This window comes from Melitaea cinxia, chromosome 25, assembly GCF_905220565.1.
Source record: "Melitaea cinxia chromosome 25, ilMelCinx1.1, whole genome shotgun sequence".
NCBI lineage: Eukaryota > Metazoa > Arthropoda > Insecta > Lepidoptera > Nymphalidae > Melitaea > Melitaea cinxia.
The window spans coordinates 5978989-6042057 of record NC_059418.1 but is presented as its reverse complement, the minus strand read 5'-3'; the positions used below and the strand labels follow the sequence as shown (position 1 = coordinate 6042057).

At 36.0% G+C, this 63069-nt stretch overlaps 3 protein-coding genes across 3 annotated transcripts; 1 reads left to right on the top strand and 2 right to left on the bottom strand.

Moving 5' to 3' along the window:
- Window positions 1-9057: 9057 nt before the first annotated feature.
- LOC123666151 (protein MEMO1) lies at window positions 9058-20431 on the bottom strand. Its single transcript, XM_045600359.1, has 9 exons — window positions 20383-20431; window positions 15899-15980; window positions 15258-15326; window positions 13583-13695; window positions 12483-12594; window positions 11808-11873; window positions 11046-11199; window positions 10519-10623; window positions 9058-9237 (listed from the first exon to the last, which is right to left on the bottom strand). The coding sequence occupies exons 1-9, from the start codon at window positions 20429-20431 to the stop codon at window positions 9100-9102; spliced, it is 888 nt and encodes a 295-aa protein (XP_045456315.1). The 3' UTR covers window positions 9058-9099.
- Window positions 18268-19679, bottom strand: LOC123666150. Its single transcript, XM_045600358.1, has 2 exons — window positions 19269-19679; window positions 18268-18907 (listed from the first exon to the last, which is right to left on the bottom strand). Exons 1-2 carry the CDS (start codon window positions 19673-19675, stop codon window positions 18493-18495), a joined length of 822 nt encoding a protein of 273 aa, XP_045456314.1. The 5' UTR covers window positions 19676-19679; the 3' UTR covers window positions 18268-18492.
- Window positions 20432-24249: 3818 nt separating the features above from the next.
- LOC123666152 (ferrochelatase, mitochondrial) lies at window positions 24250-39453 on the top strand. Its single transcript, XM_045600360.1, has 9 exons — window positions 24250-24488; window positions 26631-26796; window positions 29039-29156; window positions 30147-30248; window positions 31016-31178; window positions 35376-35531; window positions 37144-37260; window positions 37723-37850; window positions 38215-39453. The coding sequence occupies exons 1-9, from the start codon at window positions 24321-24323 to the stop codon at window positions 38318-38320; spliced, it is 1224 nt and encodes a 407-aa protein (XP_045456316.1). The 5' UTR covers window positions 24250-24320; the 3' UTR covers window positions 38321-39453.
- The last annotated feature ends 23616 nt before the right edge of the window (window positions 39454-63069 follow it).

Here is a 63069-nt window from a genome sequence, read left to right as displayed (position 1 = left end):
TAGCGTATCGTTAAAAATAGCGTTTCGTTATAAATAACGTAGCGTTATAAATAGCTTTTCGTTATAAATAGCGTTTCGTTAAAAATAGCGTATCGTTATAAATAACGTATCGTTATAAATAGCGTTTCGTTATAAATAGCATTTCGTTATAAATAGCGTTTCGTTATAGCGTTTCGTTATAAATAGCGTTTCGTTAAAAATAGCGTATCGTTATAAATAACTTATTGTTATAAATAGCGTATCGTTAAAAATAGCGTTTCGTTATAAATAACGTAGCGTTATAAATAGCGTTTCGTTATAAATAGCGTTTCGTTAAAAATAGCGTATCGTTATAAATAACGTATCGTTATAAATAGCGTTTCGTTATAAATAGCGTTTCGTTATAGCGTTTCGTTAAAAATAGCGTTACGTTATAAATAGCGTATCGTTATAAATAGCGTATCGTTATAAATAGCGTATCGTTATAAATAACTTATTGTTATAAATAGCGTATCGTTAAAAATAGCGTTTCGTTATAAATAGCGTTTCGTTAAAAATAGCGTATCGTTATAAATAACGTATCGTTATAAATAGCGTTTCGTTATAAATAGCGTTTCGTTATAGCGTTTCGTTAAAAATAGCGTTACGTTATAAATAGCGTATCGTTATAAATAGCGTATCGTTATAAATAGCGTATCGTTATAAATAGCGTTTCGTTAAAAATAGCATTTCGTTATAAATAGCGTTTCGTTAAAAATAGCGTATCGTTATAAATAACTTATTGTTATAATAGCGTATCGTTAAAAATAGCGTTTCGTTATAAATAACGTTTCGTTATAAATAGCGTTTCGTTATAAATAGCGTTTCGTTATAACTAGCGTATCGTTATAAATTGCGTTTCGTTAAAAATAGCGTATCGTTATAAATAACTTATTGTTGTTATAAATAGCGTATCGTTAAAAATAGCGTTTCGTTATAATTAGCGTTTCGTTATAAATAGCGTTTCGTTATAAATAGCGTATCTTTATAAATAGCGTATTGGTATAAAAAGAAGACCGACCCAAGTACCTTTTGAGTTATATCTAATAATGCCTGCTTTAACTACTTGTTGACTATCCACGTTGAGGATATTCTGATTTTATTATTTGTCAACGTAAACTATTGTAGTCGGGTTCACGCCCCCTGGTGCTATCGTTGTTTTCACGCCCCCCGGCGCTATCGTTGTTTTCACGCCCCCCCCCGGCGCTGTCGTTATTAGAAGAGGTAGAAGAAATTGTGTGTATTCATCTGTTTGATCCAAACTAAATATCCAATCTATGTATCATACAGATCGCTTTCATCTTCTGGGATTTCTGCAAATTTGCTGGTTTGCGATGATACAATACTTACGAGTATTTACACATTTTACTAGAATTTACTACTTTTTAGGCCTTCCGTAACATCTGGTGGGGGCGCGTCCTCATAATTAGCCTAGGGCGGTCAGAACTCTTTATCAGTCGCTGAATATGTTGCAACCTCTAGAAGCTCTTTACAACGACATTCAACGCGATTTTATGTCAATTTGTCACATAACTTTTAATAATATAACAACAAGATCAGGTTACACCTCGAGTTTTTTTTTTAATTTATTTGTATTTTTAATTTCTGTAATTGACATTATTTTGACTTTCGTTAAGTGTGTATATCACCTTATGACTAAATAAATGTTTTCATTTCATTTAATTTGTAGTTTTAATTTTCTTAGAAAAATAAATATTCCTAAAATTAAAAGCGTTAGCCTAGATAATTTAAAAACTTTAAAAAATTGTATCCGATGAAATAATTGATAACTTGAACAATGTTGAAAAATCCTTAGTGAGTTTCCCTATTATTAGTATGTTATCTTTAATTGTATGTGTCTCCTTAGATTTAAGATATTTTGTAAAAAGGGCAAGTGTTCTAAAAAGCTCGAGGCTAATCCTATAACAGAGAATATTACAGATAACAATAATCCTTCCTTGGAGGGGATTTGTTACTGCCGAACGTCATCACCGCGATGCTCGGCGACGACGAGTCCTGGAAGGCAATGGTCTCCTTCTGCGAGACATTAACCTCCCAGAAGGAGAATGATGAGCGGATGAGAGAGGAGGCTGCTGACGAGGCCTCCGTCCGCAGACGACGAACGGGGGTGCGTAGGAGGCGCTACTTAATGCGTCTCCAGTAACGCCTCTGTGCCCGTGTCGGGCCGGGATGGGAACCCGGTCCTGCTAGACACTGCGTCGTCGGGATTGTTCAGACGTGAGCCGGACAATCCCCATGGAGGAGAAGTCTGGCCTTTTCGCCGAGGCCAGCCTGTCGCTGCCCTGTTGCCTGCAAACCCGGGACCCTTCAATTAAAGCGGCTGAAGGCTCCCGCAGGGGTTTTGGTAGGTATTGCACCCCCAAGTGCTGAAGCCGACATACGGTCTAGGAATGCCTACCCGGGCATCTTGAAAATCACCCGTAATAAATGGGTTCCCCTGCGATACCAAAAAAAAAATGATCCTTATATTGAACTTAGACCAGTTTCAACTATTTCGCGTTTACGTACTGAATAATTACTACCGGAAACTTACATTTTCCGTAAGTTTCCTTCTTAACCGGGGGGCTGTTACATATTTATAATGTATTAAATAATTCTGACCGGAAAGAGGAAGCGCGGACGACAGAAAACAAGATGGGTGGACGATATCACAATGACAGCTGGTTATCTGTGTACCAGAGTTGCGCAGGACTCTTGCTCAGTGGAAATCACTGGAGGAGCCAAGAGGCACACCGAGATAAGGCATATTTTATAAACACGTGTATTATGTAACTATTTGTTGGTTCTCGGAAATAAAAGGCTTTATTATTATTATTATAAAGAATCCTGACATTGGTACCTCATAGGCATCTTGAATTAGGCATTTTTGGCCTATGTCCAGCAATGGATACCCATTCTAATTTGTCAAAAACGTATGCTAATTATACTTTTACGCGCAATAATTACGTCACAAATTCAAAGGCCTGTTTATTTGGGGCGAGGCCATATTTTTTACTACTAAGTTGGCAACATGCGCGCGCGACTGTGGTAGGTGTGGACGCCAGAAACACCAGAATTGCCAGAGTATTGTCGACCCTACCCACAATCCTGTCCAGCAGCTCTCCACCTTACAAGAACACAAAACTTCTCGAGAGCAGTGTTATTTAGCTTATCTTCTGAAAGATTGACTTAATCTTCAAATTTTGAGCAAGATATTTCCCACTATGTACTACATCAATAATAATATGGGTAATAATTTTGTCGTACAAATAATTGATAAGTTGGACTTAGCACAAGTGTCATTCGTGCACCTTTCGTGATTGGTTCCATTTTCTTGCTCCAGGGACGAATAACCTTTGGTACTGATTAGAACCTCGTTCAAAAATCAAGAATTTAATCAACTTTGAAACTTTAGAAAATTGTTATCATAGTGCATAGGTTTAAATAAAACTAAGTAATAGCAACTTAAATTTTATTCGGACATACTCTTTAAATGCTAAAGTGAGACCGATTTGTAAATCGCTACAGCGATGAACAATTTTGTTAAAAAAATATTTCAAGAAAAACTAGCGTATACCCGCCGTTTCGTCTGTATTTCTTATTATATTAACATTGAATACTTACTTTTTTTTGATAATTCTATTTTTTAAGGTTATCCAGTAAAAAACCAAAGATCTAATCTTTGCAATACATAGTGTAGTTAAATATATTTTCTTTACAAAATCATTCATCGCTTTAATGACACAAATCCATTGAGATTTATTTATCCGACTACGTAACAACAAAAGTGTAATGTGTTTATTGTTTCTACAGATGTGACCGTTTGTCGTCTGATTATTACAACATTGTGAGCACAAAAATTAGAAGAATATAAAAAAACCCAAAAATAAATTTCATTTATCTATGATAACAAGTGGGAATGGCATAACGTGGTGGCAGGGATACCGTCCCTCGGAGGGCACAAGGACACACAGACAACATTAAAAGCTTGGTCGTCTGTAGAGTTGGTTTACGGACGATAGTTTAACGTGACGTCATAACTAAACATCTCCTCGGACGCACAGACCAATTGAGTGGAAGAGAGATAGATGCGGCGCAAGCGTATAATGAGCGTAACGGGACAACTGGTCATTCTTTTTCGTACATGTAGCCATCGTTCATCGATTTATTAAACGTTGTCACCTTAAAATATTTCAGAATGGTATCCATAGTCATATAAAAATATTCATATTTAATTTTTTTCTACAATATTTTTCAGATGTTGCTACTAAGTATTAATAAAACCATCATCCACTCAGTCGATTTATGTCACAATACCATCTCCTCTGCCCCTAGGTTGCCTGTAAGAGATCGCTTTTCAGCGATAAGGCCGCCCTTTGTAACCCCTCCCTGCCCCTCCTTTTTTTTGAAGTTCTAATATAAAGTTATATTATAAAGTTTCGTAGTCGGATATAATTTTTTATTTATTACAACCTTCGCGCTTATCAACTATAAATAAAACTAAATTAAGATTTTTAAACATTTCTCCATTTCTATATAAGTTTTAACATCTAAGTAAAGTGTTATAACGTATATTATGTACTTCAGAGGTGAAAAATGACGAAAAATCTACAAAAAAAAAAATTACAATATTTTTAAGAAAATTAAATTTAATTGATATGAGTTCTAATTTTTAAGTATCTCTATTTCCTTAAAATTTTAGTTTCAAAATTCACATATATATATATATATATACATATACAAATTTAAAATTACACCCATTTCATACCCAAACGTGATTGTATGCACTAGTTTATTCCAGTCATTTCTAGACGATTCCAGTAAAAACTAGTTACAAGTACTAAAATCGTATTCTCTCTCATTTACATAGTTAATATAAATGAAAATGTATTCAAGCTATAGGAATTAAATTAAACCATATACATTACACACGATTTACATGATATATATACAAAATATAAGTCAAATTCAGTTTTAAGCGCCTATCTTGTGTCTAAAGTCTAAACTAATGGTTCTATTTGACTAATTATATAAACGGTATGTATTGTATATGGCTTAATTTTATGCTTTTTGCTTGTATCCACTGTAACAAAGATTGGAAGTCATCTTGCGAAATAAAATAAGTAAAAAATATCGTCAATTTAACCTCTCAAGTACATTTAATATTAATTCAATTTTATTATAACGATATATTTAACGTATATTTATTATTTTCAATAAACTAATTAAGCTTTTTATTATTTTTATGGTAGTACAAAAGTGTATCATAAACAGGTCAGTCGGTTAGAGGGATTTTTTGACAAAAAAATAAGCAGAAAAAAATAATATTGCACTAAGTACTTATATTTATTTTACTAAAGAATTTAAAAATGTAATATTTGATCTTCTAGTAATTGTCATTTTATAGATAAAAATGATCGCTAAATGTGCTAATTGCAAAACTAGAGAAAGTTTGAAACAATTCGCCTATTTTTTTTTAAATATATATTTCTAACATGTAGAAAGTTCTTATAGAATGAAAAAAAAAAACGTGTGTCAGCTCCGACGCACGACTGGAGTTTACTCCTTCAGATCGTCTGTCTAAATAGGCACGAAAAAGGCTTACTGGTCTAAGTAAAACATTAATACCATATCAAATGGTATATAAACGAATCAAATAACCCAACAGGGTTTCGATAGATGGCGTTAACAAAAACGTAACGAGGTCATTCGTTCATTAGATTTTACTTCTCATATTATTTTCATACCATGCCTTATATGACAATCGATTCTTAAAGAGTTAACTCCAAAAAATACAGAAAAGTATATTGACTTTCTTTTTTTAATTTTCTTTGATACATACCTTGTACTAGCGTTTCTAGCAATAACGAACACGATAAAATTATCCAATACGTAGTGACGTAGACGTAGACGTTCGGAAACTATGCGCGTACATACATTTCCGTGATTCATATTTTTTTATATATATATTTTGTACCCACTGACAATTTCTAAAAAACTCTACAATAAAAACATTACAATAAAAAAATGTCAACTTTTATCGCATTTTAATAGATGCCATTCTGATAGGAGTTTAATTTACTAAACTTTTTTTTTATATTTTTAGTTTTTATTTTTTATATTATGATATAACAAAAAAAAAAATTGTGTTTTTTTAAGCTTAACTAAATGCTTTCTTACTCAGTAATTAAATACATTAGTATTATCCCAAATTTTAGTAATTCTGCACATTTTCTCGGTGACAATTTCTCACATAGACCGGTAAATATTAAGACATACCAATATTATTTTTTTTTTATATAACTACGTCGGCAATCAAGCATACGACTCACCTGATGGTAAGCATTGGCCGTAGCCTATAGACGCCTGCAAGACCAGAAGCATTGCAAACGCGTTGCCGACCCAACCCTCCTCCCCCTCTCGGAACTTTGTAAGGTCGAGGTACTTCCCCAGAAATCGGGCAGCTCCAGATTTTGAGCCAGATATCTCCTGCTGCGTCCTACCTCAATTATCTCTGGTCTTTTTGTCTCAACATCTTGGTAAATATGCGTTTAGTTAGTTTTACTATACTAAATATGTATTTGGTAACTGTCTGTTAAACCTATATTTTTTTTAATATGTAGACTAGGGCTTGATTGCGATCTCACCTAAGTGAAGATGCAGCCTAAGATAGTGCGCGCTTGCCTAGAAGATGCCTATTCACTCTTGATTTAAAGATACCCAAGTATAGTTAGTTGTAATAACAGAAGCCGGAAGACCATTCCAAATTTTTGCAATGCGTATTAGGAACGAGGAAGCATAACGCTTAGTGCGAGATCATGGGATTTACACCACGTAGCGGTGGAAATTCATGCGATGCCTTGCGATTCAGTGATAAGAAGGTATCATCTATAAGCTATAAATTTATACGATGGAGAATCTTGAAATTTACTGGTTTTTAATGTAAGTGATTTGTATAGATATTTCGAACAAATTCCAATGATATTGGTAAATCTTAATCATTTACCGGTGCAATTTGGAAAAAATTTCGGACGTATAAGCACGTGGATACAAAGTAAAGACATCAAATTAAACCACATATACTACACTAGCGACCCGCCCCGGTTTCGCACGGTTGCAAAACCTATCACCATTCCTCTACTACATTATGCATGTATTATACATATAAACCTTTCTCTGAAATCACTCTATTTACTAAAAAACACCGCATCAAAATCCGTTGCGTAGTTTTAAAGATCTAAGCATACAGACAACGGGAAGCGACTTTGTTTTATACTGTCTAATGATACTTAACCACAGTTGTAAGCTCATCTTGTGACTAAACTACCGCTTCTATTTATCTTCTATCTTCTTCTTCTTCTATTCTATCTTCTTCTATTCTTCTTGACTGATATTTTCTTTATATCTTGTAAATAGTATGTTGTGTATATATGTAGCTTAATTTAATACCTCTTGCTTGTATATGCCTTGTATACAATCAGCTTATCTTTTTAAATTATAGTCATTATATGTATTAACAAAAATAATTAAATTTATATGAAAACATATTATTTTCAGTACAAAAGAGGCTTCTAAGGTATATTTAGAAGAAAATATGCAAAAAATGCTTTGCTAGAAAAGATTTTTTTAGACAATTTCAAAGTAACTATATATTAATATTACATTTGAGAAGCTATATATTATTTAATCATTAATAAAAACTAATATATTTTGTGAGTCTTAAAAATAAAAGCGCAAAATATGACTTAATTGGAACAGTATGGGAAAACTCAAAACCATAAAAAAAGTCTTTGCCATGATTACTTTTGATTGGTCAACGGTAGTATCCATAGAAAATGAATAAAAAAAATGCATGCGTACAAAGTCAGAAGTGAACCTTCTTTGGCAAACTAATTTTTAAGTCTCGTTTATATTTATACAAATCTAAAGCTGTTCCAGCGCCATCTAGTTAGTTTGCAACGTAATACTATCGATATTAATGTAACAACCTTTGTAGTTTCTATAGTACACGCTAGGTGGCTCTGTTGTTCGAGAAAAACGTTGCCGTTCCGTAAAAATATTACCCTCATACGCCTAAAGAACTTCAAAAGATTTTAAGCATATACTTGACTTTTTATAATCCAAAAGCATAGACAATATTGGTAAATCTTTACGTCAATTTTTTAAGTCAAACTTGTACGCCATACAAATAGACGGGTGTTTGTGTCGTTTTAGGTTACGGGCTAATTATTAAATACCTACTATTACTACGACCTTCAATAGTCTATTGATGCGTGCTACGTGTTAGAAAATTGTTCGTTGGGCCAGAGAGTCACCCACAATTTCCAACACGAGACCACAAGAGAGAGAGTAAAAAAAATCCTACAGAATCTTAATCTTCTTTTTCAAAAACTCACAAAATCAAATTACACTAAAGCAAAGCTTATACCATAAGAAACTACAATGACTCACCCACAATAAATTGCACCCAGATCCCAAGACGGCGAGAGAATCCAACCCAAAAAAAAGGCCGCAAACACTCGCCCTGAGGCTTATATACAGCAAACCCAGCACGTCGCGACACAACTACCCCCCAAGGTGAACCGCGACGTAATACAATACGAGGGTATTCCAAAAATTAAATCAGTCGCCTAGAAAAAGTAAATAGCAACGCTAATGCATAACTGTACATACATCAGCAGGAACGAAACTACGTGCTATTAAAAATATATGCTACATGCCGTATTCTCAACCGCACCGATTAACCTCCTTCGTGTCTTTTTCATTCTACGTAACATTGGCGAAATCATCTGTGCTAGTTTGGCACTGTTGGAAGCCATTAAACTGAATGAATGAAATACAAATAGATGGTTTTTCATTAATCTGAATGAATGAATGAAATACAAATAGACGGTTTTTTCCTACTTAAACGAAGGCCTCTATTTAACTGTTTTCTATATATCATGTAAATGGTATGTGTTTGAATGATATCTATCCGTTTTTAACTTTTTTCTCCTAAATTCCCATACTGTCTCAATTTAAATCGTACACAACTAAGGGTATATATAACACTTAATAATGTATATACAATATACATAATATCTATTCGAATACAAGAGAAGCGCTCGCATAGGAAACGGACGAATCTTGCATGTTCATACATTGAGATGATTGAGCGTATTTCAAAAACTTTAATGACATTCTCGGAGCGTTTGATTGACTCTGTAGTTTGGCTACGGCCTGAAAATAAAAATTACAAAATTAATAAAACGAAACAAGTGTGCCAGCGCCGATACACTAAGTTAATTAATAATAATAATAATAACTCTTTATATCAGACCAAGGTCCATATTGGGTAAGTAAAACAAACAAGACATAATGAAAAAATGAATAAATCAAAAATCAAAAATGGTGTCAGTAAACAAAAACAAAGAGAAAACTAAGAAAAAAAAACAAAATGAACTTATAAACTAGGTAATTAAGGCTAAATTAAAATTAACAAAAAGAAAATTTAAGATCGACTATATTTAAATATCAAAAGCTAAACGGATGCTTGCTTATATTGACGCCGCGTTGGCGCAACTGTTACAGCCATGGATTGTACCTGTTGCGTTGGCGGTTGCGGGTTCGATCCCCGCACATGACAAACTTTTGTATTGGCCATACAGATGTTTGCCGTGGTCTGGGTGTTTGTGCAGTCTTTGTGGGTCTCCCCACCGTGCCTCGGAGAGCACGTTAAGCCGTCGGTCCCGGTTGTTATCATGTACACCTGATAGCAATCGTTACTCGTAGTAGGGAATATATCCGCCAACCCGCATTGGAGCAGCGTGGTGGATTAAGCTCTGATCCTTCTCCTACATGGGGAAAGAGGCCTATGCCCAGTAGTGGGATATTACAGGCTGAAGCGTAAATGGATGCTTGCTATACGTATCGGTGCAGTGAATGCTGGTAAACTGTTGCACCTGATTCTTGCTACAACTAACGCCACTTGTTCTGTATCTTAAAGAGTTAACTCCGATCAATCTACAAATTTGATAGCGGTGTTCATTCAGCTTATAGACGTCTAGAACACCATAAGCACCGCGTTGCCGACCCTACCCCCAATCCCCCCCAGGAACTCTGGTCACCTTACTCGCCACAGGAACGCAATGCTGCTTGATAAGTCTTGTTTAGCTGTGATCTCCTATAATTCATAGCATATTCGGCCTATTTTACCACCTACTGTTACAGTCTATTTGTGACTTATTAGACTTAGTATACTACGGTCACACACCCACCGGTTACCATTTAACCTATGTGACGTATAACGGTATCCGATAGATAGAAGTTTATGATATATTTCTCTATTTAATCATAATTCCATTTTACTTATAGGCTATTACTATTTGCAATTATAAAACAAAAAATAGTAGTTTATTTAATGATAAGAAATATGTATGTGTCACAGTCTATTCGTGACTTATCTGGGGCATAAACTTTATCAACAAGCCGTGCAACGGACGTTAAGTGTTTAAAGCTCACCTGTAATAGAACACCGATGGGATGTCTGCCGCAGATGGTGTTCCCATATTTGACCAAGTAATCCGTGAACGCACGTGGGTCTAATTTCTCTATTATGTCCATACCCTGAAGGATAAAATAATAATTATAAAATATATAGATTTGAACCGAACTAAAGCCGTAAAATAAAATAAAAACGGACTTCAATTACATCGACAAGTAATACAACGTAGGTACACGAAAAAATAGTCAAGTAAATGATCATCATTATCATCATCCCGCCATCGGTCGGCTTTGTAAGTTTCAAGGTGGTAGTGGAACTGTGTTATCCCTTAGTCGCCTCTTACGACACTCACGGGAAGAGAGGGGGTGGCTATATTCTTTACTGCCGTAGCCACACAGTAGGTCAAGTAAATGGGCGTTATCAAAGATTACTCAAAAAGTAGTCATCAGATCTTGATCAAATTTGAATGAAGCAAGAATCATCAAAATCGGTCCACCCAGTCAAAAGTTATTAATAACACGTTCTAAATACAATACTTAGTCACCTGTCTGTCCAGCCATTCGATGCTCTGGTGAATGTGTCCCCTGGATGGATCCCGCCAGGTATATCTGAACCTCGGACCCCAGTGACAGAAGTCAGACGAAATCACCACTAAGTTTTGTGGATCCGCTAAATACGGAGCCAGTATTGCACCATATCTGTGATAAAGATTATATTTATTAGAAAGTGGCTATTGGTGCTATTTACTGTACTTGCTTTCTGTTCTGGCTGTGGGCTCGATTCACACCACAAGTTTAGAGAAATTTATATATTAACCTACGGTAATCGCTTGCCATCACGTGAGCCGTACACTTGTTTTCCGACCTAGTTGTATAAAAAAAAAGACATCCAAAATACATTTTGTTGGGAAAGTACATTTGACAAGCTTTCAAAATCATCTCCTGAATTATATAAACTAAATACGTCATATAGGAAGACAAAATAATACAGTGGTGTGACTGACATCTGGTGCAGTCGAGGGCGTGAAATATAAACATGCCGAAGTTGTGGGCAGTTCTCGATTAGCAGTGTTATCGACAAGTTGAGCTGAATTGTGCTGTGCCGAGTTGTGTTGAGCCGAGTTGTGTTGATCCGAGTTGTGTTGAGCCGAGTTGTGTTAAGCCGAGTTGTTTTGAGCCGAGTTGTGTTGAGGCGAGTTGTGTTGAGGCGAGTTGTGTTGAGTCGAGTTGTGTTGCGGCGAGTTGTGTTGAGCCGAGTTGTGCTGAGCCTGTTTTTTATGAGTTATACAATTCATACTATAACTTACTTAGCTTCCTTTTCCGGTGTCAAAGACCCAACAAGAATTGGTATAATTGTAAATCCACTTTTATATCTGAAACCATAAATAAAAACTTAGACTCACTACTTACTATTGTTTCTGTGGGTTTGAGTCTCGTCTGAGTGTAATATAAATTTAAATATTTAAATATTACATGTACATTGGTAATATCAAAATATGTATTTAGAGGTCATACTAGTGCTTCTATTTAACTCATGTTTTGTATATATCTTTTAAATAGTATGAAGTATATGTGGGCATTGAGACTCCGTTCCGGTCACATTCCACTTAATAAGTTTGCTTATTTGATGAAAAAGGTACCATCTCCGCTGTGTACCGAATGCGGCATCATTGAAGATGCAGTTCACATTATGGTGGAATGTGTCCGAAATGAGGATATTAGAAATGATATTTTGCAAATAACTCAAAATTTTAAAGAACTTGGAGGTTGTAATTCAATTTTGGCGTATCCTCTCTCAAAACCGGCTAAACTGTTGTACAAAATTGTAAATATGGGTATGCGACGACGACCTCATTAATTTAATGTATGCAAATTTGTGATGTTCCTATGGAGTGGCGTAGTCCTTATGGACTAAAACTCGTTAAATAAAGAAAAAAAAAAAGTATATGTGGTTATATATAATGTTTATATAATATACCCACTCTTCCATTACTTTAGCGATGTATGGTAAATGCATCTCGATTGAATGTTCATCTTCGTCTGTCTGTACATCCATCCATTCGAACTGCCTCGTCGCTTCTAGTTCCGCGTATACTGTCGACAATACATAAATACAACTAGCGTACCACAACTGGGAAGGCCTCCAAGTAGGAGAGGAGAAGGGTCGGAGCTTAATCCACCACGCTGCTCCACTGGGTTGGCGGATATATTCCCTACTATAAGTAACGATCGCTATAACTTATTTATGATAACAACCGGGACCGACAGCTTAACGTGCTCTCCAATACACGGTAGGGAGAACCACAAGGGCAGACGTCCAAACCGGCAACAAATATTCAAACGAATACACATATCTACCTTGTGAATCGAATCCGTGATTATACATCATCAATGCGTATTTAGACTACTAAATTCATCACTACATCATCATCACTACAGCCTGTTACAGTCCACTGCTGGACATAAGCCTCCACAAGTTCGAGCCAATAATGGCGTGAACCCATGTTTGTTGCCCATAGTCACCACGCTGGGCAGGCAGGTTGGTGACCGCAGAGCTTGCTTTGTGTCACTGAAGACGCTACTAAATTAATAACATAACATTAATCAACACAACTAAAAAAAAATAACCGCTAATTCAGTTCAGCAATTCGAATTGCAACTTGACAGCAATAATCGCACACCTCCATCTGTCGATTAGCTATTGCTAAACTCGGAACCGACGAACAATAATAATCATAAAAAAGCAAATTGCAGTAGCTTAAGAATTGAAAATATCGTATTGTATAAAATAAAAAAAAACGCGAGTGCTTTAGACAACACGGCTGAAGTAATACTTCTTTAGCTCCTACAGTAATATTTGAAACGTAACTCTCTTTTCTAACATCACTAATTTATATCTTCCTCTCAATTTCCGTTCGCCTCGCCAGATCACACTTTTCGTAACGCTCTCGTCACGCATTCACCAGCTTACTCCCCAAATCAAGCGTGGGTAAAGAATTTTTACGTCAAAAAAATATTAGGAATGTTACAGCATGTAAGCTATTTAAGTGATGACTCTGGTTTATGATCCTATGGGACTTACTCTGCTTATCGATGGTGAGATCATAGAGTGGGGTCTGGTACTTGTCCATGAAAGATAAGGCGCAGCCTCCCAGCCTCACGTGATGAGATGGACCGAGGATAAAGATGCGTTTACTGTGAAATAGTTATTATTATACTTTATTTTGTTATTAAATTTGGTAAGTTAAGGTTTAAGAGTTATTCTATGGAAGAATGGTAAGGTAACAATGTTATTTCCCTTTGAAGAAATTTTTTTTTATAAAAATCTTATATGACATCTATATATATACACTTTGTTTATCCGCGATGGACTCCTAAGCTACTTAACCGATTTTAATAAAATTTGCACACCGTGTGCAGTTTGATGCAACTTGAAAGATAGATTTAGAAACTTAAACTTGGTACAAAAATAATTGTGTTTGCTCGCAAACGAAAAAAAAACCGACTTCAATTACATCGACAAGTAATACAACGTAGATCGACGAAAAAATACTCAAGCAACTACGCGTTATCAAAGATTACTCAAAAAGTAGTTATCAGATCTCGATAAAATTTATATGTGACCATATGATAAATATCAGCTTTCGATTAAATTAAAAATTATCAAAATCAGTACACCCAGTAAAAAGTTATTACGGATTTTCGAGAGTTTCCCTTGATTTCTCTGGGATCCCATCATCAGATCCTGGTTTCCTTATCACAGTACCAAACTAGGGATATCTCCTTTCCAACAAAAAAAGAATTATTTAAATCGGTACATGCAGTAGAAAGTTATGCGGTATAATACAACGTAGGTTGACGAAAAAAGCGTCAAGTAAAAACGCATTATTAGATATAACTCGAAAAGTAGTTGTTAGATCTCAAATAAATTTAAATGGGACCAATTACTACAGATGTATGAGATGTATATATGTTTTATATTTATGTTCTATGTATATATGTATGTAGATGTATGTATGTATATATGTATGTATGTATATATGTATGTATGTATGTATGTATGAATTTAGATGTATCTGTGTATGTTTATATATGTTTATGTATGTGTGGTGTATGCATTTTATATGTTTTATTATTATTATTATTACTCTATTCCTGCACTACTTTGCCCCGCGTTTCACATTATAACTCACTGCCATGGGTTGACTGGAAGAGATCTCTTTTAGAGATAAGTTCGCCCTTGCCAACTTCCTTTATTATTATGACTATTGTAAAATTTACTTAGTGCAATAAAGAATATATATTGGCACACACCACCTTTCGATTAAAACAAAATTTGTCGAAATCGGTCTACCCGGTCAAAAGTTCTGATGTAACATATAAAAAAAAAAAAAAAAAAAAAAAAAAAGTCGAATTGAGAACCTCCTCCTTTTTTGGATGTCGGTTAATAAAGAAATAAAAATTAAATAAATTCTATTCTTCCTTATTCTCTCATAATATAAGTTTATCTTTTGTTAATTATTATTTAGCTTTATATATTTTCAATATCACAAAAGAAAATTTTGTCTCAAAAAAAATCAGCAAATACATTCATTGTCATATAGTCGTACATTTTACAGACATTACGGCGTACAAATACTGCACAAATATATTTTTACCAGAAACAAAAAAAAAATTACTTGTCATCTGGCAACACCAAAAACTGTTCATAAATGTCATTTTTCCAATTTTAAAAGCTACAGATAACCAAAACTTACACAACAACAGGACTTATTTGTCTGTAAGCAAACGCTGCGCAGGCGCCACAGTACGAATAACCCGCATGACTGAAAATTCACACAAAATATATTAGTATCGCAAAATCCATATAAATAAAAATAAATCGCTAAATTTTTTGCTAAACTCAAAGCTCAACCTAGAGCAGCCGAATTTTCTAAAGTGTTCTAGCGATTTGTAGTATGTTATTACGGAAATTTCAGAAAACGTGACCATTAATTCAAATTCACACGTTAAATAGTTTACAAGACTGAAAAATGTCTATAGGTGAGTTAAACAAGCACACGGTCCCTTGATGGTAAGCGGTTACCGTAGCTTACAGACGCCTGCAACACCAGAATCTACTCTCCCTATTAACACAATACGACCCCAGGAGTTCTCTACCTTCCTCACCACAGAAACGCAACACTAATTGAGAGAAGTGGTATTTAGCTGTCATCTTCTGTAAGGTGGACTTCTGATTAAGGAAAATATCATCCTAAAGGATATGTTTATATATTACAAACCATCTTGGTTATGTGTGAGTGATATAAGCCCAATTCTCCTAATTTTGCAGATGTCCATATAGATTGAGTTTGGCACCATATTTTTGAAAAAAATATTTTTGTGTAGGTAAACTTACGGAGCAATGATAGCCCTAGCAGGGCCATGGGTGAGATCAGCTTTCGACAACCATAAGTCCAGCTGTCTAGACAGCTCTGAACCTGGAAATTAAATGTGACTTATTAACATTAATTCGTATTATAATAATATCCAAATAGAATATAAGTTGGTATTTGGTATTGGTTTGTCTTACTGTATATACGCGACCTATATCGATGCGAAAATTAAAGAAAAAACTTTTTTTTTATATAACTAGGTCAGCAAACAAGCATACGGCTCACCTTATGGTAAGCGATTACCGTAGCTTATTGAGGTCTGCAACAATAGAAGCATTACAAGCGCGTTGCCAACCCTATTCCCACTTCCCCCCAACAGCTCTGGTCACCTTACCCACCACAGGAACACAACACTGCTTGAAAACAGTATTATTTAGCTGTGATCTTCTGTAAGGTCAAAGTACTACCCCAGTCGGGCTGCACCATATTTTGAGCAGGAAATTTCATGATTTACCCTACCTCAGTTAATAGGTGGACAAGAGATCTCACCGTGGATGTTAGGACGTTAGGATCTCTTGTTCTGTACCTATCTACCTACATACCAAGTTGAAACTATTATTTTCAACTTGTGGGTAGGTTACCTAAATCTATACTAATATTATAAAGAGGTAAAGTTTCTAACTTTGTTTGTTTGTAGGCGGTAATCTTCGCAAATACTGATCCGATCGTGAAAATTATTTTACTAACAGAAAGCTAAACTATTCAGGAGTGACATTGGCCATATTTTATTGTGATGTGTGAAAAAATGTGAAAAAATTGTAGTGAAAAATCTTATTTATTACTAAAAAATTCTCGTGTCACAATGTTAGTGGCAATACTCCTCCGTAACGGCTGGACTGATTTTTATGAAATTTTGTGTGCATATCGGGTAGGTTTGAGAATCGGCCAACATCTTCTCTATCTATTTTTCATACAGCAGTTATAGGAGGGGGCGGGGATTAAGGGGGGTGTATAAAATACAACGTTTGCGACAAAAAACGTCTGGTTACGACGTGGAAAAAACGTGTTTAGCTAGTCCTGAATGACATAAGCTACTTTACACCTCAATACCCCCAAGAGATCGAAAATTAGGTGGGTGAAACTTCTATATAAATAAATATCTTTTACACATACACACGGTCGTCTGTTCCTAAGGTAAGTAACTTAATGCTTGTGGAATAGGTAACAGTCGATTGTTCTTCTCTTCAGCCTATCGCTGTCCACTGCTGGACATAGGCCTCTCAAAGTTTTCGTGCTAAACATCCCGGTTTTCTGCAATCCTCGACCAGACTCCATCAGCAATCTTAGCCGAGAATAGTGGGACTGGATACTGAGGTGTTTTTTTTTATATAATGAGATCGCTAAACAAGCATACGGCTGATGGTAAGCGATTACCATAGCTTATGGACTCTGCCTGTAATACCAGAAACATTGCAAACTCTCTCTGGTCACACTATAGGAACACAACATTGCCTGTAAGCTGTGTTGCTTAGCCGTGATCTGTAGGTCAAGTTACTACCCCAGTCAGGGTGCTCCATACTTTGAGCAGGATATTTCCTTTTCCTACATCAGTTATGAACCTCGTTAGACCTCAGCAATGTGCGAGGACAAACTTGACAAATTTTATTTATACTACTATTATAAAGAGGAACAATTTCTAACTTTGTTTGTATGTAGGGGGTAATCTTCGCAAATACTGATCCGATCACAAAAATTCTTTCACTAGCAGAAAGCTACACTATTCAGGAGTGATATAGGCTATATTTTATTGAGACGAAAACTTTACTATATATTTGCATGAAAAATAATAATTAACGCTCCACGAAGTGGGCACAAGACAGCTACTAATATATAAATAAAAAAGAATAGAAGTACTTGGTATTTAATGTAATATAATATTATAACAATTTATATAAATACACAATCAACATTTGTTACATTACAAATTGGTTAAATAATGAATAATCACTTTAAAATACAGAGCTATGGTAGCTTTTGAAAAATCCATCAAACTTATGACCATTTTTAAACACTCAATTGGACAATTTCAAATACTCATTTGGTTCAAAATTATTCTTTTGTAAATAGTATGGTTTATATATGTTTGTTAGTCTTTTGTTTCAGATACTAAATCGGTAAAAAAAATTTGCAAAAAACTGGCAACAACTCCGACGTTTTTTCTGATTCACTTCTTAGTCTATATTTTTGCTCTTACGACTTGCACTCCCACAAAGCATTACACAAAGCAAAGTTTTCTGCCCTAACTTAACGATTCTCATGACATAAGCTAAGCTCCACTCAGAAATTGGCAAATCCTTCAGGGAGCCAAAGTAAAAGAAAAAGTTAGAAAAAGTATGGTTATTTGATTACAAAAAAATTTGTTTAGACCATAAACGTGACAAACAAGCTCACAGTTCGCTTGATGGTAAACAGATACCATAGCCTAAAGACACCTGTGACTGGTGTTGTACCAGAAGCATTGCAAGAATAGTGTCGTATGACCCTCCACAGGAACATAGCACTACTGTAGCAGTGTTATTTAGGTGTGATCTTCTAGCTGCATTTATTACAATTTAAGTTAATCCTCGTCATTATCAATAACAGCTGCTAGTTTCTCCGACACATCTTTCAACAATCTTTCGCTGAACTTTGGAAACTTCTTTTCAAATTCAGATTTCAAGCTTTCGAGATCGAATCTATCTTTATCTAGATCGTCAATTGTTTTCTGAGATCTTTCATACTCTTTAAACTTATCTATATCTAAATTTGAGTGTTTTTTTATTTGGTCTAGGCCTTCTATGGCATCGTTCACAGCATCTAACAGTTGTTTGTGGCCAGATTCATCGTTGTAACCGAAATCAACATTTTTAAGTTCTAATTTGTCCAAAGATGCCTCTTCAGTGGCGGCAAGGTCGTCCAAAATTTTGTCCACTTTGGAATTTTCTGTTATGTTGTAGAACTTCGAACAGTCTTGGCTTTTCAAATCTAAGAGTCTGAAAAATATATTAAAATCAGTTTATTACAATATTATCATGGCAAATATTTAAATTTCAAAAAAAAAAAAAACAATTTACGTTATGTAGTAGTACGAAGTCTGATTAATGCCATAGATCTTCTGTGCAATTCTCACTCAGTACAAATTAATTTATTTGCACAAATAAATTTTTTAGTCTGTCACATAAAGTTATGTTCTGGTTGTCATCACAAGCATTTGATAGACATTGTAATTCAGCGGAGGGATTACTTGATACATTAAGCTACAACTCTTCTCCTATGTAGCAAAGAGATCAATGTTTAATATTTAGTATTTATTTGAGTTCAACAACCAACTTTTTAGTATTTTAAGGAACTCACCGTTTCTGTTCAACAACAAAATTAATATCTTTCAAACGCCGATTTGTTTTATCCAACTGATCCATGGTCTTCTGGAAGCGATCCGCCAACTGAGCCATCTGGATATCCATCTGCGTTTCTTCCCTTTCAATTTTTTCCTCAACAAGGCAATCTTCGAGCATTGCGCGTAGAAACTTTCCGTACGCGATTTGGCGGTATTCCGCGTCGAAATCCGGCATCGAACTTTCAGTTTTACATATAGTTATATCACCGTCACCTATCACTGTAGCGTTTTTGTTAATTTTCGTTTTGGGTATAACTTTTTCTTTACTTGGCGGTTTTCGAGACGAACTTAGGACGCTGACGGTAGAGGGACGCTTGGTACGTATATTTTTAGATGGCGGAGCGAATGTTTTGTTTTTATCCATTATTTATAAATAATATTTAGGTTTAAAAACGTAAAAATTGTAATAAAAACTCTCAATACTGGATTGTTTATAACACCGTTGACAGTTGTTTAAATTAGTGTCATGGCGACGAATAACGCTTCCGGTTTAAATTTTCGTTTATAAAAATTTAAGGAATTATAAAACGCTATATTTAGAAAAGATTATATTTTATACTAAAAACAATAACAATTACTTATTCTGAAAATACTAAAAGAATAATTTTGGCGATTTATTCTGTTCTAGTTTACTTTAATTTCCGAACGTTATGTGATCGCGAAAAGTCAATTTCAAACCCGAATTAATTTTATTTCATTCAAGAATTTCATTTCGAAAATAAAACTAAAATTATTAAAGAGCAATTTCATAAATGTACTTATAATTTTTTCATATACAAAGTAAATAAAAAACGATGTACTTTAAATCAATGCAATATTAATATTTCTTTGCCATTAACGTATCTGTGAATCTGTATAAAACCTCATAAAAAACAATAGATTTATAATAAAACACCGGACTTAATAGTTTACTAATAAGGCGAACAATTATTATTATAACCTTAAAGTCTTTAACCTTTTGACTTCAATCGTAAAAAGGTGAAACACCTCTTCACAACTTTTTGTCCTACTATTACACTTTTCTTTATTGTTTCATATGAAAATTAGTTTGTTAAACGCAATTTTACATACCGTTTTCGGTGTACCAGCTTCCGGCGTGAGATGCGTTGCGACAAGACATTTTTATTAAACGAAAACAAATATATATCTTTTACAAAGCAATACAAAATAAAAGTTACTTTCACTACAATATCACAAAAATAATACTTTGACGTTTGAATATACAATATCAATTTCTACAAAGAGTAAAAATGTGGAAAAGTTTCATAGATAATAAATAAAGTCAGTTATACACATAATTATATTAAAACACCATAACCTACAATAACTTTAATAATTTGGATTGTAAAGAATTATAATTAGAAAATAATCGCAATATTTAGTTGATGATGTTGTTAAAATTTTTAGTAATTGTATACTAATCCTTTGTTTAAAACTGTCATACGCAGATTTGGATATCTGACAATGACAAATATAATTTGGAAATAAGTCAGTCAACTCAACAGTCCACACTTTTGGATATTATAAATTATATATATTACAGTTATTTAATTATTGGAATATTAAAATTACACAAATAAAAAAGACAGTGTTTTGATATTTTCTTTTTTAAAGATTTATTTATAAAATTAGTGCAATATAATTATAGAAAAATTACAACGATGCTGTCCTCAATGTGTAAGTTTTCATAGTATTTTAACATTTTTATTTTGCCGTATTGTTTTTTTTGGAACATAAAAAGTGCCGGAATTCTTATTTCGATTCATAAATCGCCAGTTACATACTTATTATAATTACATACTTAGTCATCGTGACTTAACATAATTTATTATTAAATATATACAAAACAAATCAAATTTGTAAATTTTATATCTACACAATATATTTACGTGATAATAGGCGACATTTCATAAAAAAAATTGTATCACGTTTCATTGATTTTAATAAAATATGAACTATACTTATATAAAAAATTTTTTTGAAAAATTTTGAATGTAAATTTCCCTACAGATAATGTTTATCTTGTAACTTTAATATTTCTGACAATATTTAATGTTTTAATTTTAATTGATTTAAAAAAAAAGGTTTATAAAATATATTTACTTATTTCAACTACAATTCAACACACTACAATAAAAAATAAATTAAAAACTTATAAATCTTATTTTATTAATTTTTTGTATCAACTGCTTGATAAAAAATAAAATAAAAACACCACAACCAAACAAGATTGCCTGGTGAAAAGTAGATTTAAAAGGCTGAGATAATTTTTCTTTAAAAAGACCAGCCAACCCCTCTCTTCCCGTGGGTGTCGTAAAAGGCGACTATGGGGTAACACACTTCTACTACTACCTTGAAACTGTTAAAGCAGACCGATGGCGGGATAACCATCGAACTGCTGGCTTCCAAATACGGCCGAAGACGGGCAGCAAGGTTTTTGGTGCAACAAATCCAGCCATCATTCTCATGAAATATCATGCTGAATTAGTTTTATGATTATATAGTTTTATAATATTTATATAATGCCTGATTATCGAAAACAATGATAAACTTACATTTAAATGGCAACATACTGCATGATGCGTTTTTCATAACCTTTTATGATAACCTTTAACTTTTGGTGATATGTAAAAAGTGCTATTATTTTTATTTTTGGATTAAAATTATAATTTACTTCATTTCAAGAAGGTTTAATAATGTCAAAGCATAGACTATTTTTAATCATTTTTAATCAATTGATGTATATAATTTTTTTAAAGAAATTAAACTTAATTGTAATTAATAATACTAACGTTCGATTGAGTAATTTTTAAAGTAAATAATATGAATATGATAAACTTATTTTACAGTTTTTTTTAACTATGTGAATGTGCATGCCTATGCAATAACGTGATAAATAAAAAATAAAAAAATTGACTTCTAGTTGATTAATTTTTAAAATGAATATATTACACTCATGATTCTCTTACTTCATTTACTTCGTAATGAACATTACTGGTTTTTTATTTATATCCACACTTTCTCTCACACTAACCACGTGTTGTATATACTCTAACACGACCAATCCCTCCTCGAGCTTTTATTTAGTAATTAACTTGGCTTTATATCACTTTCTGCAAGCAGAAACTCGAAACGTAGTTCTATTATAGTATGTTGTGTTTTTTGATATTTTTAACAGAATCTCATTCTAATTTCGAGGGTAGCTTCATATTAAAAAAATGCATTAATGTCCAATGATGAATCAAAAGAGCTTTTAAAGCATATTTGTGCATATAAATTAGATTTTTGATTAGGTAGAAAGAAGGTGAGGTAAACTACTAAGGGCTAGGTAGGGTTAGTGTTGCCCAAATTCAGTCTTGGTCTTGCAGTCTTGGTCTTGTTCTTGCGTTTTTGCAAGACCAAGACCAAGAACAAGACCGCGTATTTTTAGCAAGACCAAGACCAAGACTGACCGTGCAAGACTTGAGCAAGAACAAGACATAGCCTGCAAGACTCTTGCGTCTTGCAGCTAGGACTTAGCGCTATTTCACTGAGTAGTTAAGTGTAACAGTTCGGTGTATAGGTAGGTACGCTTAGGAATTCTATGAGACGCAAAAAACTGTATCAAAGAATATGAAAAACTGGACCTATGCGCATTACGACTAATACCATAAACATAGCGAATAAAAAAATATCTATTAAAATCAAACTGAGTGCATGCATAGTTATGTTTTAACCATCGGCACTTTGATAATGCGGCATCAAAGGTTTTGTACTTACTTCTCAAAGAAATTTGCCGCTTTTCGGAAGTACATGGTTATGATACACGCGCCGGCGGCTTCTTTTGAAATCTAAAACAATCGTTGCCGCCACGCCGAAATCATAACATTTGACACTATTTGATTGCCGCCATAGGGCGTAGGTATACTCATGCAAAATAATTTCGAATTTTAAGAGTACCTACAGGTGTTCCAAAGAATAAATAAGTTTCAGAGTGCTTAGAATGAAAATGAATACATTATACTGATCACGCAAGTAGTATTATGATTAGGATAAAATGGTAAGGATAGGTAGTAGATGTCATATTAATTCATGGTCAAAAAAATTGATATAAAGTATCATAACCTAATGATAAAGCTGTTGATTTGTGTTGTATTTTATTTTTTATTCAAATAAATGATAAATCGTAAAACTCTTTTATTAAATTTCTTATAAGTTGAGGGTTCAATCTCTTTCTAGACAGATAAGTATTGTTCTTTAAAATACAGTCAAGTTATTGTAATTAATTTGTTTTTTTACATGTTTTAGCAAATGTAAGCTTATAAATCATAAATGTTTATTAAGAAACAGTTACTTCCATGGAAAACGACATATAGGTCAGTTGATTTTTCGAATTTCTTATCAAATCTTCAGTTATTTATTAATCTGCTTGATCTTTACTATGGCTATGTTAATTCAAGCTCACAATGTTCCAATTCTAATACGTTTTTCTAAGATTTAAAGTAAACTTTAATAAATAGTAATAGACTAATAGGTAATTGCAAGACTTGCAAGACTCTTGCTGCAAGACCAAGACCAAGACCAAGACTGGGAGCGCAAGACCAAGACCAAGACCAAGACTGGCTAAGTCTCGTCTTGTTCTTGCATTTGGGCAACACTAGGTAGGGTAGCGTACAGAAAAGCAAATATCCTTCTTAAATCTGAAGCAGCCCGACTGGGGAAGTACCTCGACCTTACAGAAGATCACAGCTGAATAATACTGCTCTCAAGCAGTGTTGTTCCTGTGGTGTTTAAGGCTCCTTGGGGGGGGGGGGATTGGGGGTAGGGTCGCTAAGGCGCCTGTGATGCTTCTGGTGTTGCAGACGTCTATAAGCTATAGTAATCGCTTACCATCAGGTGAGCTGTACGCTTGTTTACCGAACTAGTTGTATTAAAAGAGATATAGTTGCAGGCGTATAGTAATAAGTCTTGAGTTGAACGCAATTAAACATTGCAGTTGAGAAGAAACACGCTCATGTACTTGTAACTGTATGCATGTAAATATTTTATATTCATTGATAAATTTAATTTTAGATCGACACAATTCAAAAATTGCAACGACATGGTCAAATTTCATAAGATCAGCAAGTCAAAACGCTCAGAAACCCAAGACGGCTATCATCATGTTAAATATGGGTGGACCACAAACGACAGATCAGGTAGGATACGACTGTAGCAGATATCGCTTATATGCCGATAATTATAATTAAATAAAAACTATCTTAAAATATTTTAGTATTAAGGAGTTTAGATGACTCATAATAAAAAAAAATATAGTCAACTGTGGAATTGGGAATGTGCTCCTTTTTTAGGTGTGTAAAAAAAAGTAATGGCCTATAGTTTCAGAGCTCCTTAACTTTAGCTAACTCTTATAATTGGTAATATATGTGCTGTATGGCTACGGCACCAAAGAATATAGCCGCCCCCTCTCTTCCCGTGGGTGTCGTAAGAGGCGACTAAGGGATAACAAGGTTCCACTACCACCTTGGAACTTAAGAAGCCGACCGATGGCGGGATAACCATCTAACCGCTGGCTTTGAAACACACAGGCCGAAGACGGGCAGCAGCGTCTTAGGTGCGACAAAGCCAGCCCTGCGTTCACCAACCCGCCTGCCCAGCGTGGTGACTATAGGCAACACACATGCGTTCACGCATTTTCGGCGCGAACTTGTGAAGGCCTATGTCCAGCAGTTGTCACGGTTCCCCTGGTCTATTAGAGATGTAAATAAAACCAGGGTACCATGAACTAAAAAAAAATTATTAAATTAATTAACCCGGTGAGGTAGAAAATAAAAAAATGTACGTATATGGGCGGGGTCGAGCACTCAATTCACACAAGGTCCAAATGCAGTTCGGCTCAGGTACTCTCCTGGTTCGCCGTGCAGGTGATATTCCCGGGAGTCGCGTGGCAGGATTCCGCTTTCGACCGGGGGGCGGCAGGAACGGGTAGTTCAAGACCCGGCGGAGTGCACTCTCGTCGTTGGGGTTAGGTGGAAACGTAGAAATTGGTGACCCAAACGTCGTAATTGGTGACCCAAACGTCGAACTTGGTGACCCAATCGTCGAAATCGGTGACCCTATCGTTGAACCCTGGAACGCGCCATCAAAATATAAAAAATAAGCGTTCCAGCACTATTTGCAAACATCCACGGCACTGCGTTATAAAAGAAAGCACCTAATCTGTAGCAGTAGTGCCGTGCAATCATAAAGCCAGAAGCGGAGAGTAATATTTTTAAAAAAAGAAGGTTAACTGATAATAAATTTACAATTTTTAAAAAAAATATTAAATATGAGGGTAGATTTGAAAGATGGTGAAATGTAAGAAAATAATCTAAATGAGATTTATGCTACTAAATACAAATACTAGATTTTACATTAGGCATGATTACTTGCATTAACTACATAAATTGCCTGCTATATAAAAATACCACTTACCCAGTTTGGGGGCGATAAACACTGACACTATAATATTTGTTGAAACGAGACAACGCTAAGCAAGGATCACACAATTTTATAAAGTACGGTTACGATGCTTAAATATATATTAGCCACCGTATAGAGACCGTAATAAAAGGTGTGATGTGCGTTAACTATTTCTTGAGACAAAATTTCAAAAATGAATGACGCGGCGGCGACCAGTACTGCAGTTTTTATAAGCCGAGACAAAAGATTCATTTGAATTTTTGAAAAAGATAAAATGTTGCCCGCGCGAATATATAAATGCCGGTTGATGAATTTATTATTTTTTTTGTAGAAAAAAAAATAATTTATGATAAAATAGTGTATCATAAATTACTGTAGATTTTCAAGTGATTTAATTATAATAAATTAATGATTTTTTTTTTTAAAGAAAAATCATTTCACGTATTTAAAATATTAAATTTAAGCATATTTTAATTTAGCAGTACAAATAATGTACGTATAACGTTACACAGTGGACTGCAATAGGCTGGAATGATGATGATGATTATAATTGGTACAAGCTGATACACTAATTAAATTCATCATAGCTTCTTCTTCTTGCGGTGCCTTTCCGACTAGCGAAAGTTAGTAGTCAGCTTCGTATACTCCGGTTTATTCTTCTCGAGGCGAAAGAGTTCGGCGGCGCTCGCGATGCCTGTCCACTCGCGGATGTTGCGTATCCAGGACTTTTTTTCTGCGACCTACACCTCGTTTTCCAGCAACCTTTCCCATCACGATGAGCTGTAAAAGTTCGTATATATTATGCTTAGGCACGTGTCCCAGATATGCGACTTTTCACATCTTGACGGTCTGCAAAGCTGACGAAGTAATATTTTCAGGTGCCGGACTATCTTCTCCGCATTATGACGGATCGTGATATGATACAACTGCCTGTACAGAGCAAACTTGGACCGTGGATAGCGAAACGAAGATCAGAGGAAGTCAAGAAGAAATATATGGAAATTGGCGGTGGTTCACCTATTTACAAATGGACCGATTTACAAGGTATATTTTTTTTATTCATACCGAACACCGTAGCTTATAAACGCCTGCAATACCAGAAGCATCGCAAGCGCATAAAAAGAAAAAACGAAAAAAAAATTGTAAAAAAAAATAATTAAAAAAATCCTAGATAAACTTATACATCTAGAATAAATAATAGAATAGTTACAAAAAAAAAAAATGTATCATACGTTAGAATAAGAACCGGTCGGTGGACTCACGTCTCTGTTGGAGACATTAAGTTAGTCTAACTTAAGCAATGATGTTGCTGAATAACGCCTATCTTGACTGAAAAAAAAAATAGCATGTTTTGTAAATAATTATTAATTATATAAAAAAAAGCATCCCAAGCGCGTTGCCGACACTTTCCCCAATCCCCCGAGGAGCTTTGGTCAACTTACTCACTTGAGATATTTTGAGCTTTTCTATAGCTTACCGGGTGAATTTCGTATTGGTATATAACATTTTTTCTGAATATATCGTTTGTTGTTTTTTTTTCAATGACGAACACAATAAAAAATGAGTGTGCTTTAGACCACACGACTGAAGTAACACTTCTGCACAGTAGGCATGCACTGTGTCTTAGATATACGAAACGTAAATGGCTATGAGAGAAAGAGAGAAAGCAAATGTGTGCTCGCACTTGTCTCTCTTGCTCCGTTCGCCTCGCCCGATCACACTTCGTAACGCTCTCGTCATGCATTCACCAGCTTACTCCCAAAGTCAAGCGTGTGTAGTGTCCAATTTTGTGGATTTGTTTGAAAGTTATGCGTGCACATACATTTAGGTCTTTCGTTCTTATTTTCTATATATTTTGAGTGATCTTAGACTCTAATGAGTATTATACATATATTTCGTGAAGGCAGATTTGTAACTAGAACACATTGAAACATTCTCAAATACACACTTTAGCCTATAGCAGTCCACTGCTGGACTTGGGCCTCCACAAGTCTGGCTTTGTCGCACCGAAGACGCTGCTGCCCGTCTTTGGCCTGTGTATTTGAAAGTCAGCAGTTGGATGATTATCCCGCCATCGGTCGGCTTTTTAAGCTCCAAGGTGGTAGTGGAACTGTGTTATCCCTTAGTTAGTAAGGGATACTAGTCGTAGAAGAGAGAGGTTGGCTATTTTCCTAATGCCGTAACCACACAGCATTCTCAAATACACAAATATATAATTTAGTTCACAATTAAATAACGCCTTCGGTTTCGATAAAGGTGTTCATTGAAGCGAAAATCCCTTATATTGCACTTTGATACTAGAAATGTAACGAACATACCTACGTAATGATATTCTTAATGATTAACTTTATTTAACGTACACTTAAGTAATGAATTAGTATTTGTGGATAAAATAATTTTGTAATGTATTAAACATAATAAATTGAAAAAATGAATGATGTTGTTAATAAATAACGTGTGTGCTTTAGACCACACAACTGAAGGAAAATTTACGAAAGGTAACTCTCTCTTTCTATCTTCATTAACTTATATCTCCTTCTCAACTTCCGTTCGTCTTGCTCGATCACACTTTTCATAACGCTCTCGTCACGTGTTCACCAGCTTACTCCCCAAGTCAAGCGTGTGTGAAGAAGTTTTACTTCGATAATAATAAATGTTTTGCCAACGCGTTGACTCAGCGGTCACAGCAATAGCCGTTGCGGTCGGGGATTCAATCCCTGCCCATGACAAATACTCGTATTGTCTATATTGGCAGCAATTGAATCCAAAACGACCGGAGAAAAACGCAGGGTGCCAACTGCGCCGACGTAATAGTCATATGGTGTCTGTATACTTTATATTAGTGGTTTTTTTTTTTAATTGTAATATTCCCCCCTCCTGTCATATTGACGAAACCCTTCTGACCGCCTGTCGTCATTTTTATTACCATATATTTCTTAATATCTATATTAATACGTGAAGATAAAACTTTGTACCCCTCGGACGGACGAGTATGAAAATTCGCACGTTTATAGTTTATGTAGAGAAGCGCAGATTGCTAATATTTTATTTTTAAATTAAGCATAAAAATACATTAAATCACACACACTACCGTGTATTTGACACTCACACGAATATATACTCTTTTGTTTATTATTATAGAAGTAATCTCTGACAACAAAACCTTAATAATATTGAAAATTATAATTTAAATTAATTATCGCCGAATTTCGACCACTGGACGACTAGTTCTCTTAAATATGCTGTTACGGAATTGCATTTTTATTATATGTAAGCATAATTTCAGGAAAACTCCTAACGGAAGCTCTGGACAAAATGTCACCAGAAACAGCGCCCCACAAGCACTACATAGCGTTTCGATACGTGCCACCATTCACGGATGAAACACTAACTGCTGTTGAGAAGTAAGTCATATGAAAATTTTAATAACATTGTGAGTCATATACAGTTAAAGTTCGGTTCACCCAACCGTCTTTTGGGATTCGGATAATCGAAATAGGAATAATCGAATGTATGAAGTGTCGAATGTCGATATAAAAGTGTACATATTTAAATGAACAGTAAATATTTAGTTCTTAAGTTGTGAATTGTAAATATGTATAATCATCATCATCATCACAGCCTACACAGTCCACTGCTGGACAAAGGCCTCCACAAGTTTACGCCAAAAATAACGTGAACTCATGTGTTTTGCCCATAGTCACCACGCTGGGCAGGCGGGTTGGTGACCGCAGTGCTGCTGTTGTCGCACCTAAGACGCTGCTGCCCGTCTTCGGCCTGTGTATTTCAAAGCCAGCAGTTGGATGGTTATCCCGCCACCGGTCGGCTATATGTATAATATTTTGTATAAATAAAATTGTTTTTATCCAAAAAAAAAAATGAACAGTTTCTACTTATTATCAAAAACCAATATTGATTAAATATTTGTGTTTGCTCGTAAACGAAAAAAAAAAAACCGACTTCAATTACATCGTCAAGTAATACAACGGAGGCGACAATATATAGTCAAGTAAATACGCGTTATCAAAGATTACTCAAAAAGCAGTCATCAGATTTCGATAAAATTTAAATGTGACCTCAAGACAAGCATCAGGTTTCGATTAAAACAAGAATCATCAAAATCGGTAAAACTGGTGAAAAGTTATGCCGTATAGTAACAACGTGGGTCGACGAAAAAGTACTCAAATAAATACGCATTATTAGATATAACTCGAAAAAATTAAAATGACACAGGGACACTACATGACACGAACCACGTTTCGATTAAAAAAAAAGATTGAGAACCTCCTTTATTCGAAGTTGGTTAAAAAGTATGGCTCTTTTCTCAAACTACTAAAACACTGCAATCTTAATCATGAAGTAATATGAAAAGATTAATTAATATTTTTTTTCAGAGATGGCGTTGAAAGAGCTATAATATTTTCCCAGTACCCTCAATACAGTTGTGCGACAACGGGTTCTAGTTTAAATGCGATTGCAGATTTTTATAAGAACAGGTACATACAGTATAACACATAAGTATCTTCTAATATATAAAATTCTCGTGTCATAGTGTTACACATTGAACTCCTCCGAAACGGCCCAACCGATTTTAATAAAATTTTGTGGGCATATCGGGTAGGTCTGAGAATCGGCCAACATCTATTTTTCATACCCCTAAGTTATAAGGGGGGGGGGGGGGGTTAAGCGGGTTAATAACATATATGGCAAAGAAACGTTTGCGGGGTCAGCTAGCATATCATAAAAATTGTAAGAATTAAAATTAAATTACGATCACAGCTAAATAGCACTGTTTTCAAGCAGTGTTGTGTTCCTGTTGGTGAGTAAAGTGACCAAAGCTTCTGAGGGATATTGGGGGGTAAGATTGGCAAAGCGATTGCGATGCGTCTGGTGTTGCAGGCGTCTATAAGCTACGGTAATCGCTTACCATCAGGTGAGCCGTACGCTTGTTTGCCGACCAAGTTGTATAAAAAAAAAGATAGGTATGATAGAAGATAGTAGATAGTAGGTAGTATAAGATAATGCTGTTAATATAGAAAAATCGTTCTTTTGTCGTTTTTTTTTTTATGATTCTATATTTGACTTTTAATGAAAGTATCATAAGATTTATTAAAAAGTAGCAATTGAGTTATTCAGCTAAATTTTTCAATGTATTATTAGATTATGGGATGTCTGGCCCGAAATCGGGGAGGCCGATGTCCAGAAGTGGACCATAAGTTTTTATTTACAAAGAAAATTCATAATAAGGTATTTCAACTTTCAGATCATTACCAGACATAAAGTTTACACTGATTGAGCGATGGGCGACAAATCATCTTCTAGCCAAAGTTTTCGCGGAGAGGATACAAGAAAAACTGCAATTATTTGACGCAAAAATAAGAGACCAGGTGTTGATAATGTTCACAGCGCACAGCTTACCCTTAAAGGTAAATTATTTACTTAGGGAACATGCCTATACTACGTGACCCGTTCCGAGAGGTCTAAAAATACCATGCTTGGTCACAGGGGGGTTCTGAGGTTTTCGTCACGTAGTCAATAATGTCTAGAAAAATCTCAGGCTTTTTCGTATTAGTGAGCCCTTCGTAGACTTTCGATTTTTATAATATTATTTAAGCCACACTTCTGAATTACTACTTGAAAACTCGAAGGGCGTTTTAGGAGTATTTCCTACGGGTAGTACGGGTGGTCACCAGGGGAGGGGGGGAGAAAAAATTGTAAAAACTGGTCACACAGTATGTGTATGGTCCCTTACATGTAATGTTACATGTTTTACTATGTAATAATTTTAACGTGCTTACGAATGGTGGGTTTCACGCTGGGGCTTTTATACCAGTCAACTTTTTGTGGGTAAGCGACTTTGATTTACTTTGAGTGAACGACAAATTTAATACACATTATATCTCAAACTTACGTACATATCATGTCTTGCTCAAATTTAAATGGAAACACCTAAGAAACATTGAACATATTTGAATATAAAAACACATAAAAAATAGTCTAATTGTGTACCTTAAAGATAATTTAATATCTTTAAAATACATTTTTTTTTTGACAAAATGGTTCAGTCAAAGCTAAAAATACAGATAACATAATTACCCAAAAATATGTCTCCAAAAAAAATTTATACCGTCATACCATACATATTCAGTTCTTAAAAAATATTTTGAATACTATTTTTTTAAGTAACAAATAAAGAAGATGTAATTAATTTTATATATTTTTTTATTTCGTACTCGTTTTCGTATGTTCAGAGGGTGGGGCCACTAGATATCTATCCGATAACTGGTTGGAACCGCTACGGGTACGCGACCCCGGACTACTCTAGCTGCTAGTGTCACACACCCCTCCCCGTGATCCGTGGCACTGGTATCCGTAACCCCAGATCCTTCTCTCACATAAATCCTTCTCACCTATCCTTCTTCTTAACTTGAATTTCCCAAGGAGGGTTGATGTCAGGCAGGCGGCCGGTCGTAAAATATACATGCCAAATCATTATATTACAACATGAGTTTGGGAATTAGAGTATGCGATAATGTTAGGGCGTACCCCAGAGGCGACGCGCAGATGCAGCACCCGGCGTCTGTGGGAAATGGACAAGGGTTGCTGTGCCAGGGACGGGGGCAGCGTAAGAGGCGAGTCCAGGAGGTGAGCTTGAGGATTGCGAGTTGGAATGTGGGTACGATGACTGGGAGAGGACGAGAGCTAGCAGATGTTTTGGAAAGGAGACGGATAAATATAGCGTGCTTGCAGGAGACGAAGTGGAAGGGACAGAGAGCAAGAGAAATAGGGGCGGGTTATAAGTTTTATTATTGCGGCTGCGATGGGAAAAGAAATGGCGTAGGTATAGTGTTAGATAGAGAGCTCAAGAACAAGGTGATGGATGTGAAAAGAGTGAATGATAGAGTTATTGTAGTAAAACTGTTGATGGAAGACTCGGTTCTAAATGTCGTTAGTGTGTATGCGCCGCAAACGGGATGCGATGACAGTATGAAAGAAAGATTTTGGGAGGATTTTGATGCGGTAATAATGAAAGTACCAGAATGTGAGGAAATATACATTGGGGGGGACTTTAATGGACATGTGGGAAGGATGAATGACGGGTATGAGAGAGTGCATGGGGGCCGAGGTTACGGAGTCAGGAACCGAGACGGTGAAGCTCTACTTGAAGCAGCCTTGGCCTTTGACTTAGCAATAGCTAACACATTTTATCAAAAACGGGAACACCACCTTATCACATACCGTAGTGGTCTACACTCCACCCAAATTGACTACATTCTTCTAAGAAGAAACAGGCTAAAATCGGCCAAGGACTGCAAGGTAATACCGAGTGAGAGTCTCGTCTCCCAGCATACGCTACTGCTCCTGGACTTAACTCTGAAAGTTCAGAGATTAAATAAGAGCCCGAAGCCCCCAGTTAGAACGAAATGGTACAGATTGGATGATAGGGAGATGGCTGCAGAATTCCAGGAAAGAGTGGTTGGTAAAATGATAGAGATGGGAGATATGGTGGGGATGGGAGTAAACGAGTGCTGGAGTGAGATGGCAACGTGCGTGCGAAGTGTAGCTAGGGATGTCTTAGGGGAAACGAAAGGGAAAAGGAAGATAGAGAAGGATACATGGTGGTGGAATGAGGAAGTACAGACGATTTTGAAAGAAAAGAAGAATGCTTTCAAAGAATGGAAAAGAGTGGAAGATGGAAATGACAGAGAAAAGGAAATAAAAAGATCAGAATATCAAAATATTAAAAAGAAGGCTAAAAAAGCAGTCGCAATTGCAAGGGCCAAGGCTCAAGATAAGTTGTGTCATTTTTTAGAGAGCCCACAAGGTCAAAAAAATCTTTTTAGAATATCAAGAGAGAGAGAGATGAATGCAAGAGATGTAAACCATATGAAATGTATAAAAGATGAAGCGGGGAAGATTTTGACGGACGATGAGGAAATAAAAGAACGCTGGAAGAGATACTTTAATAACTTGATGAATGAAGAAAATGAATGGAGCGGAGTGTTAGAAAATGTACGAAGTAATGAAGGAATGGTGAAAGAGGTAAGTATAGAGGAAGTGAAGATGGCAGTGCAGAGTATGAAGAATGGAAAATCAGTTGGGCCAGATGGTATACCAGCGGAAGTATGGAAGTTTTTGAAGGCGGATGGATGGAAGTGGCTGACTTTATTTTTCAATAAGTTGCTGCAAGAAGAGGTCATACCCGAGGAATGGTGCTACAGTTCACTGGTGCCCATTTTTAAAAATAAGGGTGACATACAAGACTGCAGCAGCTATCGGGGAATAAAGCTCATGTCACATAGCATGAAGATATGGGAGAAAGTGATAGCGCGACGAATGAGAGAAGAATGTGAGGTCACACAGAACCAATTTGGATTTATGCCGGGCCGGGGAACTACGGACGCCATATTTGCGCTCCGCCAACTCTGCGAAAAATATCGACTCGCACAAAAAGACCTACATATGGTGTTCGTAGATCTGGAAAAGGCATACGATAGGGTCCCCCGTAAGGTTCTGTGGTGGGCTATGAAAAAGAAAGGAGTGCCAGAGAAGTATGTACGACTTGTTCAGGCGATGTATGATAGAGCTAGCACCCACGTCCGGTCCGAAGCCGGGGTAACTGGCAAGTTCAGTGTGGCTGTAGGTTTGCACCAGGGGTCGGCTTTAAGCCCGTATTTATTTCTTCTAGTAATGGATGTTTTAACATCAGACATACAGGAGTAAGCACCCTGGTGTATGCTGTTTGCTGACGACGTTGTTCTTGTCGGAGATAATGTTCTTGAGGTACAGAGCAGACTGGGAAAATGGCAGGAAAGACTGGAGGGCGCGGGACTGAGAATAAGTAGGTCTAAAACCGAGCACTTATTTTGCGATTTCAGCGGTTCGTCCGGTTTTTCCCATATTGCCTTGGATGGTGTACCCCTACCAGTCTGCTCCGACTTCCGCTACCTTGGGTCATTAATACAAAATGACGGCAACATAGACCGTGACGTGAAAAATAGAATAAATGCGGGATGGATGAAATGGCGACAGGTCTCTGGAACAGCTTGTGATCCACGAATGCCCCTTAAACTTAAGGGGAAAATCTATAAAACGATCATAAGACCTGTCGTAATGTATGGATCGGAATGTTGGGCAACAAAAGTGACGGATGAAAGAAGAGTGCACGCAGCCGAGATGAGAATCCTAAGATGGATGTGTGGAGTAACGAGGAAAGATCGGATTAGAAATGAGTATATAAGGGGAAGCTTGAAAGTAGCACCCGTGACAGAGAAAATGAGGAGCAATAGGTTAGCGTGGTATGGGCATGTAATGAGGAGGGATGAACGCTATGTTGGTAAAAAAATGTTAGGGATGAATGTCAAAGGACGAAGAGCGATCGGCAGACCGAAAAAGCGATGGATGGATTGTGTAAGTGAGGATATGAGAAAGAAAGGAGTAAGCACTGAAGTGACGAATAATAGAGAGGAATGGAAGAGGAAAACATGTTGTGCCGACCCTACATAAGTGGGATAAGGGCAGGAAGATGATGATTTTTTTATTTCGTACATATTTTTGCCCCCGATTCAAGCCTTTAACAAACTCAAAAAAAAAAACATAATTATATAAATATATTTTTACAGGCCGTATCCCGTGGCGACACCTACCCTCACGAAGTCGCAGCATCCGTATCAGCGACGATGAACCAGCTATCTGTTCCAAATCCACACAGATTAGTATGGCAAAGTAAAGTAGGACCGCTACCTTGGTTGCAACCATACACCGATGATGCTATAAAGGTATTTATTGTCTACTAGATGACCCTATGAACCGCTTATCACCTACATATATATGTAAAAAATATGGTCAGAACTTAATACTAAAGTTTCATCAATATTAAAAGCAATACTGAGGTAGGGAACAGCAGGAGATATATTGGTCATAATATGGATCAGCCCGACTGGGGTAGTATGTCGACCTTTCAGAAGATCAGAGGTCTATAAGCTACAATAATCGCTTACCGTCAGATGAGCCGTACGCTTGTTTGCCGACCGAGCTATATATAAAAAACAGTGTGGTGTCTGTCATGTGACACCAGATAGGAACGAAGTTCCTTATAAAATATTAATTTCAATTTCTATTTAAAGTATAAAGAAAATAATTATTTAATGACTAGCTGACCCGGCGAACTTCGTATCGCCTAACAATGACTTTTATGTATTATCACAAATCTTTTGTATGGGAGTATAGAAAAGTGTTGTTTTTAGACTTTTTCAGAAAATTTAAATTTTTTTTTTAGAATTTTTCTCCGTAAGAACCATCCTCGTACTTCAAGGAATATTTTAAAAAAAGAATTAGCGAAATCGGTCCAACCGTTCTCGAGTTTTGCGCTTAGCAACACATTCAGCGACTCATTTTTATATTATAGATATAATAATAATAGCAAACTACAATAATAACACTAATCACGTAGACTATACATTAGACACTATAGCCATACATAAACTATACATAAAAATCTTACGCTTTTGTTTAACCTTACGGATGTTTTTTGCCGTCCCTCCAACGCCCATACAACGCCCCATAGGGAACTTCGTTCCAAAAATAGTGCAATAGACATTGTTAGGGATACTTCAAAAACTACTCATTAGATCTTCAGCAAATTTAAATGGGACTACATGACCAGCACCAGATTTCGATTAAAAATCAAAAGCCGGTGCTCGGCAAAAAAAAATCCATTAAGTTCCGTAAAAGTTATGAACTAAACAGTTGAATTGAAAAAGGGAAGAGAAGTCAGTCCAAAAAAGTAAATTGGTGCAGTAGTTCTGGCCTATGCACATACATACATTTTGGTGATTTATTTTGACTGGTAGTCGCCCCGTTGTCGAAATTCGACCATAATTAATTTAATTTATAAGTTTGAACATTATTAAGGTTCTCTTGTCAAAGACTATACTTCTGTAATAATAAACAAAAGAGTATATATGTGTGTGTTTGTGTCAAATACAAAATAGTGTGTGTAATGTTTTTTTTAAATTAATTTAATATATTTTTTATGCAATAATTATAAAAAAATATTAGCATTCTGCACTCCTTCTCTATATAAACTACTAACTTTTACCCGCGGCTTCGCTCGCATTGAATTTTTTTTAATAAACAATTATTCTATGTTACTTCTAATACCTCCAAGAATATGTGTACAAAGTTTCATGATGATCGGTTGAGTAGTTTTCGCGTGAAAGCGTAACAAACAAACTTACATTCACATTTATAATATTAGTAGAAATAAGTGTGCAAAATTTCACACTCCTCCGTCCGAGCAATTTTCGTAAAAAGGGGTACAAAGTTTTTGCTTCACGTATTAATATATAGATGTATATAGATGAGTAATTAATTACAATTTTTTTTCAGGCGTACGCGAAAAAAGGCGTCAAGCACATGATCCTAGTTCCAATAGCGTTTGTCAACGAACACATAGAAACGTTGCACGAATTGGATATAGAATATTGTGATGAAGTCGCTAAGGAGGTAAGTTGATTTAGTTAATTTTGACAAACATTTGTATTGGCCAAACAGATGTTTGCCATGGTTTGGGCGTTTGTGCTTGTGTATTGTCTGTTTTTGGACCCCCGACATAAGAGTAAAGCCTAATGATGGCTGTTCAGTGTGAAGCGTTTATTAATAATTATTATTTTTTTATTTTTTTTTTTATAGTACCAAAGTGGCAAACAGGTAAGCGATTACCGTAGCTGCAACACCAGAAGCATCGTAAGCGTCTTGCCGACCCTACCCCCAATACCCTCAGGAGCTCTGGTCACCTTACTCACCACAGGAACACAACGCTAATTGAAAGCAGTCAGTATTATTTAGCTGTCATCTTCTGTAAGGTCGAGGTCTACCCCAGTCGGGCTGCTCCAGATTTTGAGCCTTCCTAGCTTAGGAACAGACGACCGTATGTATGTGTTAAACATATTAATTTATGTATTTCAGGCTGGTATAAAGCAAATAGAACGCGCAGCGGCTCCGAACGATCACCCCACCTTTATAGCAGCGATGGCCGATGTCGTCGCTAAGCATATCAACGAAGGACACAGTGTGTCAAGGCAGTTTTTATCGAGGTAAATATATATTTTTATACATATAGGTAACTAGTTGTGACACACGGTTTCGTCCTCGTTAATTTGAGGAAGACAACACGTACTAAATGTTATATAGCCTATCCTTCCTTAGTAAATAGGCTATCAAACACTAAAAGAATTTTTCCAATTCGAACCAGTACTTCCTGAGTTATTACATTAATGAAAAAGTACATTTTGTTAATTAGAAGCGATTATAGAGCAATCGATTGTTCGATAACAACGCGATTGTCACAAATTGCTTAATTTTATGCATAGATTTGTATACAGTTATGAATTGAATTTAAGTATCTTTTAATATTGATATTAATGTACATCGTATTTAATTATTTAACATTAATTTCAGATGTCCGCACTGTGTTAGTGAAAGGTGCAAATCATCAAAGGAGTTCTATAAGAAATTATGCAATTATAAAGAAAATGAGCCGGAATTAGCGACATCGACAGTATAGAAAAAAAATTATTAAAAAACGTCAATTTGCTTATATTAGGGCCTGTTACACGGGTTGTGGATGACACTATTATTTTGATGGATGACAGTATTCAACAGATAAAAGCGTATGGTTTTGTTATTCTTTTGTCATGCAATAAATGGTATAGTTTATGAATTGAGGTGTAACAGGTCATAATGGCCCATTCTACCTCCTGCTGTTAGTCTTTTCGTAAGTTATGTGCTGGATAAACTTCCGCAACCGGTGAAACCGGCCTTGAGAATTATTTATTATGACATGTAAATTATTATCGTATATTTTTGGCAGTTTTAGGAAATCTTCGATACTGCTCAATTATACATGGGCGTACTCAGAATATTGTTAAGGATAGGGGCAAAAACAAATGAACGTACAAAATATATAATTACATAATAGTGAATTGAACATTATTTTTATTAAACTACAATTTTTTGTCATTACTATCTAAGATTAACTTTGCGTGGGTTAATCAAATTTGATTTTCATCCGAAAATCACTCGACCACAAGCAGCCTATGTGCAATTGTACGATTTAAGCATATTGCATTGTTCCTTATATTCCGTATTATAAATCTAAAAATTCTAATGTTAGCTTTGAGATGGGGCAATTGCCCCACCTTGCCCCACTGGGTACCTACAACCGTATAATATAGGCTTAACAAAGTCATTTTGTTTTTAATTTTATAAATTTTATTGTTATTTTAATTGCAATGTACAATATTTTTTAATAATAAAACAAAGGTATGGTTAGCTACATAGTATATTTTTTTCCCAGAATTTCCAAGTATTTCAAATGACTTTTAAAAGGCATTAATTTTTATTTAAGAATTGTCAAGTTTCATTATAAAAATGGTTTCGTAACAGCAATGTTTGATTTATGATTGGTTGTTATATTCAGAGAACGATACGTACACACTTAATTTATAAAATATTTTTTTTTCTAGCTTATTAATACAAGATGTAACATTTGTCTGGTTAAAAAAAACCGACTTCAATTTACACTGACAAGAAATGAGAATATCGGCGTAGCCAAAGTCAATTATATACGCATTATTATTAATAACTCAAAAACTACTTGTCAGAACTCGCTCAAATTTAAAATCTTTCGAATAAAGAAAGAATCATCAAAATCGGTCCACTCACTCAAAAGTTATGATGTAATACAGATAAAAAATACAGTTGAATTGAGAAAATCCTTTTTTTTAATCGCTTAAATTGGTTGTTTTCTGAACTTTTTAAAGTTGTTAGCTATCTTTGTGTTATGCCATATTATTGTGTTTTATTCTGTACTTAGGAATATGTATGTAAAATAGTGATCCTAGTAATATATATTGTAAAATATGGTGTACGGTACAATAAATTGTTTTCAAAATGACTTGGTTTTTTTGATACCATCCTTTTTCAGTGTTTTTACTATTACATCAACATGTTTTTGCTTTAGCAGAGGCGGCTTGTGACATTTTTTGATAGGGATTCACAAAAAAATTAACGAAAAACTAGAGCTTCCCATTTTCCAACACAACAGCAGGCGCCAGCTCTAAACACCAGACAAGGAAAACAAAATCATTTATTGCTTTCTTCACATCCACACAACCGAGGGGTTTTGAAATATTGTTCAGGATTAAAAACATACGTAAAATGTTTAATTTTAGTACTACATTTTTGAGTAAGTGGTAAGTACAATTTCAGTTCGAGGCACATTTTGAAAGTCCTTATCACGCTTTTTAATATAATTGTGTTTGCTCGCAAACGAAAAAAAAACCGACTTCAATTACATCGACGAGGAATACTACGTATATCGACGAAAAAATAGTCAAGTAACTACGCGTTATCAAAGATTACTCAAAAAGTAGTTATCAGATCTCGATAAAATTTATATGTGACCACATGATAAACATCAGCTTTCGATTAAATTAAAAATTATCAAGATCGGTACACCCAGTACAAAGTTATTGCAGATTTTCGAGAGTTTCCCTCGATTTCTCTGAGATCCTATCATCAGATCCTGGTTTCCTTTACAAAATAGGAATATCCCCTTTCTAAGAAAAAAAGAATTATCCAAATCGGTATATCCAGTAGAAAGTTATGCGGTATAATACAACGTAGGTCGACGAAAAAAGCGTCAAGTAAAAACGCATTATTAGATATAACTCGAAAAGTAGTTGTTAGATCTCAAATAAATTTAAATGGGACCAATTGGCACACACCACCTTTCGATTAAAACAAAATTGTCGAAATCGGTCCACCCGGTCAAAAGTTCTGATGTAACATACATAAAAAAAAAGAAAAAAAAAAATACAGTCGAATTGAGAACCTCCTCCTTTTTTGGAAGTCGGTTAAAAACATATTTATCTCAGATCTCAATCAAATTAAAATAGGACTACATGAGAAGCACCAACTTTCGACTACCAAAAGAATCATCAAAATCAGTATATCCAATAAAAAGTGTGAGATTCACTTCGTTTTTGAGCACAAGTGTTTTACATTTAAGTCGCTAATTTTCCTATTACTTTATAAATACTAATTTATAAAGTTAAGAGATGTGACTACATACGTATTGACAAATGGGCGGGATGCCTTCCGGACCGATGGATCGACGATTTACGTAAGTTCCCTGCTGAAAATATCAAATAAAAAAATATGATTTGTATGGGAAGTTATTGTAAACTATTGTGTGTTTGAAACAGGGATTCCAAAATTTTCATACAATTTTTATCTGTTTTTATCTGGACTATCTGGATCTAGATAGATGTATCTGAAATACGACCTACAGATTTTTCAGTAGGGTTCACCGGTGAAGGCTGGATAAGGATTGCTGAAAAACGGGATATTTGAAGTGAACTTGGGGAGACCTATGTCCAGCAGTGGAGTGCGATAGGCTGAAGCGAAAATAAATAAAAAACTACTTCAAATATAATAATAGAGATAACTCAAAAACGACTTGTCAGATCTCGCTCAAATTTAATGGGACAACATGACAAGGGCCAGCTTTCGAATACAAAAAGTATCACCAAAATCGGTACACCCAGTAAAAAATTATGATGTGACACAAAAAAAAATACAATCGAATCGAGAACCCATTCCAGTATTTTTTATTTCATCAAAGCTGATGCTTGTCTCGCAGTCCCATTTAAAATTGATCGAAATCTGATTACTACTTTTTGAATAATCTTTGATAACCCATAATTACTTGAAATTTTTCGTCTACTTACTTGTCGATGTAATTGAAGTCGGTTTTTTTTGTTCGTCGGGTTTGTTTATCGGTTTCGTTTGCGAGCAAACAACTATTTTCAAATAAATACAAAGAAAAAAATTCGTTTAAGTAATTTACTCTATATTTGATTTAGTTTAAAAGGAATTAAATTACGATACTCAGTAGACGCATGTGAAAATTTTTGTTCAAAAAATTTGAATTTCGAGATAAATACATGAAAATTAACTCACGATTTCAGAAATAATTATAATAAAAGTCTAGTTCACACACAATTTTTCATATACAAATGTTACATGTTTAAACTTAATAAAAAGAGTATTATGTCAGCGCTTTCTAATGAATAGAATTTCGCACGCCTATCACGTAACATTGCTCAAAACAAATTCGCGCGCGAAATAATTAACTGCCATTTTGTAAAGCGTCACTGTTGTAATTGACAACTATGGCAAAGATTTAAATTATTCATCCTAGCGTGTTACATGTAATGTAACCTTCAACGATAAACATTCACGAGTAAATTAGTTTTACTGTAAATGTAAATGTTTCTATTATAGGTAATTTTGCTTTAGAGAATAGTGCTAAATAGATTTTGAGCGGAATATATTTATCCTGAAATTTTTTTAGTAAGAGATAAAGATTTGCAATCTTAACAAAAATGTGATAACGACCTTGAAGAAAAATGAACAAAAGATACTTTTTGAAATAGTCTGTTAAAATCCTATTTGTGTAAAGACCTTCCGTCCATAATGTAAAAGGTTTTTGAGATGAATCAGACACCCTGTGGATGATGTGATTGCGTATCTAGAGTATGTATGTTCTTCTTCTAAAAGGAAGGAAGAATAGAGAAGCATAAGTTAATATCCAAAGAAATACTATCTTACCCTTTTATTATAATCACTAGCGTATAGTCTCGCTAAATCACAGAAAAAAATCTTTGAATATATATAAATTTTACGTTTTCAAGAGTTATAATAATGAACCTTCAAAAGTTCAAATTTTTATTTTCATTGAAAAACAAATATGGTAACAAAGTGCGTGTCAGTTACGACCCACGACTGCAGTTTACTCCTTCAGAGGCTTCAGATCAACTGTCTTTATAGGCACAAAAAAGGCTTACTAGTCTAAAAAAAGATTAATGCCATATCAAATCTCAATTAAACGAATCATATAACGTTATCTATCGATGGCGTTAGTAGTCCATTTTTCCGATAGATGGCGTTATAAGAAACAAATCGAAGTCATTTGTTCAATAGATTTTACTTCTCATATTTTTTTTCATACCGGGGGTTTTATATGAAAATCGATTCTTAAAGAGTAATCACGATGCAAGTATAACTAAAGTGAATAAAAACATTTACATTAATACACAGATCAAAAACGCAAATACCGCGGAACAATTGCGACATGCGACATGTGATAGATGAACGAAAAATTTTGGGGAGATAGTATAAAAGTTTTACTTTAATAATTTCTATATGTTTCTTTAATTTCTTTTTAGGATTTCCTGAATATTTTGCTCTCTTCAACCATCCCTGTTATTAATCTAACAACAAAAAAATGGAAAACGTTAAACCTTTTTTAACCGACTTCCAAAAAAGGAGGAGGTTCTCAATTCGACTGTATTTTTTTTATGTATGTTACATTTTTTTTGACCGGGTGGACCGATTTCGACATTTTTTTTTAATCGAAAGGTGGTGTGTGCCAATTGGTCCCATTTAAATTTATTTGAGATCTAACAACTACTTTTCGAGTTATATCTAATAATGCATTTTTACTTGACGCTTTTTTCGTCGACCTACATTGTATTATACCGCATAACTTTCTACTGGATGTACCGATTTTAATTATTCTTTTTTGATGGAAAGGAGATATCCCTAGTTTGGTACCATGATAAGGAAACCAGGATCTGATGATAGGATTCCAGAGAAATCGAGGGAAACTCTCGAAAATTCGCAATAACTTTTTACTAGGTGTACCGATTTTGATAAATTTTAATTTTATCGAAAGCTGGTCACATTGAAATTTTATCGAGATCTAATAACTACTTTTTGAGTAATCTTTGATAACGCGTAGTTACTTGACTATTTTGTCGTCGATCTACGTTGTATTACTCGTCGATGTAATTAAAGTCGGTTTTTTTTTCGTTTGCGAGCAAATACAATTATTTTTGTAATTAAACCTTCCGTGGGCCTTAAGGAACGTAAAAAAAAATATATCCGAATTGGTCGAACCATTCTCGAGTATTTTATATATTATCGCTTAGCAACATTCATTTTTATTTTTATAGATCTTATCACAAGTTGTGTACAATAAAGCGTACATTTTGTTAACATTGGAAACAAAATCAAGGTTTTATATTCGGTAGTCGTTTTCTTTGTTTGTCAAAAGTTTTACGAAAACAAACGGGGTTTTCCATGTAAACAGAGAAGGGGAGCATTAAATCGGAATTTCCCATAAATACCCTAAAGGATATTGTGAATGATTGAGAAGGGGACGGTTTTCTTTTGTAGAACTATTAATTTTTTTCTTTTATAATTTTCAAGTAACTTCAAAAAAGGGTTTATGATTGGCTGTATGTTCTACTGCCTTAGATATATATACATATTTTATAATATAACTATTGAATTGAAAATTAAAAATAAAACCCTCAATGTATTTTGTGGCGAAAATGTCTCACATAATTTGGGATAGGAGCTGATATTAGTTATACTGCTAAATTTATTTTATCAAACATAAAACCACAAGGATCTCAGTTCTATTTAAATGCTTGGATTGCATGCACGCTTATAAGACCCCTCTTTTTGCGTAGGGGTTTCAAAAGCCTACTGTCAGCCTGATGGTAAGCGGCTACTGTTGATTATACTGACGTCAAATGGTAAGTGGATACCATAGCCCATGAACGCTTGCAACACCTGGACCATGCTGTTCACTGCACATCCCTTGCAGCTCTGACCTCATGACAGGAACACAAAACTACTCGAGTGCAGTATTAATTGGCTGTGCTCTTGTGTAAGGTTGAAGCTCTTCCTCAGTCGAGTTGCTGATATAATTATAAAAAACTAGCGACCCGCCCCGGCTTTGCACGGGTGCAATGCTGATACTAAATATAAAATATATAATAAAAGAATTGTAATATATAATAAATGACAACGCGTTAGCGCAGTGGCCACAGTACTGACTGTTGCGCTGGCGGTCGCGGGTTCGATACCCGCTCACGACAGATATTTGTATTGGCCATACAGACGTTTGTCGTGGTCTGGGCGTTTGTGCATGTGTATTGTGTGTGTTTCCGGACCCCCAACACAGGAGAAAAACCTACTGGGGGCCGTTGAGTGTGAAGCGTTTGTTTATTTAATTAATTTATGCGCAAAAATGAATTTCTTTACAACATCACATCAAAAACCTCTAAAACTATTTACTAAAGAAAACCGCATCAAAATCCATTGCGTAGTTTTAAAGATCTAAGCATACAGACAGCGGGAAGCGACTTTATTTCACACTATGTAGTGAAACGTTTTTAGAACAATAAAATATTATTTAGTTCTTTTTGAAGACATTATTTAAATATTTTTGACGTCCCTTTAATGCAAAAGTCACAGTTCTGGTTTGTCTGTTGCGCTGTCGTTTACGGGCTCGAAAGAAATGGGGGGGGGTTATCATATACACCTGATACCGATCGTTACTCATAGTAGGGATATACATCCGCCAACCCACATAGTAGTAGTAGGGGGGAAAATGCCTATGGTCAGCAGTGGAATATTACAGGCAGAGACGAGCAATTATTCCAATGATACTAAGATGTTTGTTTACTGGTGAAATAAAAGAAAATCTTCATATCATTGTAGCATTTTTTAAAAGATTATATATATGACAAATCGTGAACAGAATAAAAAAAAAAATACATTATATTCAAAAATCGAGTCTAGTGAAAAATAACGAATAATTGATAATCAAACAATGATTCCAGAAAGATTGATGTTTCAAATTTTCTAAGAAAAATTTCACGGAATCTGCCTCCCTAGTGAAAAATTCAAATCTCGCCGGGGCCCTTATTTGTGTCATCACAGCAATACTTTGAGTATACTAATATTACAAAGAGTAAGGAAGTTTGATTTTTTTTTGTTTGTTTGTAATGGATAAATTCATTCATTACGTTATCACTTATCACCGAGTGACATATTACTTCGGAGGAAATCAGGATCTGATGATGGGATCCCAGAGAAATCGAGGGAAACCCTCGAAAATCCGCGTAACTTTTAACTACTAACTTTACTAAGTGTACCGATTTTGATGATTTTTAATTTAATCAAAAGCCGATGATTATCATGTAAATTGTAAATTTCATCGAGATCTGATTACAACTTTTGGAGTAATCTTTAATAATGCGTATTTACTTGTTGACTATTTTTTCGTCTACCTACATTGTATTACTTGTCGATGTAATTGAACTCCTGGGGGGATTGGGGATTGGGTCGGCAACGCGCTTGCGATGCTTCTGGTGTTGCAGGCGTCTATAAGCTACGGTAATCACTTACCATCAGGTGAGCCGTACGCTTGTTTGCCGACCTAGTGACATAAAAAAAAAAAAAAATTGATTTCTCATTTTGAGCGAAATCTATATACTGGTTTTAGTTATCTAATAATAATCGTCTACGTATTGTTCTAATTTTATTACTGGTTGATGTGAAATAAAGTCGGTTTTTTATTTCTTTACGAACAAACACTATAATCGGAGATAAGTGGTAATAGGGTAGCCGCTGACGGAAAGCTAGATAGTTAAAAAAAAAAAAACAAAAAAAACCGTGTGGCGTCGAGGGACACCAGTTAGTAGAGAAGTATTTCTTTTAAGGAAGTTCCTTAATATAAAATTTTAATTTCAAGCTTGATTCGAAGTATAAAGAAAATAATCGGGAATACATTTTTTGTTATTTTTTTATCGATAAATATAGTAGTTTTTTATATTTAAAATTAAAAAAAAAATCTTTACGAAATTATCTTAACACCTTTATTTTCTTTACAATCCGCAGGGGTGCAATGCTAATACTAAATATAAAATATAAAATAAATATTTGCGATGAAAGCGCAAAAAAACATGTGGTTATTTGCGACATCACATTAGAAAACTAAAATTATCAGTGTTTCTCTACTATATTATGCATGTACTATACCTATAAATCTTCCTCTTGAATTACTCTATCTATTTTAAAAAAAACATATGAAAATCCGTTGCGTAGTTTTTAAGATCTAAGCATACATAGGGACAGGCAGACAGCGAAAATCGACTTAGTCCTATATTATGTAATGATATAATAATTATCGAATGATATAATAATAGAAGCAATCTGCTATAGTAGTAACAGTCATCACGTAAACTATACACTAGACACTGTAGAGCCATCATACATAGACTATACATAAAAATCTTACGTTTTTTTAACGTTGCGGAAGTTTTTTGCCCGCTAGGGTGCCGCTACGCAACGCCCCATAAGGTAATTCGTTCCAAAAAGTTTCATTATACCACGTCTATATCAATCATTCATTACAGCCTATACAGCCTACTACTGGACATAGGCCTCCACAAGTTTACGCCAAAAATAACGTGAACTCATGTGTTTTGCCCATAGTCACCACGCTGAGCAGGCGGGTTGGTGACCGCAGGGCTGGCTTTGTCGCACCGAAGACGCTGCTGCCCGTTTTCGGCCTGTGTATTTCAAAGCCAGCAGTTGGATGGTTATCCCGCCACCAGTCGGCTTTTTAAGTTCCAAGGTGGTAGCGGAACTGTGTTATCCCTTAGTCGCCTCTTACGACACCCACGGGAAGAGAAGGGGTGGCTATACCTATTCTTTAGTACCGTAGCCACACAGTACACCACGTCTATATCATTCTTAAAAAAATAACAGACCCCCCCCCCATTGTGATTTTTATAGATCACACCCCTACTCGTCCATTTAGAGCCTCGCGTGATACTAAAGTAGACTATGAGTCTGTTCCACCGGTGGTTGATAAATTTTATCCTGCAGAGTAAGTTACTAATAGGCTTTAACCGCAGAAGGTTTATTAGCCCATTGAGCTGTTTCTCCTCATTTATAAGCCTTTTAGATTTACGTTTTTCGAATAAAAATATTCTATGTCTACGTGATGACTGTTATTATTATTGCAGTTTGATATTATTATTATATCATTGTATAATTATTATATATTTTTATAAATCATTATAATAAAGGTGTTAAGATATTTTTGTAAGGTAGGTTTTTTATCGATAAAAAAAAATCAAAATAAAAATGTATAATCGAATAATTGTTTTCTTTATTCGAATAGAACTTAAATTTAATATTTCTAATATGGAACTTCGTACCTAGTCGTATCTGGTGTCCCACGACACCACGCAGTTTTTTTTTCAGATTTTATTGCGGTTTATTAGGTTTTTTAGATGCCCAACGTTTCGGATACTTTACCCTATCACGAAGGGAGGGTAATCCTAAAAAGTTGTTTCATTACAATGAGTGAAATTCGCGTAAACATTATAAAACAATATATCAAGTGTATTTACTTTTCGTTGAACGCGGGATGTTTAAATCAAACAAAATAATAACCCACAAGCACCCATTAGCCTTAAAGTCTGTCTGGACATTTCGATCACGATGCTCAGATTATACGAACTTGTTCAAAATATTTTTCTGAAAATTACATTAAACGCTATATCAAAAAAAAAAAATATACCTATCTGATTTTTGGCTCAACATTTAACCGTTAAAAACGGTTAAATGTGGAACGGTGGAAGTTAGGAGATTAAAAAGTTGCTAAAAAGATCACGTCATTATTACATTATTAATATACAACCCCAAACTAGCACGAGCAAGCAGGACAGAGTAAGTCACTCGTAAGCTTATAACATAATACTTACATATCGAAAGGGAAAGTGCTAGACGATCACGCAATAAACTAAGGTCTAAATCGAGCCTTCTCTGCGTGACACTTACTACGTCCATGTGTACATTGATGCACAAACTAATTTTATTAATCAAAATCAAAATTTATTGAAGTAAAACTTTTTTAAGCACGCTTGACTTGGAGAGTATGCTGGTGAATGCGTGACGAGAGTGTTACGAAAAGCGTAATCGGGCGAGTTCGAAGTTGAGAGTGAGATATATGGAACTAAAGAAGTTTTAGTCGTGTGGTCTAAAGTTCACTCGTTTTTATTCAAGTAGATATTATTATTATTATTTACGCTCCTTCGGCAGTCGGGTAAAAAAAATGTAATTAAGATTTTATTACGTATCTATTCTTTTTCTAAAATAGAAGTAAATGAAACAGTAAAACAATACAAAAAAGGTTAGCAGTCTTTTAGTTATGTGAAAAATGCGACGTAATAGCAAATATGTGACTCACAGACATCAGTCACATAAAAGTTAAGTAAAAAAAAAATCTTGCGAACTTAAAGTCAAGTATGCAGTGTAATCTATGCTTTATAATTATATCTACATAATCATCCTTGTGTTATCAAAAACTCTTTTCTTTCACACTAATCTGTAAACGCACGTCTTAGAAAGAGACAGAATAGGAAAGAAAATGGCTGCTACAGTAACAGCTGTTGACGTATCCAACTTCACTCAATGCATTCATTGATTGTGAAGACTGTGAAGTTCGGAGCGTTGAATTTATTTAATATTTAGTGTTATCGAGTCACGGATGGAGTGTAGACGCATTTCAACGACAATATTTATTTATTTTAAGATGTAAACAAATGACGTGTATGAAAAAACAGCAGACATGTCGAGGTATAATACTGTGATTGTGTTTTTAGTGTTTTCTGTGATTAAGTGCAGTTTAACAAACAGTTTCGTAAACGAACTGGTCACAAGTGCACATAACCATGTCCATTGTAACCACGAACACCCAAAAGTTGATGATGTGAGTAGATTTTTAATATTTTCCCTATTATTTTTTTTACGGCACCACGTGTAACGGTGACATATCAATATTTAATTGCATTAGGCTGTCTACTAAGAAGCTTATGACTAAGTACATAAATAACTAGAATTGTTTTCACTATTTTAAGGTTATATAAATTAAAAGATAAAAAAAAAAATAAGATAATTTCATATAAAAAAAAAATAAACATAAGTTGATTGTTTAAATATTAAATATGTTTATTATTTAAATAAAGGGAAGCTAACTTTTTTTTATTTGCCGTTTTAAGTATCAAAATTGCGTACCTTTTGTCGTCAAATTAAAAAATAAAAAATTTGCAACGCTTTCTTAGCACAAGTAATAGAAAATAGTTTTAAACATAAGAAAGCCGGATTTAATAAAATAACAATCGTTAATTATCATAAAATACGTTAATGGTATTTGTGATTAAGTTTTGTAATTACAAGAATTTAAATAAATCCATTCCTGCTTCGACATATAAAGTAAAAAAAAAAAAAACTTCCTTCATTACGTTTTAATGGCAACTAATTATATTTATTTATTTTAACGTTTTGTACACAAATAAAATAAAAGATCATACAAAAAAAAAATTGATCTAGAAAATCGTAAAAAAAATTCTATTGTGTTTGTTAAGTTTTACTGAATAATATGCGAACGAATTGACAGGTTAATTTTATATTATCTGTGTATCAGTATTGAATATAGATTAATACACCAAGCTCCATGTAATTACCATTGCATGACATTATAAATTAAATCAAACTAATACTTAGTCGCCCAGTGGTCGAATTTCGACCATAATTAAACCACAGATTTTAACAATAAACAAAAGAGTATTATATGCGTGTGTGTGTCAAATACATGGTAGTGTGTGTAATGTTTTTTTTTTATTGATTTAATGTATTTTTATGCATAGTTTAAAAACAATATTACTACGTATTTTTATGCATATTTAAAGAATATATATTATGTATTTTTATGCATAATTTTAAAAAAAATATTACAATATTATATTGCAGTGTGCAAAATATGATACTCCTCCGTCTGCACAGTTTTCGTAAAAAGGGGTACAAAGTATTTGATTCACGTATTAATATATAGATAAAAATTTTCCTTATTTAAGTACCTACCTACGCTTAAAGAAACTTGAATGTTTTTCGTACAAAGTATGTATATAACACTAAGTTTTTGCCGTGGCTGCGCTGTTTAAACTACTGTGTAGTGTGTAGTTTAAAAAAAAATCCGTTTAAATATAGCCTGTCACTAAATAGTTTTTTTTTTTTTTAATTTTATTTGATTTTCATCTGAGTCTCTGCAGAATCCATATTTCGAATCGATGGTAACTTTACTTTTACAAAAATAATAAAATTTGTAAAATGACGATTCGAAAGTGCTTTTGGGGCCTATTTGAATAAAGTTGTTTTTTATTTTGATTTTTAATTTTGACTACCAAAAAAGGAGTAGGTTCTCAATTCGACTGTATTTTTTTAAACATGTTATACCTCAGAACTTTTTACTGGGTGGGCCGATTTTGATGATCCTTTTTTTTAAATCGAAAGGTAATGCGACAAGTACTTTTCGAGTTATATCTATGAATGCGTAGGTATTTCCTTGACTATTTTTTCGTTGACCTACGTTGTATTTTCTTTTTGTTTAGTTTTTATTTGATGCAGTATTCTTTTTTACAAATAAATTTATTTACTTTTATTATACCGCATGAAGTTTCACTGGGTATACCGATTTTGATGATTCTTGTTTGAATCGAAAGCTGATGCTTGTTTTGTAGTTCCAATTAAAATTGATCGAGTTCCGATAACTTATTTTTAATTAATCTTTGATAACCCCGACTCTCGACTCCGACGAATCTTTGATAACGAAAAATTAGTCAATTAAATAACTTGGACTAATTTTTCGTCTACTTATGTACATATATACTAACTTAGAGGCATATCAATACGAAGCACAGACAGACAATATTGATTTAATTATTTATTATAAAAAGCTCTATAAAAATATTCCAAAATATCCTTTGTACACATATTCTTGGAGGTATTGGAAGTAACATAGGATACTTTTTGTTTGTGTACTTATTTACGCACGTAAGTAGTTATATACGTCATTGGCTAGCTGACTTCACGTTGCTAACTTCTTCTTCGTTGACTAGCTAACTTCAGGGTGTCGGTTTTTTTTTTCGCGGCGGTGTGCGCGCGCACCGTAAAAATTCACTCTCGTAATTTTTCCTTAATGTGCTAAAAGAAGCATAATTTCAAAAAATTTAACGCGAGCGAAGCCGCTTGTAAAAGCTAGTATATTATATTGAGGATTATGAAATGATTATTATGAACCGACGGACATTGTCCTGTCTCAACTGTCAAAAGCAAGAACTGTACGCGCGTAGTTTAAATAGTCAACTTTTCTTGTAATTTTCCAATTTTACACGCAATTTCCTTGACATCTCGCATCGTAAGAACCTCTTACAAAGTATTAGACTTTAAAAAAATATGAAGGAAATGAGTGAAGTCGTTCTTATATTATGGTGTGGTCAAGGGTAATAGAGATTCGTTTGTATGTTCTTAATATATATAAATTACGCGTCACGTTGTTTGTCCGCGACGGACTCCTAAACTACTTGACCGATTTTAATCAAATTTGCACACCGTGTGCAGTTTGATCCAGTTTGAAAGATAGGCTATATTTTATTTTGATACATGTAATTATTATATTTAAGAAAAAATAATAATAATTCGGTACAAAGTTCTCCAGGACAGCGCGCTTACATGATATTGTCATAGCTTTAAAAATTAAACTATATTTTCACTGTTCTATGACATTGCTGAATTTATTTCTGCGTTTGACAACTGAAAGTTATAAAAAAAAAACTATCTAATTGGAACGTGAGACAATATAACTGGTTGAAATCATGTAATTTTTATTTTTATATTCATATATAAATACTCGTTATCTAAATATAACATTGTGAAGATGGTCTGTCATGCAAAAATTACTTGTAATGAAACTCGATACATGCATAGTTGGAGATCTAAGATCAATCATCCCCTACTTTTTATCTCGATATTGCCACGGGAACGGAAATTAGGCGGGTGAAACCGCGCAACGCTGTTAGTGAATATATAAGACTAGCCGTGTTGCGGTTTCACGTGCGTTAATTCGAGAAATAAAAATCTTACTAAAATATTATATAGCCAGGGCCGGATTTAGAAATCTGGAGGCCTTGGGGCAAAAAAGGAGTGAAGATCCCTTGGCCCAAAATTATTTTCCAAATAAAATGAATTTTAAAGGCAATACGCGAAAAAAATATGAAAGGAAAAGTTGTTTACTACTGTTTACTAATCTGTATTTGGATTTTTTTCCGAAGTCTATATTGTGGCCCCTCTTTTGTGGTGGCCCCGGGACGGTATATAGCATATATAAGATATAAGGAAATAAATAGCTAACTCATAACTAAAGCAGAATAAATGTTATCGTATGGAGGAATTTCACATCTTAGTTGCTTATGGTAAATAAATTACTTAACTTATTTATATAATGATCAATCTACGCCTTTATATGTATAATAGGTATACAATGCGTTTGACACGTGTTTGTTTCAACTTGAAAACGAGGCTTTCGATTGGCTTGTATTTACTTTAGTTCGTGAGAGAAAATCCCTTTAATTAACTAACTTCATATTTGGCTTACGATTCGATTAAGTTACTCGTATCTGTAATAATGCGTATTTACTTGACTTTTTTTTAATAACTAGCGCTCGACTTGACTGCAATCTCACATGATGGTAAGTGAAGATGCAGCCTAAGATTATGCGCGCTTGCCTAGAAGATGCCTATTCACTATTGATGACTAGTTTTTTGTTTAGTTTCACAATTATTATTTTGTTATATCAAACAACACTTTCGTGTTGCGTAACGATATACTCCATATAATAACTGAGGTAGGGCACAGCAGGAAATTTCCAAATCGAAATATAGAGCAGCCCTGGACAGGCCCCAGACTGGGGTAGTACCTCGAACTTACAGAAGATCACAGCTAAATAATACTGTTTTGAAGCAGTGTTGTGTTCCTGTTGGTGAGTAAGGTGACCAGAGCTGTTGGGGGGAATTGGGGATAGGGTCGGCAACGCGCTTGCGATGCTTCTGGTGTTGCAGGCGTCTATAAGCTACGGTAATCGCTTACTATCAGTTGAGCCGTACGCTTGTTTGTCGACCTAGTATAAAATTGGAGTGTCTGTTTGTAATATTAAAATAACTGCTTTTTACAAAATGCTTATGGATGTGTACACGGTACATATACCAAAATAACATATTTTACAATTTTTGTCTGTCTGTCTGTCTGTCTGTTTGTTCTGGCTAATCTCTGAAACGGCTTTACCTATTTTGACGGGACTTTCACTGGTAGATAGCTGATGTAATAAGGAGTAACTTAGGCTACATTTATTTTAGGAAATTTATTTTATAACTCTGCGAAATGAACAATAACTTTTTGTTAAATACCACGCGGACGAAGTCGCGGGCACAGCTAGTAAAAATTAAAAATGTGTTTGTTTTGAATAATTTTATTTTAAAGTGATAACCAATTGTTTTGAGGATTCATAATTTTTGGCGCCATTGTAACGCCATTGTTTTATTTACGTTACTTAGTGTATAACATATATATCTGTACTAATAGTATATATATTTAATTTTGTTATTTTTGAAATTAAAGTTGACTGCTGCGACGCTTAAGCTTATATATTATTAACTATTTATTACATAACAATTTATTTATTATTTCATTTACTTTTATTATTACTGGATTAATTATACTATTTATTTATATTCGAATCATCTATTCATCATTTATATTTTATTCCATTAAATTTGTATATGAATGAATTACGAATGTCAGACTTCCTTAGACTCCTTCCCCATTGTTACATCTCGTCATGCTAAGCAAAATAACCCATTCCCAATTTTCGCAAACTTATTTTATGGATCATCACCAAGAAACATAATAAATATCCCGTTTTACGTCTAAAACACATTATTATTTAATGACTCCAACAAAAGGACGATCTTAATAATTCAAAGTTTTATTTTTTTCACGTATGTTACCTCATTATTTTTTACTGAGTGTACTTATTTCGCTTGTCGTGTGCTCCCACTTAAGTTTCATCGAGATCTGACGAGTACTTTTTGTGCTATCTCTTATAATGCGTATTTACTTGACTATTTATTCAACTACATTATATTAGGCATATATATGATTATATTAGGCCGATTAAATTAAAGTCGGTTGCTTTTTTTTCGTCGTTTGCAAGCAAACTGAATTATTACGAAATATTTTGAATGGGTAGGTATCATCATCATTACAGCCTATACAGTCCACTGCTGGACATAGGCCTCCACAAGTTTACGTCAAAAATAACGTGAACTTATGTGTTTTGCCCATAGTCACCACGCTGGGCAGGCGGGTTGGTGACCGCAGGGCTGACTTTCTCGCACCGAAGACGCTGCTGCCCGTCTTCGGCCTGTGTATTTTAAAGCCAGCAGTTGGATGGTTATCCCGCCATCGGCTTTTTAAGTTCCGAGGTGGTAGCGGAACTGTGTTATCCCTTAGTCGCCTCTTACGACACCTACGGGAAGAGAGGGGGTGGCTATATTCTTTAGTACCGTAGCCACACAGTACAATGGGTGGAATGGTAGAATGGGTAGGTAAGCAGTCTTTTAATTTAAATATCTAATTAAGTTTATTCTTCGCTTTTTATTGCTGATTTTTTTGAATTTTTTCGGGCAGTTGCGGGTTCGGTCACCGCACAGGACAAATATTTGTATTGGACATACAGATGTTTGCCGTGGTCTGGGTCTTTGTGCAGTCCTTGTGGGTCTCCCCAACGTGCCTCGGCGAGCACGTCAAGCCGTCGATCCCAGTTATTATCATGTGTTCCTGATAGGAATCGTTACTTATAGTAGGGAATATATCCGTTAACCCGCATTGGAGCAGCGTGATGTATTAAGCTCTGATCCTTCTCCTGCATGAGGAAAGAGGCCTATGCCCATGTGAGATATTATAAGCTGAAGCGTACAAGCGTAGCGCAGTTTTTTTCTTGTCAGATTCTCAAGTTCTTTATACGAAGTAGCACATATTGTAAATGGCAATAATCACAGCCGCGTTCCTATCTATTGACCAGTTAACTTGCCTGTTTGTTGTTACGTCATTATCGCTCACATGAGTTTGACAACTTGCATTATAACTTCACTTACCACGCGGCTTCGACTGTGATTGTAGATTTTTTTTTTATATAAGTAGTATACATCCACGGCATTCCACGGGCTTTTGAACCCATGTCCTTTTTTATTTTTAAAACATGCTATTTTTTTTTTTTAAATCAAAGTAGGCGTTACTCATCAACATCATTGTTTAAGTTAGACTAATTGTGATTGTAGATTAATAACAAGAGAAAAAATTTGTCACGCAAAGTCAGAAATTTAGTGATCCCCTAACAAATATAGCGTCACACAAGCTAAAGCTATGTTATCGGTCCATAAATGTTTTCATAATTACAAATAACACAGAGATAAATAATTATATTGGGCAGATATGTAAAATTCGTAGCCTTGTCATCGTCACACTAAGTCAATATCCCTCCTCCCCCTTATTTGCCAACGTATTTTTATCGATGACACGTAAAATTATGGCTTAAAATACAATTTTTCTTCAACGAATTTACAATTAACTTTATGAGAAATGTTCGTTAATTTCCTGCTCAAAATATGGAGCTGCTCGACTGGGGTAGTACCTCGACCTTGCAAAAGATCACAGCTAAATAATACTGTTTTCAAACAGTATTGTATTCCTCTTGGTGAGTAAGGTGATCAGAGCTCCTGGGGGGAATTGGGGATAGGTTCGGCAACGCGCTTGCTTCTGGTGTTGCAGGCGTCTATCAGCTACGGTAATCGCTTACCATCAGATAAAATCATAGTAAATACAGAGGTAGGACACAGCGAGAAATTTCATGGAAGTTTGTCATGTGGTCCTATCTAATAATGTTTATTTACTTGACAATTGTTTCGTCTACCTACGTTGTATTACTTGTCGATGTAATCGAAGTCAGCTTTTAATGTTATACTTTTTTTGACGCGTTAGGGAAAAGTGATGAGTGTTTTACGATGCGCGCGCACATCGACACAAAAAAACCGACACCTTGAAGTTAGCTAGTCAACGAAGAAGAAGTTAGCAACGTGAAGTTACGTGCGTGCATAAGTACACACACACTTTTCTTTTTCGTTTCCTAGCATACAAATCGAGAATAAAAAGTAAAAAGCTATGGTGTAACACATCGAATAAAATAACTCCACCTTTTTTGATGTCAGTCAATAAAATGTCGTTCGTTCTTATGCAACTGATTACCTAATACATATAATTTAATATTCACAGGCGTCTCTGAAGGTCAATTGTCAATTAAGCATATCAGAGTTGTTTTAGCTGAGGAATAATTTAAAATAATTAATCTATACTTCTTGACTAATATTGTTAATAGAAAAATATTTGATATTGTGTTTGTTTGTAATAATTTGGGCGAACTCAAAAAGTAGTGGAATGATTTTAAAAATTCTTTCACCAGTCGACTGGTTCTAATTATATTATATGTATATAAGAAAGTATGTGATTATTGCCAAATGTTTGTTACCTAGGCAAAAGGCCTATGACCAGCTGTGGAATGCGATAGGCTGAAGTGATGATGATGAGTGATATTTTAAATGGGAGAAAATTGAAAAAATTGTACACATATCACTAATATATTTTCAAGCGCTTTACAAACGCCGCACATGCATCGGCACCCATTAGGAGTTACGCCTGTGTAGGTCCGGAAATACACAATACTCCACGGCAATAATCTGTATGGTCAATACATGTGCATGCCATGTACGGGGATCGAATCTGCAATAAGCCAGTGTTGTTTGGCCAACGCTTCATCGAACATTTACAGAGCCAGTCGGGTAATAAACGCGGGCGAAGCCGCAGGCGGAAAGTTGGTTAATAATAATTATATAGACTGTGTTTTAATTATCAAGGTCTCATGTTTGTAATGGTTTCGGCTTCGTACCAGATTGTCGTGGTGGGTAATTTAAATTCCATGCACATAAACAGTCAAATGACTTGTATTAATCTTCTTTCATATTACGCTGTTGATTTGATTAAATCAGGCGTTTCTTTATTAAAATAGGCCTCGAAATCCCTTTGAATTGTCTATTTACTATAATTAATTTGTGAAATGACAATTCAAATGTGCTTTACAATAATTGTGTTTGCTCACAAACGAAAAAAAAAAACCGACTTCAATTACATCGACGAGTAATACAACGTAGATCGACGAAAAAATAGTAAAGTAACTACGCGTTATCAAAGATTACTCAAAAAGTAGTTATCAGATCTCAATAAAATTTATATGTGAATATGACCACATGACAAATATCAGCTATAGATTAAATTAAAAATTATTAAAATCGGTACACCCAGTAAAAAGTTATTGCGGATTTTCAAGAGTTTCCCTCGATTTCTCTGGGATTCCATCATCAGATCCTGGTTTCCTTATCATGGTACTAAACTAGGGATATCTTCTTTCCAACAAAATAAGAATTTTCAAAATCGGTACACCCAGTAAAAAGTTATTGCGAATTTTCAAGAGTTTCCCTCGATTTCTCTGAGATCCCATCATCAGATCCTCGTTTCCTTATCATAGTACTAAACTAGGGATACACCACCTTTCGATTAAAAAAAAAATTGTCGAAATCGGTCCACCCGGTCAAAAGTTCTGATGTAACATACATAAAAAAAAAATACAGTCGAATTGAGAACCTCCTCCTTTTTTGGAAGTCGGTTAATATATAAGAATCATCATCTCAATCAATACATCGCACTAACAACATCGGCTCCTCAATAAAAATTCTGCAAAAATAGAATCTTTAGCCAAGCGCCACAGTGGGTGTGCCAAGTGATTTTCGGAAGTGCTTTTCACATCATACCCTGCGGGCAAACCCGTAACCCCAAGGGGACCGGAGTAACAAGACCTAAGTTTTAAATCATTGATACAAGCAGAAAGGATCGTCGCAATAAATTGAGAGTTAGATCAACAGAGAGTTGGTGATAAGACCCTTGCAACGACACCATCCATACCATCTTCAGTGGAAGGACAGCAGAGAAAAAACACATAGAAGGAACGTTACATAATAAATTATTTAAAATTCACACAAGGTAAATAAAACAGTCGAAGCGCACATCAATCTCGCGACCTAGTTTAAGCGCGTGACCGACAAAAAAAAAAATACTTACGTTGCGTCGCGGCTCGGACGTCGCGAGACTGCAAACTGCACCTGACTCTGCTTCTTCAAATAAAATAAAACTGTATCAAGTAAATACTGTATCAAGACCGCGCGAAGAACACGTGAAAAGACAGCTGCAACGACAAAGCTACGGGACACTTGCGGAATCATCGGCACATCACATCCTTTCGCCACGTGAGTCCAACTGATCAAATCTAGTTTTAAAAGTAATCATCGCTGTATATTTTGAAAGTAGTTATTAGTTGTAAAGATATCTTTAGTACATAAGTGCAAGCAAAGATGTCTTCACACATCAACAAAAAGACAACCGAGGCGTCATCGGTGATTTCAAAATCATCGGTCTCGCTTCGTAAAAAGTACTGAAAAAGCTTGCAAACGTAACCGGAACTAGTACACCTGCCGCACCGCTGCCGTCGACATCAAGCGAAAAACCCAAAAATGTAGCGGAATTCACTGTCGTCCACACCGACACAGCCTCGGAGCCCCCATTGTCAGATCTGGAGGACGGTGAGACGTCCTCGGCGGGCTCTGTAGCCTCCGAAAACAGCAGGAGGACCTCCCTCCTCTACACCACCCCAAAGAGAGGAACAGGAGTAGAAATGGACATGGTCACGGGTGTGGCCAACGACCTCCTACAACGCGGCAAGGAAGCTTTAGAAAGTAGCGGCAATATGAAGCGTGGGGTGAAAATGATCGCCTATGAGAGTCTGCAGGGCCTCTACGAAACGGTTCTGTCGCTCTCGGACTCGCGCAGCCGACACAAGTGCAGCCTCGAGAAGGAGCGCGCCCGTCATGCCCAAGAATTGGTGCGGGTCGAAAGAGCTCATGCTAAAGAGCTCACTGAACTCAAAAAGACGCTCCTCTCAGGTATGCAAAAAACTCAGACAGACTTGGTGGAGACGTTGAGGGAGACTCGAGCCGTCCGCTCTTGGCTGGAGTACGAGACGGTGGAGCCTTTCCGGCGGATCCGCGACATCTGGGAAACGCAAGTCAAATTAGAAGAAAAGCTGAGCGAGCTCCATAGGGTGGTCTCGTCAACCAGGAACGGCAGTGAAGTGACTTCGCAGACGGACAGTAAAGTTCAGGAGTTACTTAAGGCAGTGGAGAATAAAATAGGATCGCTTTCAAGTGGCCTAGAGAAGCTGAAAGACGAACTAACTCATACCAAGACCCTCCTCACTGCGAAAATTGACGACATCCCACTGATCTTGGACGACGAAAGCCGCCCACAGGTAAACAAGGACACGGCATGGAGAACCCATCTGGATGAGATCAAGCAGCACATAAAGTCAATAAATACACAACCATCTAGTACACAGCCAAACCCACAACAAGATCTGGCCCCCCTATTCGAAGTTTTAAATGAAAAGGTCGAGATCATGTCCTCGGAGCTGCGCACCCTGAGGGATTCTAGCAAGACCACCGCATCCCCAAAAAAACCAACACTGGAGACAGAGATGGCGGTTCAGGAGGTCAAGCAGACCCTCAATACTATTAAAGAAGGAGTCACAAAATTAGCTCCTTTGGCGCCGACAACCTACGCCCATGCCGCAGCCCGACTAAAAACAGAGAGTGTGGAACAAAGACCCAACCACACTCTCATCATTTCGTCCCGAAACCCGCAGGAGACCAGCGAGCAAGTGCTTACCAAGGTCAAAGACTCGCTGGACTTAAAGAAGTCTGGGGCGAGGATGGAAAGGGTCCGTAAGGCTCGCGACCAGAAAGTCGTGGTGAGGTGCGCCTCAAAAGAGGACATGGCTAAAATCAGGGGCCAGGTCCAGAAAAATACAGAGCTGACGGTGCGGGAGCCCACAAACCAGGACCCCCTGGTCTGCGTGCGGGGAGTGCTGTCAAATTACACCAACGAGGAGATTGTAGACCTTATCAAGGCCCAAAATAGTCATATCCTCGAAGGAGTAGACAAGGCGGCACTTAAAATGAAGGTGCGGTTTAGGAAGCGCGCCCGAAACCCCCACGAATGTCACCCTGTGATCGAGCTTTCCCCGTCGCTCTGGGGAAAGTTTATAGACAAGGGCAAGATCTATGTAGGATTCAGTAGATGCACGGTCGAGGATCAGTCCCCCCTCGTCCAGTGCATGAGGTGCCTTGGCTTCGGACATACCAGGGCACTTTGCAAACAGGACAAAAACACATGCAACTACTGCGCCGGAGAACACACGGGGGCGACCTGTCCCTCGAAAGCGAAAAGTGACTTGCCCAAGTGTATAAACTGTCTCAGAGCTAAAAGATCCGGTCCTGACCTGGAACACACCGCGTACAGCGCTGAGTGCCCAGAGAGAATAAAATGGGACAACATAGCGAGATCACGGGTGCAATATTGCTAAGGGCGACCCGGAGACCAAAGTTGTGGTCCCTAACAGAAAGGCGGACGGTGCAGGATGCGCTTTGCGCTTTATACAAGCAAACCTGCAGCGCTCAAGGTTGGCAACGAGCGAACTGCTTCAGGTGGCCCAGAAAAAGGGGATCTCTTTCGCCCTAGTACAAGAACCGTATACCGGAAGAACGGGCGAAATGAGGCAATACCCTGGCACGAAGATCATCCAGTGCACCCTGGGCCGCCAGAAACCAGTAAAGGCGGCGATTATCGTGTTCGGTGACAACGTGGAAGTCATTCATGACCCCCAAATTGTCACCGAGAACGTGGCCGCCGTCTTCGTAAAGGCCGGCCGACTCGAGCTTGGCATACTGTCCGTCTACTTCGAACCAAGGGACCAAGATATAGAACCATATCTCAAACAGGTGAGAACGGCTACCACGAAGTTTCCCACACACCATCACATAGTGGCCGGTGACGTCAATGCCTGGAGTCACTGGTGGGGCAGCAGCTCAGAAGACCATCGCGGAGCACAACTCCATGGTTTTATCACCGAAATGGACCTCCACATTCATAACAACGGGGAAGTTCCTACATTCGAGACTTACAGAGGAGACAGGCTATACTCGAGTTGCGTAGACCTGACTCTAACCAGTCAATCTCTTCTCGCGAGACTGGAAACCTGGCGAGTGGAACGAAATCTGATCACATCTGATCACAACGCCATTACGTTTAGTCTGCGCACTGAGGGGCCCTTGAAACCATTGGACCCAATCTCGACGCGTAGATACAACACCAAAAAGGCGCGATGGACAGATTTCTCCGCTACCCTAACAACCGGCCTCGCGGAAGAAAGCATCACTCTGGAAGCCGTCCGAAATGTCTCGAACAAGGACGATCTCGATGGCATAATCGCAAAATACGTCGCGATCATTCACCGCACATGCGAGAGTACCATCCCGAAGATAAAACCATGGAAAGGCGACCCCCGACCGCCCTGGTGGTCGGTAGAGCTAGATTCCCTGAAAAGGGAACAACTAAGAGCCAAACGTCGCATCAGAAATGCTGCACCCTGCAGAAGGGCTGGCGTCATCGAAGAATACGTACGGGCCAAGGAAAAATATAAACAAGCGGCAGACAAAGCAGCCACTCAGAGCTGGAAAGAGTTCTGCACGGCACAGGACCGCGAAAGCGTGTGGGACGGTATCTACAGAGTCATCAGGAAGACCTCTCGTAGACACGAGGACGCATTGCTAAGGAACGAATCAGGCGAAACACTGTCACCAGAACAGTCGGCAAAACTCCTAGCAAAAACGTTCTACCCTGATGACTCTGTAGAGACCGAAACCGCCCATCACAAACAGATCCGAGAGGCCGTAGAAGGCAGAACTCCCGCGGAGTTAGAAGATCTGTCCGATGACGACCCGCCGTTTACGGCCGCGGAGCTGGAACAGGTTCTTTTGAGCCAAAATCCCAAAAAAGCTCCAGGCCCAGACGGGTTAACGTCGGATATATGCGCGGCGGCAATAAACTGCAACAGGGAGTTATTCCTAGCGTTGGCGAACAAATGCCTATCGCTGTCCCACTTCCCCAAGCTGTGGAAAGTCGCCCACGTACGCATCCTCCGCAAACCAGCCAAAGAGGACTACACCCACCCGAAGTCCTATAGACCTATAGGACTCCTGTCAATCCTAGGAAAGACAGTTAAGAAAATGCTTATAGGTAGACTTCAGTGGAGACTCTTCCCCACGCTGCACCGAAGCCAGTACGGATTCATGCCACAGAGGGGAACGGAAGACGCCCTCTACGATCTCGTCGAGCATATCAGGCAGGAAATTAAGTCCAAGAAGATAGTACTTCTGGTATCGCTTGACATAGAGGGCGCTTTCGACAATGCATGGTGGCCGGCTCTC

What these genes read in the sequence shown, in the direction of transcription:
- LOC123666152 (XM_045600360.1), top strand. Translation starts at nt 24,321, where the DNA reads ATGCATGTAAATATTTTATATTCATTGATAAATTTAATTTTAGATCGA. An exon ending in CAAATGGACCGATTTACAAG is followed by an intron (nt 26,797 to 29,038) that starts GTATATTTTTTT and finishes GCATAATTTCAG; the next exon opens with GAAAACTCCTAACGGAAGCT. An exon ending in ACACCGATGATGCTATAAAG is followed by an intron (nt 35,532 to 37,143) that starts GTATTTATTGTC and finishes ATTTTTTTTCAG; the next exon opens with GCGTACGCGAAAAAAGGCGT.
- LOC123666150 (XM_045600358.1), bottom strand. Translation starts at nt 19,675, where the DNA reads ATGGATAAAAACAAAACATTCGCTCCGCCATCTAAAAATATACGTACC. An exon ending in TTTGTTGTTGAACAGAAACG is followed by an intron (nt 18,908 to 19,268) that starts GTGAGTTCCTTA and finishes TATATTTTTCAG; the next exon opens with ACTCTTAGATTTGAAAAGCC.
- LOC123666151 (XM_045600359.1), bottom strand. Translation starts at nt 20,431, where the DNA reads ATGTCTTGTCGCAACGCATCTCACGCCGGAAGCTGGTACACCGAAAAC. An exon ending in TCTCACCATCGATAAGCAGA is followed by an intron (nt 12,595 to 13,582) that starts GTAAGTCCCATA and finishes TATTGTCGACAG; the next exon opens with TATACGCGGAACTAGAAGCG. An exon ending in CCATCGGTGTTCTATTACAG is followed by an intron (nt 9,238 to 10,518) that starts GTGAGCTTTAAA and finishes TTTTATTTTCAG; the next exon opens with GCCGTAGCCAAACTACAGAG.